The sequence below is a fragment of the Hylobates moloch genome, unplaced genomic scaffold (genome assembly GCF_009828535.3).
Source record: "Hylobates moloch isolate HMO894 unplaced genomic scaffold, HMol_V3 SCAFFOLD_8, whole genome shotgun sequence".
In the NCBI taxonomy this organism is placed as follows: domain Eukaryota; kingdom Metazoa; phylum Chordata; class Mammalia; order Primates; family Hylobatidae; genus Hylobates; species Hylobates moloch.
This window is the reverse complement of record NW_026652283.1, coordinates 105,379,835-105,451,923: the sequence shown is the minus strand read 5'-3', so window position 1 is coordinate 105,451,923 and position 72,089 is coordinate 105,379,835. Positions and strand designations below refer to the sequence as shown.

General features: G+C 41.6%; 1 protein-coding gene across 2 annotated transcripts; it reads left to right on the top strand.

The window, feature by feature from the left end:
- The first annotated feature begins 16,909 nt into the window (after positions 1-16,909).
- Positions 16,910-51,707, top strand: NR1D2 (nuclear receptor subfamily 1 group D member 2). Of its 2 annotated transcripts, none has more exons than XM_032162290.2 (8): positions 16,910-17,013; positions 25,993-26,259; positions 27,470-27,558; positions 30,812-30,956; positions 33,064-33,692; positions 36,060-36,245; positions 38,925-39,135; positions 48,309-51,707. In XM_032162290.2, exons 1-8 carry the CDS (start codon positions 16,998-17,000, stop codon positions 48,503-48,505), a joined length of 1,740 nt encoding a protein of 579 aa, XP_032018181.1. In that variant the 5' UTR covers positions 16,910-16,997; the 3' UTR covers positions 48,506-51,707. The 2 variants fall into 2 exon arrangements, with proteins under 2 accessions (XP_032018181.1, XP_058299155.1); XM_058443172.1 differs by having other exon boundaries at positions 16,940-17,003.
- Positions 51,708-72,089: the final 20,382 nt, after the last annotated feature.

Here is a 72,089-nt window from a genome sequence, read left to right as displayed (position 1 = left end):
ATGGGCAAGGGGCTACCCGAGGAGAATGTAAACTCCCAGGCACTTTGCTCCAGCAGTGGCTTCAATAGCTCAAGGGCAAGCCTTCCAGGAGAGTTGCAGGTAAGGCTAGTAGAAGCAGAAGCACACAGAAGCTGAGGAGGGCAACAAAGAAACAGTAGAAAGATCCAATGGGATATGGGTGAGCGTTAACATTGTCTGTCTCACAAAATAACAGTGATTTCATTACCCTCACCTTAGTTGGGATTTTTTTCTGAAAGCGTTTTTATTATCAATAAACCACAATTTCAAGCATGACAAAACCAGTGAACAATTCTGCATTATTTATCTCACTGGATGTTTTAGAACTGTCATTAAAACGTAACCAGTTTTAGGTAAATATTTAAATTTGGTGTTTCAAAATACATTTGTGCCTGTACCAGAGGCATAATTATTTAATTACATATAGTCTCTCTTACATACAACGATTTTCTAATACGCAACTAAATATTGTAAATTCTAGGCCAAGGATGTTCCAAAAAATCTTCTCACATATCTTAAAATACACGAGAGTGTTTTTAACAAAGCTTGCCCTAAATCAGTTTTAATTTTGAATAAGTAGTAAACATATGTTTGGCTTACTTCCTAATGAAGTGTGAAGACTATTCCAAGGAATAGTAAGTTGCTTTAAATTTTTCACAACATTATTGTTATTGTTATTATTATTATTATTATTATTGAGACAGAGTCTTTCTCTGTCACCCAGGCTAGAGTGCAATGGCACGATCTTGGCTCACTGCAACCTCTGCCTCCTGAGTTCAAGCAATTCTCCTGCCTCAGCCTCCCAAGTAGCTGGGATTACAGGCACTCGCCACCAGGCCCAGCTAATTTTTTGTATTTTTAGTAGAGACGGTGTTTCGCCATGTTGGCCAGGCTGGTCTCAAACTCCTGACCAGGTGATCCACCTGCCTCAGCCTCCCAAAGTGCTGGGATTACAGGGTAAGCCACGGTGCCCGGCCCAAAACATTATTTAAGATAATATTCAGGCTGGGTGCAGTGGCTCATTCCTATAATTCCAATACTTTGGGAGCCTGAGGGAGGAGGATCTCTTGAGCCCAGGAGTTCAAGACTAGCCTGGGCAACATGGCAAGACACTGTCTCTTGAAAAAACTGAAAAAAAATGAGCTGGGCTTGGTAGTGTGTGCCTGTAGTCCCAGCTGCTTGGGAGGCTGAAGTGGAAGGATTGCTTGAGCCCAGGAGGTTGAGGATGCAATGAGCTGTGATAGTACCACTGCATTCCAGCCTGGGCAACAGAGTGGAGCCTGTCTCAAAAAAAAAAAAAAAGAAAAAAAGAAAAGAAAAGCCGGGCATAGTGGCTCACGCCTGTAATCCCAGTACTTTGGGAGGCCTAGGTGGGCAGATTACGAGGTCAGGAGATCGAGACCATCCTAGCTAACACGGTGAAACCCTGTCTCTACTAAAAATACAGAAAATTAACCAGGCATGGTGGCACGTGCCTGTACTCCCAGCTACTCGGGACGCTGAGGCAGGAGAATCACTTGAACCCCAGAGGCGGAGGTTGCAGTGAGCGGAGATCACACCACTGCACTCTAGCCTGGGCGACAGAGCGAGACTCCGTCTTAAAAAAAAAAAAAAAAAAAAGCCGGGCGCTGTGGCTCACACCTGTAATCCTAGCACTTTGGGAGGCCGAGAAGGGTGGATTGCCTGAGCTCAGGAGTACAAGACCTGCCTGGGCAACACAGTGAAGCCCCGTTTCTAATAAAATACAAAAAATTAGCCAGGCATGGCGGTGTGCACTGAGCCTGTAGTCCCAGCCACTTGGGAGGCTGAGGCAGGAGAATTGCTAGAACCCAGGAGGCGGAGGTTGCAGTGAACCAAGATCGTGCCACTGTGCTCCAGCCTGGGCGACACAGCGAGACTCCATCTCATAAAATAAATAAAATAAAATAAAATAAAATAAAATAAAATAAAATAAAATAAAATAAAATAAAATATATTTAAAACAAAAATTAAAATTAACTGTAGAAACCATGTTTTGTGCCGGGCATGGTGGCTCATGCCTATAATCCCAGCACTTTGGGAGGCTGAGAGGGGCAGACCACTTGAATTCAGGAGTTTGAGACCAGCCCAGCCAACATGGTGAAACCTCGTCTCTACTAAAAATACAAAAAAATTAGCAGGGCATGGTGGTAGGCACCTGTAATCCCAGCTACTCTGGAGGCCGAGGTAGGAGAATGGCTTGAACCCAGGAGGCAGAGGTTGCAGTGAGCCGAGATCATGCCATTGCATTCCAGCTTGGGCCATGGAGCAAGAATCCATCTCAAAAAAATAAATAAATAAAAATAAAAACCATGTTTTGGACTACATGAAAAAAATTGTTTGTTTATTTATTTATTTATTTTTGAGACAGGGTCTCGCTCTGTCACCCAGGCTGGAGAGCGGTGGCATGATTTTAGGTCACTGCAACCTCTGCCTCTCGGGCTCAAGCGATCCTCCCATCTCAGCCTCCTGAGTAGCAGGGACTAGAGTTATGTGCCACCAGACCACGCTAATTATTTTATTTTATTTTATTTTTTTGGAGAGAAAGGGTCTCCCCATGTTGCCCAGGCTGTTATCAAACTCCTGGGCTCAAGTGATCCTCCTGCCTCAGCCTCTCAAAGTGCTGGGATTACAGACATGAGCCCCTGCACCCAACCTCTATGTTTCAATGTACTTAAAATTTGTGGGATGCCTAGACTTCTTAAACATAATACTAGCACATAAGAGATATTTTATTTTTGAATTACAGGAAATTTGGAAAATCTAGACAATAAAAAATTACCTGAATCTCATTACTCAGAGAGAACCATGTTATCATTTTGGTTTATTTTCTTCCAGTCTTTCTTTTTTTTAATTGGAAAAAATGATAGGATTTCTAGTTTTCATAATGATGGAATAAGTAATTGGTGGAATGGATAATCTGGACAAACACTCCAGGGACAACTAGAAAGGCAGGTAAAATTATAAGTACATAGAATATTTCATATATATTGAGTCTACTTAAAGGCATTGGAGAGCTAATAAGCAATGAAGAATTACAGAATCCAGATCTGAAAGAACATGGGGAATCCAGAGATAGTGTCACATTCAGAGCTGCTTCATCCTGGGGGGTATTTGCTAATTCTAGAAGGGGTAGCTGAGTGTGTGAGAGGCTGAGCAACACCCTGACAGCCTTGGTGGGCTAAAGGGATAAAAATGTAGTGGAATAAGCAGTGCAGGGGGAAGGTCCTACTAAGCCCAACACTTTGGGTTGGATTCCCTGCAATTCGTTCTCCCAAATGCAGCAAGGATGATGTTTCTGAAGCTAGTCACATCATGGCAGTCTTTTGCTTGAAACCCTCCATTGATTTTGAACCTCAGAATAAAAGATAAATAAGAACCCAAAAAAGGACAGAAAGTCTACACTATACAAACAGTTTTAAATCTTATTTTGGGGTTGAAAGGACCCACAATTCCCTTTTTATAATACGAATTTACAATGCCCTCTTTACTATTATGAAATTAAATTTACAGACAGTAACTAACCTATAAATATAATTTCATAATTATAATGATCATAAGAGTCAATAAGATGCCCAAATTGTAATATGAAGAAAAAAATAAAAATAATCTCTTTAATTTTTTTATTTTTTGAGACAGAGTCTTACTCTGTCACCCAGGCACAATTGTGCAGTGACACAATCATGGCTCATTGCAGCCTCCATCTCCTGGGCTTAGGTGATCCTCCCACCTTTGCCTCCTGAGTAGCTGGGACTATGGGCGCATGCCACCATGTCCAGCTATTTTTTTTTTTTTTGTAGAGACAGAATTTGGCCATGTTGCCCAGCTGATCCTCCTGCCTAGGCCTTCCAAAATGCTGGGATTATAGGCGTGAGCTACCACAGCCAGCCAAAATAAAGGTAACCTATAATAAAACAATATGTATTTCAATATGTAAATATCTGGATACAATTAGATCACAGGATATAATGAAGCTTTAAGATGGTGTTTATACCTGTATTCAGAATCTTTGTGTATGCAGCCTGATACAGTTGTGTATGCTATCAGTGGCTCTAATACCATAAACAGTATTTCCATCATTGACCTGCTTTCTGAAGTGGTTTGAAACTCTTGGTAAAGTTTCAGACAAAAAACCAACCTTGCCTTCAATCACAAGATTATGTTTCTGATTTCATTTCCTACCACATTTCTCTGTACTTTTGCTTCTGCAGCCACCCTGGCCTCTTGTCTCTCAAATTGGATTATGTTCAGCTTTAGGCTCTTTCAATGCCTGTTCTACCTGAACGTTCTTCTCCCAAATATAGTCGTGGCTCACTCCCTCACTTACTTTGGTCTTTCCTCAAACATCCATTTCTCAGTAAAACCTTCCTGGATTATTTACTTAAATTTAAACATTCCTCGTCCTCGCCCTTGGCACTTCCTTGTCTCCCTTCCCTGCTTTACTTGTCTCCTTAGCATCACCTTCTGACATGCTCTTGTGTTTTACTTGTTGTTTATCTAGCCACCTTTCCAACCCCAGAGGTTTTAAGTTTAATGCATTCATTTTCTGTTTGTTTTGTCCACCAATATGCTCAATAGGTATTAGTGGAAGGGAGGAAAAAGAAATGGAAAGGAAGGAGAGAGAGAGAGAGAAAAAAAAAAAAAAGGTAGGGAAGAGGATGGGTTTCAGGAAGTAGCAAAGGGTCATGAGACCCAAATTTGGTTTCTTGCCTTCAACCACCCAGTGACTTCAGACACTCGGCATTGACTGTCAGCTCCTTGTCCCAAAGGCTGTCCCCTTTCTATGGGCACTGGGCAGAGACAGGGTGTTCTATCAAGTCTTTGTCTGGAGCATTGATGCTTATTATTAGTCAGCAGAGCCTGCTGCTGGTTTTTAATTTTGAGGGGAGAGATGGGGGAGAACTTCTGTAAGCTATACTACCCCAAAACCAACGGACTACAGGCGATTAGAAAGGAGTGTGGCTTGAAGTTTTTCATTCTCTTTCCAATGAGATGTATATAATTATGGAACTGAAATCTCACAACTAAATGGAAGTCAGAAGTGATCACAGAGTGACAGAGTTTGCCAGGGGTGTTTAGAGTTAGTCCTAGGAGGCAACCTTTAAACATCTGTGAGAGTGCCTAGAAAACAGGGCTCAATTAAAGGAGACTCAACGAAGAAATAAATTACATAATGAAATTCCAGTTATTTGCATAAATTTCTATACTAAATGATATACAGAGGTCCCTTACTTAACCTGTGATTTAATGACCTGAAGTGTACCTCTCTAACAAATTAATCTTGCATAAGGACTATTTATTATTGTTTGCTACAAAATAACTTCTAGGCCTATAATCCCAGCACTTTTGGAGGCCGAGGCGGGCAGATCACCTGAGGTCAGGAGTTCAAGACCAGCCTGACCAACATGGAGAAACCCCATCTCTACTAAAAATACAAAATTAGCCAGGCGTGGTGGTGCATGCCTGTAATCCCAGCTACTAGAGAGGCTGAGGCAGGAGAGTCGCTTGAACCCAGGAGGTGGAGGTTGCGGTGAGCCGAGATGGCGCCATTGCACTCCAGCCTGGGCAACGAGAGCGAAATTCCACCTCAAAAAAAAAAAAAAAAAAGTGACTTCTATAGTTTTAGGAAGGAAACTGGCAGAGAAGATCACTGGTGCCTCTCACAGGAAAGAGCAAAAACCAGCAGTGTGTTCCACTTTTAATTCTTCCTCTTCCTCCAAAATTTGCTTGATTTCTCTACGCTGGGAGTCAACAATGTTAACATTAACAGAATCACTCCATATGTATTTGTGGGAGGCAGAATAATGGCCCCTCCAATGATGTCCACTCCTAATACTGGAAATCTGTGATTATGTTACATTATAAAACAAAGAGGAATTAAGGTTGCAAATCAGCTGACTTTGAGATGGGGAGACTTCAGTCCTAATGTAATCACAAGGCTCCTTGAGATATGGAAGAGGGAGGCAGAAGAACATGAGAGCCAGAGAGCGATGGCTTGATTTTAGTTTGTTAGACTCTGACCTACAGGAACTGTTAAGATCATACCTCTGTATTGTGTTAAGTGCTAAGTTTGTGGTACTTTGTTAGAGCAGTAATAGAAAACAAATACCGTATTGTTCTGCTGTCTGCATTTGTCATTTAATCTCACACACAGAAGTTATTTTCTCTCCTGCCTCACGCATCCAGAGTTCTTCCTCACTTTTGCTGGTTTCTTGTAAATTACTCTATCCCAGTGGTTCTCGATGGGGTAGGGGAACAATTTTGTCCCCCAGGGACATTTGACAATGTCCAGAGACATTTTTGGTTGTCACAACTGGGAAGTGGGTGGTATTGCCACTGGCATCCAGTGGATTGAGGCCAGGGATGCTGCTAAACATACTACAATGCACAGACAGCAAAGAATTGTCCAGCTCAAAATGTCAATAGCACCACTGTTGAGAAAACCCTGTTGTACATATATATCAGCTTATACTACGTATGGGGTTTAGGGGAAGTGTCTACATGCAAAGAATTCTTGTGCCTATCTCTCCCACTCCTACTCCCCACTTTCTTTTGGTCCTGCTTTTTTATACGTGCATTCTCAAGGGGGTAATATCACACCTAAGGGGGTAAAAATTGGTTTTTGAGGGATGTCTTAGTCACTTTGTGCTGCGATAACAAATTACCGTAGACTGGGCGGCTTCAAGAACATTTATTTATCACACTTTGGAGCTGGAAAGTCCAAGATCAAGGCACCAGTAAGTTGGGTGTCTGGTAAAGGGCCCAGTCTCTGCTTCCAAGATGGCACCTTGGCTAATGCATTCTCATGTGGCAGATGAACAAAAAGGGCCAGGATGCTTCAACATCTTTTACAACATGGCTAATATCATTCATGAGGGTTCTGCCCTCATGACTTAATCAACTCCTAACAGCCCACCTCTTAATACTATCGCATAGTGATTAAGTTTCAACATATTAATTTGGAGGAACACATTCAGACCATAGCAAGACGTTTCTAAATTTAGCTCAAAGAATGGCAAGGTAATGAACTGAACTTTATATTAGTTCAAAGGAAATGGAGGAAGGTTTGTCTGTATGTGTTTCTCATTCATTCCTCCCTTCCTTTGTTCCATCACATATATGCAGAAACTTTTTTTCCATAAAAAAAAACTAAACGTCATCTCACCTTTTCTCACCCCCAAACAAATCACTCCAATAAACCAAAACCAAAAGCCAAAAATAATTGTATCCTTATGCTCTGCCATGGGTATAAAGTAAGAAAGCACACATTTTAGGCAGCTGCAGGCCATGCTGTCATAATGATATGTCTCTTGTGATATTGGGAATTTGAATGATTAAACTGAGTATTCAGTTATTTGAATGATGTCATTCTGTTGCAGTTCCTCTGGCTATTCTGCTTTCGTACTGCAAATGTGTTAAAAATTTAAGTCCCAGCTTGAACTTTTCTTTATGCTGAGATCAGCCCTGTGGATCGTCTCATTATACAGTGCCTTCAGGGGTGGCACTTCTGGGCAGGCTGGCAGCACTCTCGGGTCAGCAGGAACTATTTCAACTCAATTTATAAAGCAAAAGAAAGGGATCTGGTTGACCTACAAGGTCCAACTCTGCAAGAATTAACACTAACCACAATGGTGATTATTCACAACTTGCCCATCTTCTGAGAAAATAAAGCCTTTTTCAGAGGTATTTTTCCCTCCTTTAAATGAAAGCATCCATTCTTGCTCTCTTGAAAAAGAAACTTTCAGAGAATATCAGAAGACTTATTATCTCTACATTTTTTTTAATCTATAGAAGATTGCTTAAGAGATCCACGCAATAAGTGATTTCTAAATCCCGAAAGAATGGCAAAGTAAGTCTGTGAGGATTGGTCAGCAGGGCCTGCTCCAATCCAATCCACCCTCTATTTCCCTTTGTACCTTGAAGGTGATCTTAAAGCTTTCTCAGTTCTTTTTCTTTTTATTTTTGAGACAGGGCCTTGCTATGCTGCCCAGGCTGGTCTCAAACTCCTGGGCCCAATGGATCCTCCTACCTCGTGAATTAGATAAAAAAGAAGCAGAAACCATCAGGCTTTAAAAGAATATCAAATTCATAATGAATATTATTGTTAAAAAAAAACCCTGACAATGACTAAAACTAAACATGGTAAGATTTATTGCCAACTCAAAAATAATAAATTAAATCTTAGCAAAGGGAAAATCTACAAAATTTGATAAGGCAGATGGAAGAAATTAGTTTATGAAAGAAAGGTGTTAATGGGTGAGGTTCTGATTAGCCAAAAAAAAAAAAAATGATCAATGAATCAACTCTTTTTTCTTTTTCTTTTTTTTGTTGAGATGGGGTCTTGCTCTGTCGCCCAGGCTGAAGTGCAGTGGCGTGATCAGGGCTCACTGGAGCCTCTACCACTAACACTTAGGCTCAAGTAATCTTCCAACCTCAGCCTTCCAAGGAACTGGCACTATAGGCACGTGTCACGTGCCCAGCTAATTTTTTAAACATTATTTGCAGAGATGAGGTCTCGCTAATGTTACCCAGACTGGTCTGGAACTTCTGGGCTCAAGTGATCCTCTTCCACCTCAGCTTCCCAAAGTGCTGGGATTACAGGTGTGAGCCATCGCACCTAGCAAGAAGTAAATTTGTTTTCTAGAATGTAGATACATACATATATAGATGGATAATTAGTAAAGGCTCATGGTCAGGTACAGTGTCTCACACCTGTAATCCCAGCACTTTGGGAGGCCAAGGCTTGAGCTCAGGAGTTCAAGACCAGCCCAGGCAACACAGCGAAACCTCGTCTCTACAAATAATTTTTAAAAAATTAGCCCGGTATGGTGGTGTACACCTGTAGTTCCAACTTCTTGAGAGGTTCAACAGGGAGAATTGCTTCAGCCCAGGAATTCGAGGCTGCAGTGAGCTATAATCACGCCACTGCGCTTTAGCCTGGGCGACAGAGAGGGACCCTGTTTCAAAAAAAAAAAAAAAAAGCGGGGTTAGGGAGCTCATTGGTGATAGGAGTGTTCATTATGAGAAGAGCAGGTTTTTCCTAGAGTCTATAGGCAGAAATCCATCCAGGCCTGGAAGAAGATTTGGAATCATAAACCCAAGCAATGTGCTCTTTGCATTTAAGATTCTATCCTGTCATATTATAGGGCAGAAATACTGGTTGCTTGAAGGTGTGGCACAGAAATTCTGAAGGGAGGCAGCCACTAACCTTATATACTTAGTCACACTGGCCTGTAAGCCCTGGAATACAGGGCTGATCAATTTTCTGGCTACTGACTTTCTAAGCTGGTGCTCTCCCAAACTTGAGAGTGCCTCAGAATCACCTGGAGGGCTTGTTAAAATACCAATTGCCGGCCCTGCCCTTAGATTTTCTGATTCATTAAATCCGAGGTAGAGCCCGAAAAATCGCTTTTTTTTTTGTTTGTTTTTGTTTTTGAGACGGAGTCTCACTCTGCCACCCAGGCTGGAGTGCAGTGGTGCGATCTTGGCTCACTGTAATCTCTACCTCCTGGGTTCAAGCGATTCTGCTGCCTCCGCCTCCTGAGTAGCTGGGACCACAGGCGCGTGCCACCACACCTGGCTAATTTTCTGTATTTTTAGTAGAGATGGGATTTCACTGTGTTAGCCAGGATGGTCTTGATCTCCTGACCTTGTGATCCGCCTGCCTCGGCCTCCCAAAGTGCTGGGATTACAGGCGTGAGCCGCTGTGCCCAGCTGAAAAATTGCATTTCTAACAAGTTTTCAGGTGATGCTGATGCTGCTGATCCAGTGACCACACTTTGAGAATTACTGGTCTAGGTGACTTTCCCAGTGAGGGAAGAATGCACTGCACTTGGAGAATTCACCAGTGGAGGAGAGCTCCTGATAAATTGAAGCTGAGTGGAGAGTTGATTGTTGAAAAGGGACCCACCTGGGTCTCTAAGTCTCCTCTGAGTATTGGCTGCAAGGTAGGATAGACAATTTAGGAGATGCCTGGGGCTGTGTAATCCCAGCATCTTGGGAGGCTGAGGTGGGCAGATCACTTGAGGCTGGAGTTCGAGACCAGCCTGGCCAACGTGGTGAAACCCTCTCTCTACAAAAAATACAAAAATTTGCCGGGCGTGTGCCTGTAGTCCCAGCTACTTGGGAGGCTGAGGCACGAGAAACGCCTGAACCCGGGAGGAGGAGAGATGGAGGGCCATAGACTCCGCTTGGAAAAAGAAAAAGAAAAAAAGAAAAGAAAAATAAAAGAAAACTTAAGAGAATGGTCAGTTAATGAACTCATACTAGGAGAGATTGCACTGCTGGGAGGAATTCTCACTGAAGTGGATTTTCAAAAGAATAAACAGGAAGATTGAATGGGAAAATTTGTGAGTCAGCAATATATATTGTTCCTTTAGATAGCATGCCCTGTTGTTAGGGCAAGTTTTGTGTTTGATGTTTTTTTTTCCCTCACCCCAGGGAAAAAGTAGGATTTCTTTTTTAACTGTGACCAAGAGTATTGAAAATAATGAGGCATTTCATATAGCATTTTTGTTTATTGAACTGTCATGCAACTTTTCTTATTTTCTTTCTTACTTTTTAAAAAATATCTGTTTAGTATGTTATGAAATCAATGCAGCACTTAAAAAAATTCAACTACGGTTTCCAGGTGGCATTAGATATTTTTTCCACTCTATTCAATGAAGTATCTTGGCCAGATGGTTTCTGTTGTTGATTGTTTTGGATTTTTATATATACATTATTGTGTAGACTGCACTCATTACATGTAGACATAACCCTTTTTCCTACTAGATTCTTCTCCAAATGAATGAAAAGATATTAGATATCATTAAGATTGGACAATAAGAGACTCAGAATAGGCAAGAGACTGGGTCTATATCTGAAATATCATTTTACTGACCTTCAGCTCTACAGAGAATAAGCTCCTCAAAAATAGAGTGAACCATTATGTGGAGTGGGGGCTTTTCTGTATCCACTTCTTATCTGACTTTCATTCCTTTCTCTGGAGCATCCATTCTCCTTATCCTAATACTTAGAAAAATACTTCCAGGGTGTAGGGGATAAAACCCTCTCATTGATAAGTACAGTATCTTTTTTTTTTTTTTTTTTTTGAGACAGGGTCTCATATTGTTGCCCAGGCTGGAGTGCAGTAGTACGATCACCACTCACTGCAGCCTCTATCTCCCAGGCTCAAACGATCCTCCCATCTCAGCTGCCTGGGTGGCTGGGACCTCGGGAAGGAGCCACCACACCCAACAAATTTTTTAAGTTTTTATAGAGATGGGGGAGGTCTCACTAGGTTCCCCAGTCTGGTCTTGAACTCTTGGGTGTAGGCCATTCTCCCGCCTCAGCCAAAGTGTTGTGATTACAGGTGTGAGCCACTGTGCCCAGCCGTGTTAACATTTTAACAAAGTAATGTGGTCCTCAAGTCAGGGTGCACTGTATATGTGTGTGATTCTTTAAAACTGTTTCCTTTTGAAAATGATAGTTGCAAGAATGTATTCCATCTGTTATGCTATTCAAGATGCGACCTTGATGCTCCTGTTATAAAGAGATGAAGTCCATGTCCCCTACCCTTGGATCTGGGTGTGCTTGTGACTCCCTTTTAACTAATAACGCAGCAAAATTCATGCCACATGACTTCTGAGGCATGATCAGAAAAGGTGATGCAACTTCTCCGTTATCCCATGGAACACCTGCATTGGAGCCCTGAGCTGCTCTGTAAGCAGTCTGACTGCCCTGAGGCTGCCATGTTGTGAGGAAGTCCAAAGTAGCCCACATGTAGAGATCCTGTGGAGAAGCCCTGTAACTAACTAAAGAGGGAAGTGCCCAGCTAGCCCCTAGCAGCTCCATCCCCGTGCTGTTCCAGCTCCACCCACTGATTGCCAAGAGACCCTGAGCCAGAAATGCCCAGCCAAGAGCTTCCCAGCTTCCTGACCAACAGACGTCATCAGAGATAACAAAATAATGTTGTTATCTTAAGCCACTAAGTTATGGGGTGATTTGTTACACTGCAGTAGTTGACTGGAATGTTCCCTAAAATGGGTGAGAATGATTCAAAACAATTCTATCAGTGAGGTTTCCTTAGTTACAAACAGGAGAAACTGACTCTGGCTAATTGAACAAATGTATACGATAAATGTCCAAATCGAGAAATGAGAAAAATAAGATAAAAATAAAATGGAACGATGGAGATCAAGATAAAGAGCAGAAATCAATGAAACAAAAATAATTTAGTGAATCAATAAAGCAAAAAATTAGGCCATTGAAAAAGTTAACAAAGTAAATAAAAGTTTTGTAGGGCTGCTCAAGAAAGAAAAAGCACAAATACATAAAATTAAGAATGGGAAACCAGGCCAGGAACGGTGGCCCACGACTTGTAATCCCTGCACTTTGGGAGGCCAAGGTGGGTGGATCATGAGGCCAGGAGTTCAACACCAGCCTGACCAACGTGGTAAAACCCTGTCTACTAAATACAAAAGTTAGCTAGGCATGGTGGCATGTGCCTGTAATCCCAGCTACTCAGGAGGCTGAGGCAGGAGAATGGCTTGAACCTGGGAGGAGGTGGAGGTTGCAGTGAGCCAAGATCGCGCCACTGCACTCCAGCCTGGGCGACAGAGAGAGACTGTTTCAAAAAAAAAAAAAAAAGTGTGGGAAACTATAGAGTTGATATCAAAGAGATGAGGATATAAACAACTTTATTCCATTAAATGTGAAAGTTTATACAACATGGACAAACTCCTAGAATAATAATTTATCAAACTGATTCAGGAAGACGAAGAAAGCCTCTAAATCTGTAATGATGAATTTGGTTGCCACCAGTCACATGTGGCTATTGACACTTGAAATGTGACTACAGCAACTAAGGAATGAAATTTTGAATTTTATTTCATTTTAACTAATTTAAATTAAAAAACTGACTGGGTTCGTAGGCTCACACTGTAATCCTGGCACTTTGGGAGGCTGAGGTGGGAGTACTGCTTGAGGCCATGAATTCAAGACTAGCCTGGGAAACATAGGGAGACTCCCATCTCTACAAAAAAAAAAAAAAAAAAAAAAATTACTGGGGTGTGGTGGCACACACCTGTGGTCCTAGCTAATTGAGAGGCTGAGGTGGGAGCATCTTGAGCCCATTAGTTTGAAGCTGTAATAAGTTATATGATTGCACCACTGTACTGCAGCTTGGCCAACAAAGCCAGACCTGTTTCTAAAAAAAAATTAAAAAAACTGCAACAGTGTGAATTTTTTTTTTTCATTAAACACAACTTGACAGTTTTGGTTGGGCTGTATTTAACTTTAACCACTACATCTCATAAGCTATTATTATTGCATTGTAGTGTGTGTGCTGGGGTTGTGCACTGTTTTCAGTATTGCCCATAAACACATCACTGATCTTGTTGGTGTCAATGGATTGATTCAGTTTGAATGAGTTTTTTCTATGCACAGATGTAATAGTAGAATGTGTTTATTTGAATATTTTATGAAGACATCAAATAAGAAGACATAATTTACATAGTGATACATAAATCATAATGTAAATTTTTATTATTTCGTTATAACAAAATCATTTTTCTAGTTAAAAATTAAGTATAGACAAAGTTTTAAATTTAAAATAAAGACATATTATTGAGGCAGAATTGTGGAGAAATATAGAAGCTAATACCATGAATGGAACAGTAAAGAAAAAAATAGCCTGGAAGAAGGTACGTCACAAATGTCATGATGAACGGCAACTGCAATTTGCTGTGGCACAGCAAACTGCCAGAGCTATTTGTTGCTATGTGATGATGTCACTGCTCTGAGACAAACATGCCTGGAAATTTTTGTGTTTTAAATGTCTCTGTTTTCATTTCTAACAAGTAGATCTTGATATAGTCCGCAAAGAAAGCACTTTGTGGTCTTCAATAATTTTAAGAGTGCAGAGTTCTGAGATCAAAAGTTTGAGAACTGCTGATCTAGGGCATAGAAAAGGCAGTTTAAGTGGCATGTTGTTTCGGTATTAGGAGCTAGCAGGACTCATTGGAACATTTTAAAATGAGGAACGACCTTAAATGTTTTTAATTGGCCTTATCTTTGACTTCATCTTTCTCTTTTTTTTCCTAATGTCCCTCCTTCATCTAGGTCCTCATACTGCAGTGTGCCACTTGGCCTATCTTACTTGAGTTTGGGATAAGAGGACTCTAACATTTAGGTTCTTCTTTCCTTTATTCATATCTAGATGGATCCCAGCTACTCAAGAGATCCTCCTGCACCAGCCTCTTGAGTAGCTGGGACTACAGGTGCACACCATCAAACCCGGCTAATTTATATATTTTTTTTGTAGAGATGGAGTTTTGCCATATTGCCCAGGCTAGTCTCCGATTCTACAATACCTGGACTCAATGATCCTCCCACATCAGTCTCCCAAAGTGCTGGGATTACAGGTGTGAGCCACTGCGCCCAGCCAGGGCTCACTCTTGACGTTGTAGGTTCTACAGGTTTTGACAAATGTGTAAAAGCATGTATTCACCATTATAGTATCATACAGAATATTTTCCCTGCCCTAAAAAGCCTCTGTGCTCTATTCATCCCTCCTTTCCCTCTAGCCTTTAGTAACCACTGATCTTTTTACTGTCTCCAGTTTTGCCTTTTCTTCTTCTTTTTTTTTTTTTGAGACGGAGTTTCGCTCTTTTTGCCCAGGCTGGAGTGCAATGGCGCGATCTCGGCTCACCGCAAATTCCGCCTTCCGGGTTCAAGCGATTCTCCTGCCTTAGCCTCTCGAGTAGCTGGGATTACAGGCATGCACCATCACCCCAGCTAATTTTATATTTTTAGTAGAGATGGAGTTTCTCCATGTTGGTCAGGCTGGTCTTGAACTCCCGACCTCAGTGATCCACCTGCCTTGGCCTCCCAAAGTGCTGGGATTACAGGCGTCAGCCCCCGCGCCCAGCCCAGTTTTGGCTTTTCTAGAATGTCGTATAGTTGGAATCATACAGTACATAGCCTTTTTAGAGTGGTATCCTCTTTTATTTCTTTTCTGCCTTCTAGACTGTTCGTATTAACCTCATTTTACCTGTGTAGAAGTAGATGGTAGTTGATACATGAAAATGAAAAAGCAAGCAAGCTACAAAGTGTGGCCTGGGGAACTCTTGCCTCAGCATCACATGAGCGTGATAAATTCCAGAAGTAGGGAAGAATAGAGGGCTACGGTGGTTAGGGAACTGTGTTTAAAAGGGTTTGGCTATCAAGAGAGCCTTGGAAAGAGAAGCAGGACCCACATCTGTGCAGGGCGAAGCAGGTCACGTTAAGTTGCTGAATTTTTTCCAAGTGTAACACGAAGCCATTGGAGGGTTTTGAGCAGAGTAATCAGATCTTTACATTTTAAAAATAACACGCTGACTGCTGTGGAGAAGTGACTGTAGGAGGATTCAAGGAGCACTCTCCTAATTAGGGAACCAAGAGCAGTAGCTGAGGCAAGAGATAATGGTTTGCTCTAGCAATGCCAACGGTGAGAAACATGGATTGAACATATTTTGAAGGTAGAATAGCTCAGACTTGCTAATGGATTGAATGGAGAATAAAAGGCAGTGAGCGTGTGTTAGGACAGAAACATAATTTTGCGTGCTTCAGGAACTTGCAGATTACCAAAATAGTAAATTATTGATATGGTGAAGAAACCCGGGGGTGGGGAAATAGGGTGTTGCACATGTAAATGTGTCTTCCACGTGACATTTTTCCCACATTCTATACTGAAAAATTTCAGAGCAAACTGGAAAGAATTTTACAAGGAACACCCATATCCCCATCGCCTAAGTTTAACATCTTACTATATCATCTATTCATGCCTCTATCAGCCCCTCTTACTCTAGAAATGCGTTTAAATTGCGGGCATCAATGCACTCTCAATTCACCTCAGCACGCAAACAATTTATGTCGAGCTTTTTTCTTTTGATCTAAAATTTATATTCAAGGTGAAACACCCAGATCTTGACTGCACATTAGCTGAGTTCGGACACACGCGTACACCCGTCTAAAATCTGAGATGCAAAAAAGGGGCATAATCAAACGGGCTGCTGGATGTAGGAATCTGGAAATTAGAAGAGAGGTCTTGGCTTTAAATATAAACCTGGGAATCACAAGAACATAGGTCTACTTAAGCTATGAGATTGGATGAAATCACCTAGAAGGTGCAGAGGGAAAGGGAAGGGTCTGTGCCCTCAGAGACCAGCGTTTGGAGGTCGGTCGGGTGGCAGCGGGGGGGCGCAGGGGCTGAACAAGCCCGAGCCAGGCGGCCCAGCCGGGGTCCTGAGAAGCACCCCTGCTCGGCGCCAAGCCACCGCTTTGACCTAAGAGCCACCAGGTTTGGGGGCACGGCTGGGGAGCAGGGCGTGGAGGGGACTCTCGGCCAGAGGCGGGAAGGGCGGCCGGGAGGAGAGGAAAGAGGAGGAGGAGGGGAAGAATATGCGGCGGAGGGAAACTAAGAAGAAGAGGTTTACGGCACGGAGGGGAAAAACGAAGGAAGAGGAGGGGCTCGGCAAGGAGAAGGAAGGGGAGAAGGGGGAAGCGCAGGAGAAAAGGGGAGCAGGAGAGCCGGGAAGCGGGCGGGAGGGAGGGGAGCGGCGGGGCGGAGTCGCCGCAGCGGCCGGCCGAGGGCGGGCGGAGGGAGGGGGTGTGTGCGCGGGTCACATGGTCGCGGCTGCCCTCCCCGTCAGCCGCCCTCGCCGCCGCGGTGCGCTGGCTGCAGGAAGCCGCCGCGCCGCCGCTTTTGTTGTCAGGGACCCCGCGAGGAGCGCCGCTCGCCGGCCACCGCCACCCTCTCTCGCTGCAGCCTGCTGTGCGCTGCGCGGCCTGGGGCCCGGGCGCCCCGCCCGCTCTGCCCATGAGGGGGCCCCGCGACCACCGCTGCTTCCAGCGCGGGGCGGCGCGGCGCTGAGGCGGCGGCGGCGGCGCTGCCCCCTCTGCGGGAAGCCGGCGGCCCCGGCCCCCTCCGCGAGGGCACCATGGAGGTGAATGCGGGTAAGAGCCGGACTGCGGCGGGTGGGGGATGGCCGGAGGGAGCGCTCGGAGCCCGCGAGGCATTTCGGGGGGCGGTGGCGGGTGGTGTCCCCAGGGGCGGAGGGGGGGGGCTGCTGCGCGCCGCGTGTCCACCTCTGGCTCGGTTCCCATCGCCCCCCGGGCCGCCCCGCGCCCGCCCTCCCGTCTCCCTGCAAAGCCGCAGCGCGGCCTGGCGGCGCCCGGCCCGGCCCCCCCCTCACATGGCCCGGCCGCGCGAGCCACGTGCGCGCTGTGTTTACGTTCGGCGGCGCGCGGTCGCCGGTTGGCTGGGCGGGCGCGTGACGCGGCATTACATAATGGGCGCTGAGGCGGCGGCGGCGGGCGGGGACACGTGAGGCCGCTCGGCTCCCTGACCCACATTCCTCGGGGCCGCAGGGACACGTGGGGGCGGGCGCGCGCGCGCGCGCTGGCTGGGAGCGCCGCAGCCTCCCGGGAGGCTCCACCCCTTTGGAAGCCTCGGGGCAGTGACGTCGCCGCGATTCCCTCCTCCCCCGCGGGGTTGCACACTGCGGAGGAGGCCGCGCGTGCGCTCCCGCTGAGCCCCGCGGCGGGGCGTCCCCGAGGAGGGTGCTGACTCCGCAGTGCACTGGGCGCTGCACCCTCTTTTCGCGAGGTGACCCCCGGGCGCGGACCCCGCGCAAACCAAACGAACCGGCGCCTGGGGAGGCTGGTAGCTGCACACCTTGCAGATTCCGAGGAGGAAGTGCGGGGCGAGGGCGTGTTGCAGTCTGGAGGAGGCGCCTTGGGGAAGGCTTGGGGCTTTCCCGAAGGGATACGCTGGAAGAAGCTCCGAGGTGCTTCGATCCCGAGCGACGCCCCGCAGACTGGGTAGCACCGCCCTTCTTAGGATGCCGCCTGTTTACAAAAAAAAACCGTTTTCTCTAGGACGCGACCTGTCTCATACATCCACAGTCTTAAAAACTGCTTCCGGATCCTTTCGGGCTGGAGTTTTCCTGTAAACGGGTCACACCGGGAGCTGAGCGTGCAGCTCACGTATGGTCAGGATGACTCAGGTGATCATAGGTGACTCCAGCACCACATGTGAGACTGGCCATTCTTCATTTAAATTAAAAAAAATTAACCTATGGGTCGCTGGCTTTTCCTGAATCTGATCAAGAGAATTTGGATTTATAAATATTTTTCGTGTCACATTTTGTTACATTGCAAGGGAACAACAGGGTGCCCTTCCCTCCTTTTGTCTGCCCAAAATGATGGGGCAGATCTGAAGTGAGTGAGGTTATGGAAACAGCCAGCTTTTGTTTTATTTTTTGAGTTGTAATGCGCCTCTAAGAATCTTGTCTCGATAACAAGTGTATTGTGAAGTTTTCACAAAGAGTAAAAATAAAGTCATTTTCTAATTGTGTTTTACGTGTTTTTAGAATTTGCTTATTTTTTTAACCTGTTGCCTCACAAAAATCTGGATCTAATGGTGTTTTGATTACCTAATGGGCCTACTTAGCCTTTGAGGGTATTTTTAAAATTTTATGAGTTTATCATAGAATTAAACTTCTACATGTTAAAATTTAGAGGTGATCAGGGTGAACCTCTTCTAACCCACCCTTTAGCGTGAATTCTAATAGCTTTAGTAACCTCATAAGGGCTGGCTCAATTAGGAAGTTTTTCTCTGGTTTGAGCCCTCTTCCAATACTCGCTGATCAAAATCTTGCCTTGTGGAACTACACATTATAAAAATTCCTCCGGTTGAATGTTGACCATCCCCTTCCCCCTTCAGTTCTTCCATTTACAGTTCTCATCTCTTGGTGCTTGCCCAGCGTTGTTTTTTCTGATCACTCATCATCCTTGTTGCCCTTTGGGATGGAGCACCCGGAAGTGAACAGGGTCTTGTGGAAGTGGTTGGATAATTACCAAGTTCCAGTTGCCCTCTTTGTCTTGGATCCTGCTGCAAATGAATTCCTTGGCAGGCTTAGTATTTTTGGCATGTTGCTTTGCTGACTCACAGTAACCTTGCAGTCAACTAGGACCTTTCACGTGAACTATTATGAGGTTAGATTTCATTCATTGTGTAGATAATTGCATGACTTGAAGTGTAGGAATTTACAATGACCATTCTTAAAATTTCTCTTGTTCATTTGGCCTTAAGTTCAAAGCTGTTACAAGCTGCTACCCACCATCTTTACAGTTTCTGCCATCTATCTGTAAGCGGGAGGTCTAATAAGAATTCCCTTTAACTGGCCGGGCACAGTGGCTCACGCCTGTAATCCCAGCACTTTGGGAGGCTGAGCTGGCCAGATCCCCTGAGGTAAGGAGTTTGAGACTGGCCTGGCCAACATGGTGAAACCCCGTCTCTACTAAAAGGACATAAATTAGCTGGGCGTGGTGGTGGGCTCCTGTAATCCCAGCTACTCATGAGGCTGAGGCAGCAGAATAGCTTGAACCTGGGAGGTGAAGGTTGCCGTGAGCGGAGATCTCGCTACTGCACTCCAGCCTGGGCGACAAGAGCTAGATTCCATCTCAAAAAAAAAAAAAAAGCCTTTTAACTTTCGAATTTTTGTAAACATTGAGCAAGGTGGGGCCAGATTCAGTGCTGTGTGGCACACCTCTACCCTTCCCTCTAGTTTGGTATCAGTTGACAAACATTCAACCAGTGATCGTGTACTCTTACTGTCCTTCATGACATCTCTATGTCTGCTCGCCCCATGAGTAACACGTGAAAACAGTGGAGTGAAAAACTTGGAAAAAAATTGGAGAGGTGGGGCAAAGAAATCTTTCCTTGGAGCAAGGAAAAGCAAGAATTGAAGAAAGAAGTTGCTCAACTGATTAGTAGGGTTAAGAGATTCAAAAGGTAGTGTGGAAATAACCTACAAAGAAACCACTGGATCCTTAAGACACATTAAAAAATGAGGTGAATAATGGATAGGGAGGATAGTTACTTTGGTTTGAACCATTCTGATGGAACTCTTCTGGTATAATGATGACAAAAAAAAATCATCAGCTTCTTACTCTGTGCCAGGCCCTTTACATGTGTTCCTCATGTTAATTCCATGAAGGAAGGTGCTGTTGGCACCATCTTAATGATGAGGGGCTAAGTAAATTGAAGCTAAATGACTTACTCAGGCAAGTAGTAGGGCCAGAATTTGAATCCGCGAAATTTACTTGGGAACACAAACTGTTAACTACTGTGCTATAATGTACTGTAGCCCGCATAATATTTGAAGATTTATACGCAAATTGGTGGTCCTGTCTTCTTGAGGGTGAGGGAGATACTGCATATGTATGGATCCCCACTCAATTTGTAGTGATATATGTAGGTTATAGCTGGTGGAAAAGGATAGTCATCTGCAGGGCCTCCCAGTTTCATCAGTCCTCTCTTTAGTCATGCTGGCTTATTTCCAGACATTAGATTACACCTTGACCTCCCTTCTCTAGTAATTTACATGCAGATAAAAATAATGTCTATTTTATAAAATAAGACCAATTTGGGCACGGTGGCTCCTGCCTGTAATCCCAGCACTCTGGGAGGCTGAGATGGGCGGATCACCTGAGGTCAGGAGTTCGAGACCAGCCTGGCCAGCATGTGAAACCCTGTCTCTACTAAAGATAGAAAAATTAGGCGAGTGTGGTGGTGGGTGCCTGTAATCCCAGCTACTTGGGAGACTGAGGCAGGAGAATCGCTTGAACCCAGGAGGCGGAGGTTGCAGTGAGCCGAGATCACACCATTGCACTCCATCCTGGGTGACAGAGTGAAACTCCGTCTCAAAAAAAAAAACAAAAAAAAAAAACCCACACCATTTATTTTTGTGTCACCCTGTTCAAAAAATGTCTCTTATGTGATACATCGTTTGATAATTTAAACAGTCTTCAATTCCTCACTTAGATATTGCCACCTTGGATGTGTTTGCCCCTATTGATCTCAGCCCTCTTTAGTATGATCCTCAGCAGTTCACAATCATTTGTATGAAACATTGCTCCTAATAACATAGGTGTTTCCCCAGTTGGCCTATAAGGCATTTTAGGGAAAGGACCATGCTGTTCTCTGGAGCCCTGACACCTAGGACACAGTTGGAATTTTAGTGCTTCAATTAGATCTACTCTACCACCCTTTGAGTAGAAATTATTTATAACACTTTTAAAGTGAGGAAACTAAAGCTTCTTGGTGATAAAATATTTTGTTCTAAGTCAACAAGGCAGGAAAGTACAGTCATGACTCGAAGTCAAACATAATCTCCAGGATGGTGGACAGAGGGAATGGGAGGGTTTTGATGATGGACAAGTCTAGAAAATGGGTAAGAAGACCCCAATATATGCAGGAATATCAGTGCTTCCTAGCAATACAAAATTGGATGTTGACTTACGGCTTGTCTGAAGTTGACCACTGGGTAAGCCCTAGCCTGGGAACCTGGCCCAGGTCCAGGGTCCCTTTCAACTGAAAATAGAGAAGACTGCTTCAGCTAATTTTAGTTCACGGTTTCAAAGAGGTACATACTGCCTGTTTCTTGGAGGTGTCGGGACTTGCTGGTTTGGGGATTTTTACTCTTCTTACTTTATCATCAAAAACAGTGTATGAAAAAGGCACTTTAATAATCCTTATGAACACCATTTCATTTCAGTCTTGTAATAAGTGGCAGATATTCCAATTTTATAGAAGACGACTCAGGTTTAGAAAGATTGAAAGTGACTTGCTTGTTCAGGTCTTCTCACCAAATAAGTTTGTACTCTGGAATTGGACAACCTTGACTTTAAACTCTGGCCTGCCACTTAGTGGCTGACTTATCCTCTCTGAGCTCCTTGTTTACAAAAATGAGTTAATGAAAATTAATTCGCAGAGTTCTTCTTGTGAGGATGAAATTGTGTCATTTTATTCCTGACATCCAGTAGGTACTTGGTGACTTGTAGTTTCACTTTCTTCATTAGGTTGAGGAACTACTAGATGTACTCCTTATCTTCTAAGAAATTAAAATTTAACCCATTTGGGTTGCTATCAGTCAGGTTCATAGATGGGTGTCTAGTAGCAAGAATAGATGCTAAGACAACTAAATCAATATTGAAGCTCTTGCTAGGAGAATGCAGCTACTTCTAGATGGGTCTTCTTTGATTTTCTGGTGCCCTGGCACAGATGCTTGTTTTCTTAAGACAGGAATTGGATCTTCACTGGATTGATAATGGCCCAGTAGTTTCTTTTAGGTTGGATATTGAAGCTTTTGCAAAGGAAATTGTTTTTTGGTTAATTATGATACAGTCCATTGCTCCATCAGTGCTTGCAACCAATTTTTAAGCCATCTGCATAGCTGCATAGCTCTAATTTCTTTTCTTTTTCTTTCTTTTTTTTTTGAGATAGAGTTTCGCTCTTGTTGCCCAGGCTGGAGTGCAGTGGTGCCATCTCGGCTCACCGCAACCTCCGCCTCCTGTGTTCAAGTGATTCTCCTGTCTCAGCCTCGTGAGGAGCTGGGATTACAGGCATGTGCCACCACACCTGGCTAATTTTGTATTTTAGTAGAGATGGGGTTTCTCCATGTTGGTCAGGCTGGTCTCTAACTCCCGACCTCAGGTGATCCGCCTGCCTCGGCCTCCCAAAGTGCTGAGGCTACAGGCATGAGCCACTGTGCCCGGCCAGCTCTAATTTCTAAAAGTTTATTTCTTAGCTAAGGTAGTCAGCAGATCTTGTGAACATAAATGACTAAAAATGCGGGCCCTAGTAAAGTCTTACTTCTAAGAAAAAACATGACTTTTTTGTCTTTTATTTTCCTGAGATGTTAGATGTGAATTTAGTATCTAAGACACTATTTTAGGGAAGACAAATAGCTGTGAGATCTTCCTTTGGAATTTCATTGAGGACTAAGAATATTTGTCTTTGTAAAGTGTCCTGTTGTGAGTGGAGACACCTGTGAAAAAGTAGCATTGTGCTAGTAACTGGAATTTTTAATGTGGACTTAAGATCTGTAAAGTTACATAAAGACAGCACAATGGTTTTATCCAGTAACATGACACTGGCTAGGTTTCTAGGTTAAATTAGTTTCTCTTTGGATTCACAGGGTATTAATGATATTCTGGCGGTCGTATTGATGAAAACATCAATCTTTAAAACTATGGGCCAATTTGTGTTTGAATTCACTGATTGTAGCCATTTTAAAACTTCAATGTGCAAATAATTGCTTGGAGAGCTTGTTAAAAATGCACATTCCTGAGGATGTGTTCTCCAGTCTGGGCAGGGCCTTGGAAACATGTATTCTGAAAAAGCACCAGGTAGTTTTGAGGATATGTATTTTACATAATTTCTCTGGGTGATGAAAATAAAGTTGGGAATCTTCTTGTGTTTGTAGTTTTGGAGTTTTTAGATTTTAGAATGAATGGTAGATGAAAACTGCCTTGGTCACTTTGTCTTCCAGGGAGCACAGATGAAGTAGTTGGCTTGTGGCAGTGTTCTTCAAACTTGGATGTGCATCAGAATCACCAAGAGGGCTTATTAAAGTTTCTGATGCAGTAGATCTGGAGCTGAGCCTGATAATTTACATTTCTAACAGAGTCTGGGTGATACTGATGCTCCTAGTCCTGGGCCCACACTTTGAGATGGTTGGTTTGTAGTTAGGGACCACGTTGCAGGAAAAATATTAATCGCACGATTAATTAAGGTGAGATGCACATAGCAAGAGAGCATATGGACTGTGGGTCTAACTGGGAAGAGCAGATTTGCACCTCTCACCTCATGATCGATTCCAGGCATAGGCTTCATGAGTAAAACAATGGATGGAATTGTCTACGTTGGTGATATTTTTGTCTTAAAAATCAAGTGCATATAGTTGAATTTATGTATGTTAAATTTGTGTCTGGGCTGGGCACGGTGGCTCACACCTGTTATCTCAGCACTTTGGGAGGTGGAGGCGGGCGGATTAACTGAGGTCAGAAGTTCGTGACCAGCCTGGGCAACATGGTGAAACCCTGTCTCTACTAAAAAAAAAAAAAAAACACCAAAAACCAAAAACAAAAATTAACCAGGCGTGGTGGTGGGCGCCTGTAGTCCCAGCTACTCAGGAGGCTGAAGGAGGAGAATCGCGTGAACCCGGGAGGCGGAGGTTGCAGTGAGCTGAGGTTGCGTCACTGCTCTCCAGCCTGGACAACAGAGTGAGACTCTATCTCAAAAAAAAAAAAAAAAAATTGTGTCTGATGAAAAACGTTGTGTGTTTCTTGGCATAGTAGGCACCTGTTTTATCTTCCCTTCTGGGTTGCACTCAAACCCCTTGAGAGTTGTGGTTGTGCTTTCCTCCTCAAAGGGTTTGTTTCTTAGCCTCAGTATATATAATTGGTGCTTAAAAACATATCTGATATCTACTATATGACAGACTAAAAGTGACTTTAAATTTCTTTGCCTTTTTTTTTTTTCTTGCCTGAAGACGGAAATGTCTATCTTTTTGGGATTGTTTTGGCCTCAGCATTTTGCTGTGTGGATTTTTGTTTAAAAATGATTGATAGGCCGGGTGCGGTGGCTCACGCCTGTAATCCCAGCACTGGGAGGCCGAGGTGGGTGGATCACCTGAGGTGAGGAGTTCGAGACCAGTCTGACCAACATGGTGAAACCCTATCTCTACAAAAAAAAAAAAAAAAATACAAAAATTGGCTGGGGGTGGTGGCATGCAACTGTAGTCCCAGCTATTCAGGAGGCTGAGACAGGAAAATTGCTTGGACCCAGGAGGTGGAGGTTGCTGTAAGCCGAGATCATGACACTGCACTTCAGCCTGGGTGACAGAGTGAGACTCCGTCTCAAAAAACAAAACAAAAAACAAAAGTCAAGGCCAGTTTTCAGAAGGGTTGTGGCGGTTATATAAAATTGTGAATCACATTTTGAAAATAGCTCTGTGTAGAGGGAATTAGCTTCAGCCTTACTGTTATTCTGGTATAGCATGCATTCTTCTAGCATCTTTAACACCTATAAAGAGCGAGTCAGAAGAACAAGTAGTGAGTCTGGATTTCTTAAGAGCTGCTTAGAGATGAATGGCAGAATGAGGTGGAGAAGGGAGAGTATTGAACTGGGGATTGGTTAGTGGATAGAGTATTGAATGGGATTGGTTAGTGGATAGCCACATATGTCTTCTGGGAACACCAAAACAGAAAGGTGTGGGAGCCAGGGCTATGAAAGGATCCCTGTTTTGAGATAATTTACCTTATCTACCATTCTAAATGTTACATCTGTTCTGGATTAACCTGTGCTTTTAGCCAAGTGTTGGAGGAGGCAAATGATAAATTCATTGTTTCTAGGTTTGTGTCAGATAACAGTATAACGGAGGCAAAGAATAGACCAGAGCCAGATTTCTTCATGGCCAGTTTGTTTAAGCAATGAAGTTACTTAGGAGCGTTTTTAGTCCTTTTAGGAAAATATTGAAAAATCAAAAGCTTTACATGTGAGGGTCTGCATGTGCTCAGAATATCCAAGCCAGTGAAATCCTTCTCACTTAATTTTTTCTTTCTTTGAGATGAGGTCCTGCTCTGTCTCCAGGCTAGAGTGCAGTAGCATGATCATGGCTCACTACAGCCTTGAACTCCTGGGCTCAAGTAATCCTCTCGCTTTAGCCTCTAAATAGCTGGGACTACTAGACGTACTGGGTGCAAACCACATGCAGCAAGTTTTAAAATTTTTTTATAGAAACAGCATTACCTTATGTTGCCCAGGCTGGTCTCAAATTCCTGGGCTCAAGCGACAATCCTCCCGCCTCAGCCTCCAAAGTACTATGATTACAGGCATGAGCCAGTGTGCCAGGCCTGTCTCCCTTTTTAAATCAGTGGGAGTTACATACATGTGTTTTGAACTTTGCGGAAGCAGGACGAGTAATGGGAAATAAGGAAATACTTTGCTTTTCGCTTTTGGTGTAAGCAAACATTTCATATCAGTATCCTGTTTCTAAAGTTAATGGCTTTACTGTTGAGATTTGCAAAAATAAAAAATACATATTCTCTTGTATCTAATTATGTGATTTTCCTCCTATTTTCTAGGAGGTGTGATTGCCTATATCAGTTCTTCCAGCTCAGCCTCAAGCCCTGCCTCTTGTCACAGTGAGGGTTCTGAGAATAGTTTCCAGTCCTCCTCCTCTTCTGTTCCATCTTCTCCAAATAGCTCTAATTCTGATACCAATGGTAATCCCAAGAATGGTGATCTCTCCAATATTGAAGGCATCTTGAAGAATGATCGAATAGATTGTTCTATGAAAACAAGCAAATCGAGTGCACCTGGGATGACAAAAAGTCATAGTGGTGTGACAAGTAAGTTACTTTAGTTTTCTAAAGATTGCTGCCATTAGTTGCAAATGGGGCTTATTTTATCAGCTTTTAATTTAGGGTGCCATTATGTTTGTGGGTACAGTTTTCACTCCCCGCTGGGTAATCATACATCAGTAGTTAGGGAAGAAATCAATGATGATTTTAGAAGTTATAACCTAGGGGCTGTCGTTAATTCTTGCCTCAGAGCAAGATATGTGGTTATGTACTCTGCCTGACCCTTGTCCCTGTAGGGTACCCTCTTTTACTACATTTCACAGTTACTTTTCTTCTGAACTACTAGAAGTAAGTCTTGTTTCTAGAACAGAGTACTTGCTCATTGTGGGAAGGGATTACATTAGTGAAACTGGATTTGGGAACATTTGGGATTAGGAAATGTTGGATTGGGATAACCAAATGAGTAGTGGGATTTGGACCTATCTAGCTTCTGTAGGTGAAGTAAATTGACACAGCTGCCTGTGGAGAGACATCCCTTTCCACCTTTTATTGATTGACTTCTCTGTCTGAATTCTTAATTGTTATCCAGAGAATTGTTTTCTTAGTTCTGGTTGCATATCTGGTGTAAAGTAACTCTAAATTTACAAAATTTCTTATTTCCTGCTGAAAGGTCTGGAAAAAAAATAAATTTACAAAATTTCAGTGTAATTCTAAAATCAGGAAAGGAAAAATCCGGGTCAGTGAGGTATTTTTGTCAGTGCCATAAGTTGTATTTAAAAGAAAATTCTGGCTGGGTGTGGTGGCTCACACCTGTGATCCCAGCATTTTTGGAGGCTGAGTGGGGCAGAGTCCAGGAGTTCAAGACCAGCTTGGGCAACATGGCAAAACCCCATCTCTATTAAAAATACAAAAATTAGCTGGGTGTGGTGGTGCATGCGTGTAGTCCCAGCTACTGGGGATGCTGAGGCATGAGAATCACTTGAACCCGGGAAGTGTGGAGTTGCAGTGAGCCAAGATCACGCCACTGCATTCCAGCCTGGGTGACAGAGGGAGACTCTATCTTAAAAAAAAAAAAAAACATAGGAAATTTATGATTATGATTATTTTTGATTTGAAAGTATTTTTCTTTTACATTATGAAAGTAGATACATATCTTTTAAAAGCTCTTACAAGTTGAATGAAATAAAATATCTAATTGGAAAGAAAAGAGACTCAGTGTTTCTTCCTACTTTTTACTTCATGTCTTTTTGTGTCCTAGAATTTAGTGGCATGGTTCTACTGTGTAAAGTCTGTGGGGATGTGGCGTCAGGATTCCACTATGGAGTTCATGCTTGCGAAGGCTGTAAGGTAAAGCATACTTTTCTTTCTTTAAGCTACTGATTCTGGGATTTAAGAAGTTGGGTTTAGATTTACCCATTTCCGCAATTGATAATCTGAGAGACAGTGAGAAGTCAGCTGCTCTTTTTAAGTTTTAAGCATTTTATGTAGTGTATAAGCATAACTTGTTTTGAATAATATTCTTAATTCAGTGAAAGCATTTCTTTTTTCTTTAAGATTTTGAAAAAAGTAAATTTGCTATCTCAATTAAACATACTTATTGTGTTAAACCAAGTGTACCAAATGCTCATTCATTAATGTGTCAAGCACAGTTCTAGGTAGTAGTGAAATAACAAGGAACAAAACAGACAAGGCACTACTCCTGCCTTGTTGGAACTTAGTTTAAACCAAACTTTGAATTAGGTCTCGTCATATACTTTGACTTAATGACACGTCAGGTACTGGGAGCTGGGAATAATTGCTAGATACTTGAAAAATATGTGGTATCGTAAGAAATAATGCCAAGCGAGTAAAATAATCCTGAATATAAGTTGAGCCCTTGGGAAAGCTAGTTTATTTGTAAGTTTAGTTGACTATTTTCTAGTTATTGATATTAGAGTATTGGTCAAATAATTCCAAGTGAGATGGTCTCTACCTCCCTACCTATATGCAAGGAATCTTTCTCTCTTTTTAAAAAACTTGGCACAATCTTTTCTCCTGCGTATCAAAAATTAACGTGATGAAGACACATGTTCTTGCTGTTCTCTGACTTGAGTCCACAAGCAAGAATCTAGTTTGGCAAGATATGATGGGTAAACAAGATAATGAATATACATGATGGGAGAGGAAATATTTTCAAGTGTGGCTCTGAATGAATTGTGAGTTTACTAGTTTTTTTTTTTTTTTTTTTGAGGTGGAGTTTTGCTCTTATTTCCCAGGCTGAAGTGCAGTGGTGTGATCTTGGTTCACTGCAACCTCTGCCTCCTGGGTTCAAACGATTCTCCTGTCTCAGCCTCCTGAGTAGATGGGATTACAGGCACATGCCACCACTCCAGGCTAATTTTTGTATTTTTAGTAGAGTCAGGGTTTCATCATATTGGCCAGGCTGGTCTTGAACTCCTAACCTCAGGTGATCTGCCCGCCTCGGCTTCCCAAAGTGCCAGGATTACAGGTGTGAGCCACGTGCCTTGCCATGTTTGCTAACTTTTAATGGTTGGGTAACTTTGTAAGACAAGTCAGTATTTTTTATAGATGTAGCATTTTTTTCATTGTTTAAAAAAAATTCTCCTCTATATATCTTTTTTTTTTTTTTTTTTTTTTACAAAAATGTGAAGTAATATTGGGGCAGGCGTTATTCTTACTTTATAGCTAGAAAATAAAAGCACAAACTGAATGAGCTGATTGCATATTCTTGATAAATACACATCTGTGCAGTACTCTTAAAAATGTGTCTAGTTCAGCTCTTGTAGTATCTAAGTCAAGTGTATAGTATCACAATAATAAAATGTAAAAATGTTGTGTCCCATGACTATTTAGTATAGATTCGGGAAATGTGTTTAGTTGTCATGTAAAAGGAAAATGCAGTTTAAAATAATTTTGGTAATTGCATTCTTGAGTTTTCTGTCCTCCCTGGTACCATGAAACTGGACATCTTTGGAGACCTATCACAGAACATGTACTTGAATTGTTTGTGTGTGGAGTAAAGGCAGCTGTTTGTAGCCATCTAGTTGGGAACTGTCTTTCCTTGGATAGTTAGCTACTCTGTTGGTGTGTGGTGTAACATTTACTTGTTGCTGACATGTAGTCAGTGACTTCTGTCATGTATAAGTAGGCCTTGCCAGTGTCAGCAGGTAATGATCCTGGAAAGACCAACTTCTATTAATGTAATCCACAATCTAGTGAGGGGATTATAGCTATCAAACATATTTCTCAGTCAGCTTTTTAAGAAGTAGTCATTTAGGCTGGGTGCAGTGGCTCAGGCCTGTAATTCTAGCTCTTTGGGAGGCCGAAGCTGTAGGATTGCTTGAGGTGGAGTGTGAGACCCACCTGGGCAACATAGGGAGTCTCCATCTCTACAAAAAGTAAAAAAGCTGGATGTGGTAGCACATGCCTGTAGTCCCAGCTCTTGGGAGGCTGAGGCAGGAGGATTGCTTGAGCCCGGGAGTTCGAAGTTGCGGTGAGCTATTATTACGTCATTGTACTCCAGCCTGGGTGACAGAGCGAGACCCTGTCTCTTTAAAAAAAAAAAAAAAAGGCTGGGCGCGGTGGCTTGTGCCTGTAATCCTAGCACTTTGGGAGGCCAAGGTGGGCGGATCAGTTGAGGTCAGAAGTTCAAGACCAGCCTGGCCAACATGGTGAAACCCTGTCTCTACTAAAAATACAAAAAAATAGCCGGGCATGGTGGCAGGTGCCTGTAATCCCAGCTCCTGGGGAGGCTGAGGCAGGAGAATCCCTTGAACCTGGGAGGCGGAGGTTGCAGTGAGCTGAGATCGCGCCAGTGCACTCCAGCCTGGGCTACAGATCAAGAGTCTGTCTCAAGAAAGCAAACAAACGAAAAATCAGGTCAGGAGTGGTGGTGGCTTACGCCCTGTAAGTCTAACACTTTGGGAGGCCAAGGCTGGCAGATCACTTGAGCCCTGGACTTCAAGACCAGCCTAGGCAACATGGCAAAACCTCATTTCTACAAAAAATACAAAAATTAGCTGGGTGTGGTGGCTCATGCCTGTAGTCCCAGCTGTTTGGGAGGCTGTGGTTGGAGAATTGATTGAGCCAGGGAGGTCAGGGCTGCAGTGAGCTGTGATCATGCCACTGCACTCTAGCCTGGGCAACAGAACGAGATCCTATCTCAAAAAAAAAAAAAAAAAAAAAGAGGAATCAGTCATTCATACTTAAAGAGTTTTGGAATTTGTAGTGAATAAAAGTATGAGATGGAAAATGTGACTGCAGGCAGGGTCTGGTAACAGGGTAGTGTGGTTGTTGCAAGGGGGTAGTGTGGTTGTTGCAAGGGGTGCTTTGGGTAAGGACAAAGAATCTCTAAAGGGAAGAAGAATTTTGTTTGGTTAGTAGGTGTTAGGTGCTTACTCATACCAGTAAGAATCGAATTAAATTCTGTGTGTCAACATTGTATTTCCCTCTGTCCTAAGACATAGTGTTTCCCAGATAGCGAGTCATATATTGGGACTATATAGTTCGTCATATATACTTGATAGGTATGGGGGCAGTGTTCATAAGAAGTTCATTTGGGTGTTTTTAAATGAGTACGTAAATCTTCCTTTGTTCTTAGGGTTTCTTTCGGAGAAGTATTCAACAAAACATCCAGTACAAGAAGTGCCTGAAGAATGAAAACTGTTCTATAATGAGAATGAATAGGAACAGATGTCAGCAATGTCGCTTCAAAAAGTGTCTGTCTGTTGGAATGTCAAGAGATGGTATGTTCCCAGTTTAAAGAGTGTTCCTAAAGTGTATGGAGCTTGGCTTTTATTCCTCATCATGAACCAGAGCTATAAACTGGTTACCAAGGACCCTCTTGTATTTAAGGTGAAGCAGAAAACATATTTTCATGCTTTACAGGACACCACATTGATTAAAGTCGTATTTTAGCATTATTATCCCAGAAACAGTTATTGGCTAAACTTTTGTTGTTGTTGCTTCTTCTAAAAAGAGCCATTTTTTTCTGTGCAATTTGATTACTTTTTATTTTTTCGTAAAACTGATGGAGTTGAAAAACATTTTTTATATGGCCGGGCATGGTGGCTCATGCCTGTAATCCCAGCACTTTGGGCGGCTGAGGTGTGTGGGTCACTTTAGGTAAGGAGTTCTATACCAGCCGTGGTGAAACCCCGTATCTACTAAAAATGCAAAAAAAAATTAGCTGAGCGTGGTGGCATACACCTGTAATCCCAGTTACTTGGGAGGCTAAGGCAGGAGAATAGCTTGAACCCAGGAGGTGGAGGTTGCACTGAGTTGAGATTGTGCCACTGCACTCTAACCTGGGAGACACAGACTCCGTCTCACTGCAGCCTCCGTCTCCCGGATTCAAGTGATTCTCCTGCCTCAGCCTCCTGAGTAGCTGGGATTACAGGTGCCTGCCACCACACCTGGCTAATTTTTGTATTTTTATTAGAGACGGGGTTTCATCATGTTGACCAGGTTGGCCTCGAACTCGTGACCTCAAGTGATCCACCTGCCTCAGCCTCCCAAAGTGCTGGGATTACAGGTGTGAGCTATCAGGCCTGACCAGGAGTTTCTTGAGTAACAGGTTTCAGCAATTGATGTTTTGTTTTTTCAGTTGCCTGAAATTTTTTTTTTTAGTGCTAAAAGTACTAATGCTATAAAAATAGTTGATGGATATTGTGATTGCCCTAAAAGAATAAAACTGACAATCATTTGTGAAGGGAGGAGTAGAGGTAATGTATCAAACATGATTAAGTTGTTTGTTTTTGGTAGCAATAATGTTAGAGGCTACAATTAGATTAACAAGGCTTTCTGGGCAAGTATACTGAATTTTTATTATCTCTGTATAAATACTAGACTGGAAAGAAGCTTTTCTTTCTCTCATTGATAGGATTATTGGAGACAAGACACCTTCTAAGACTAGCTTCTAAAAGAATAGAGGATGACTTATCTCATTTTTACTTATTTCACTCGTTTTAATTAAAATCTACCAAGTTTATTTTTCAGTAAGTGCATTTCTACTGATTGTGGAATTTTTTTTAAGGATTTTTTTTTTTTTTTTAAGAGGCTGGAAAAGAAGACAGCAGATAATTTCTTAGTTAGATCTTGAGAGTAAAGTTACAAAAATGAATTGACGGGCCAGGTGTTCAGGGAATGATTTTACCTACAAAGTTCCATTAATGGTAATGGATGTGTGTAGCTGAATCACACATGCTTTCCTGGGAACAGTCCTCAGCTTTGTTAGTAAGGAGCCGTGTAGTAATACTGGTCTGCTTCAAACTGCTTTTCATTAGTTAATTTCCTATTTCTTTTTCTTTCTTTCTTTCTTTTTTTTTTTTTTTGAGATGGAGTATTTCTCTGTCACCTCTGCCTCCTGGGTTCAAGCAATTCTCCTGCGTCGGTCTCCAGAATAGCTGGGACTACAGGCGCCCGCCATCACACCTGGCTACTTTTTGTATTTTTAGTAGAGACGGGGTTTCACCATGTTGGCTAGTCTGGTCTCGAATTCCTGATCTCAGGTGGTCCACCCGCCTCAGCCTCCCAAAGTGCTGGGATTACAGGCATGAGCTACTGCGCCCATCGGAATTTCCTATTTCTTTTCTTAGACTTTGCTTATAAAATACCTAGGAGATAGATGTCCTTAACTTTGTTTTGGGGGAAAATGGAAAATTTTCTCTCCCTCTCCTACTTCCTTTGGTGCATCAAGACCAGCAAGTTTAGAAAAATGTGGACCAGAGACATGCAGACTCATTCTTTATATGTATGACTAGAGGCCATAACTATTGGATAATTTTGTGTTATTCTTTTATACAAAACAAGTCTTATTTAGAATATAGATGTTAAATATCTTTTTTTCAATAGCTGTTCGGTTTGGTCGTATTCCTAAGCGTGAAAAACAGAGGATGCTAATTGAAATGCAAAGTGCGATGAAGACCATGATGAACAGCCAGTTCAGTGGTCACTTGCAAAATGACACATTAGTAGAACATCATGAACAGACAGCCTTACCAGCCCAGGAACAGTTGCGACCCAAGCCCCAACTGGAGCAAGAAAACATCAAAAGTTCTTCTCCTCCCTCTTCTGATTTTGCAAAGGAAGAAGTGATTGGCATGGTGACCAGAGCTCACAAGGATACCTTTATGTATAATCAAGAGCAGCGAGAAAACTCAGCTGAGAGCATGCAGCCCCAGAGAGGAGAACGGATTCCCAAGAACATGGAGCAATATAATTTAAATCATGATCATTGCGGCAATGGGCTTAGCAGCCATTTTCCCTGTAGTGAGAGCCAGCAGCATCTCAATGGACAGTTCAAAGGGAGGAACATGATGCATTACCCAAATGGGCATGCCATTTGTATTGCAAATGGACGTTGTATGAACTTCTCCAATGCTTATACTCAAAGAGTATGTGATAGAGTTCCAATAGATGGATTTTCTCAGAATGAGAACAAGAATAGTTACCTGTGCAACACTGGAGGAAGAATGCATCTGGTATAGTGAAATCAAATTTTTGCTTACGTTGTATCAGGGAAAGCTTTGAAAATTTTCTTTTATTTGGGAGACATGCTAACTTGGGGGGATGGTGTCAGAAAACCTAAGAAATTTACAGACTTAATTTTATACAGTATTTTAGGTCAAATAATTTTAATAAACATCATCTGATGAATGACCTAATTTCACACCCAGCTAGGTACAAGCATGTGATTTGATTGATCTGGGGTTGGGATTAGGATTTTATGCAAAATATGATTCATGCAGAATTGGTCCTTTAATTCTTGGAAATCCCTTTGAAAATTTAAGCATTCTGATTAATTAGTACCTTACTAGCTTTGGGATTTTCTCAAAGGGCTGAACTTTTCACTTGCCATAGTTAGAAATTCTTTGATTTCTGTAGAAAGAGGTTTTTTTTTTTTTAACCATTATTACGCAAAAAGGTCTTTGGATATAGAACATAGATGTTTTATTGTTTGATAAATTTAGGAGTATTTTAATTTCATAGGCTAATTTCTAAGGATTTTCTCAGACTTCATCTTATGAGATGACTTAATGTTGGTCATATCATTCAAGCTTTTCTATTTTTCCATCAAATACGACATTCTACATCAAAGTACAGTGTTCATATTCAGCCAAAATTTCATCAAAAACAGCAGTACCACACCATTTCCAGTATAAGCCATGAGGTCCTTTGATAGTGCTTGGTATTTTCTACTGACAGGTAATTAAAGTCGTCTTTTTCATTTTCAAAATAGTTGACTCTACCTCAGTCTTCATTAAAGTTTTTGTTGTCACTTGCAGTTATTTGATTCTGTGGACCGTATGTTAGGCTAAGTCGTCGCTTTTTTGGTTTTTTTTTTTTTTTGAACCATTCTTGCTCTGTTGCCCAGGCTGGAGTGCAGTGGCACGACCTCAGCTCATTGCAACCTCCACCTCTTGGGTTCAAGCAATTCTCATGCCTCAGCCTCCCAAGTAGTTGGGATTACAGGCGTGCGTCACCTGCCTGGCTAATTTTTGTATTTTCAGTAGAGACAGGTTTCACCATGTTGGCCAGGCTGGTGTTGAACTCCTGGCCTCAAGTGATTCACCCACCTCGGCCTCCCAAAGTGCTGGGATTACAGGCATGAGCCACCACGCCTGGCCAAGTGGCTGCCTTAATGAAGGAAAAATCTGTAGGCATTTTGGTTCTGATTTCATGATATTCTCCATGGTTTTGTAATCATCCCATTCCTAGATTTTGTATGGATTTAGTGAAAATTTAAAGGCTGATTTTACTAATAGAATATACAGAGTGTGTTTCATCATCTTTTTGGTGTTTTTTTTTTTTTTTTTTTTAATAACTTCTTGGCTTCCTATTTTCCCTCACCCAGTCCTCATTTAGAAGGCACACCTGTATCTGCAGTCCTTGTTTCCTGATTGAAGAAGTAGAAGTCAGCGATCACACCATTGTTTTTGAGATAAATGGGCAGTGACTTTTTTTATTTTTGAGACAGAGTCTCACTTTGTCACCCAGGCTGAAGTGCAGTGGTATGATCTCGGCTCACTGCAGCCTCCGCCTCCCGGTTCAAGTGATTCTTCTGCCTCAGCCTCCTGAGTAGCTGGGACTACAGGCACGTGCCACCACATCTGGCCAATTTTTTTAATTGTTAGTAGAGACAGGGTTTCACCATGTTGGCCAGGCTGGTCTTGAATTCCTGACCTTGTGATCCGCCTGCCTCGGCCTCCCAAAGTGCTGGGTTTACAGGCTTGAGCCACTGCGCCCGGCCAGGCAGTGAGCGACCTTTTCAACAAAATGAGGCACCTTGCTGTTTTTTCCTCTTGGAAATTACAACATTGTAATTCTACCTCTTTAGAAATAAAGGAGTTTTGAAATATTAACTAAATGTGAATTTGGGCCTAGACTTGTGACTTCTAGCTGTGTTGGACAAATCACTAAACCTCTCAGAGTCTCATTTCTCCACCTAAGAAATGGAAATTATAATCTGCCATGAATAACAGATTGAGAATCAAACAATTGAATTTGTTTGCAAAATTATAAAACACCATATACTAGCATAAGGTGGCAGCAGTGTTAACAAAATAAACTCTTAAACCTGTGCAACAGGTGTTTGAAATAGCTTGTTACAGAGGATATTTTTGCTTAGGCTTTTTTTTTATAAGTTAATTGCTATTTATATTAGGTTGCCAAGAGCCTTTCTACAGTATGGTGGGCAGCAAATGGATAAAGTGCTAATATCTCAGTAGATTTTACTTGTGTTTTGGGGGTTAAATTCATGTTGGGGTTTCTGATAATTGAGATGCTGCTTTTGACATTTCTTTATCACCTCTTAGTATTTAAGAGTTTTTCCGTTTTGTGTATACTAGGTTTGTCCAATGAGTAAGTCTCCATATGTGGATCCTCATAAATCAGGACATGAAATCTGGGAAGAATTTTCAATGAGCTTCACTCCAGCAGTGAAAGAAGTGGTGGAATTTGCAAAGCGTATTCCTGGGTTTAGAGATCTCTCTCAGCATGACCAGGTCAACCTTTTAAAGGCTGGGACTTTTGAGGTAGGTTTTATTTATCCTGAATATTGATGCAGGCAGGGCATGTAGTATTTTATTTTCATGGATGTTTTAATTCTTTTTTTTTTTTTTTTTTACCTTTTTTTTTTTTGAGACAGAATCTTGCTCTGTCACCCAGGCTGGAGTGCAGCAGTGCGATCACAACTCACTGCAACGTCTGCTTCCTGGGTTCAAGCATTCTCCAGCTTCAGCCTCCTGAGTAGCTGGGACTACAGGTGTAAGGGTATGAGCCACCATGCCCGGCTAATTTTTTTTGTAGAAACAGGGTTTTGCCATATTGCCCAGGCTGGTCTGGAACTCCTGAGCTCAAAGTGATCTGCCCACTTTGGCCTCCTAAAGTGCTGGGATTACAGGTGTGAGCCACTGTGCCTGGCAGATGTTTTCATTCTTTTCTGAGTCAGTATTTATAGTCCAGAGTCTGAAACTGTCAACAAAATAATCATCATCTCAGGATTTTGGGAAGAGACTTGGGAAACTTGGTAAATCCAGAATTGTTTAGGATTTTATATTTATTTTTTACTTATTATTTAGGATTTGAAATATAGGTATTCTGTATCTACAGCATATGAACTCTTAAGTGCTAGTATTGCTTTTAGATGTGGACTTAACAAGTTTCTGCAGTGGCAGACACCTCCTGAAAGCCTAGCCTAGCATTTACTGTATTCGATACAGAATAAGAAGGGCAAATAGAATGCGATTTTTTTTTTTTTGAGAGACTGTAGAATATTTTGGGGATATATCAGACATTTCTTATGTGCCACCTTAGCTCTTCCTGGTTTCACCTTGCTTCAGGATCCTTGGCTACTTTTCTGTCCCACTTCTCTTGCAACACTGTATCCTGCCTGGGCTTGGGGTAGTCTCTACTGTATAACTTGCAGATGTGCCTCTCCTGGTCCTTAGTTAGGTGTCTTTCACTTTCTGTGTGCGCCAGGGCATCCCTTTTGCTGCCAAGGTGTGAGATGCCTTGGGACCTAATTAAGGACAACTCTGAGATTGGGGTGGTGAGAGGAAGTTGATGTTTGGTGGGCCAAATCTTTCAACCTTTCATGGATAGGAGAAGTGAGCCAGGGCTATATTTTCACTTCTCCCTGGATTTAGTATAACGGAGGGAGTGAGATAATTAAGTAATATAATTGTTAACTGATTTAACGTGGATGTCAATTATAACATGGTGCTTAGAACACTTACTGTGATAGCTTTCTTTGTGGATAGTCTCTTTGGGTTATGGTTTCTTGAAGTAGTTCAGTTAGACTTCATCTGCTTCCTTTGCCTTGGCTGCATTTGATGTGTTGATGTTTCGAAGTGTTGCTGCATTGGAATTTTGCTCTTTTTACTTAAGGCATAGAGGCCATGTGGTATACTTGGCAGCCTAAAGAGTTTCTTTAATGCCTTTGGCCAGGGCCCAGTTTTAAATTTACTGGTACTATTTCTTGCTCTAATTTTATATTGCATTTCAGAATCTTTGTTAATAGAGTGGCAGAGTGTCTTTGCCATCAGTGGCTAGAATTTCTTTTGATGTTCTTCTTGGAGTATTTTTGCTTTGGTAGAGAATTCGTCTTAAGAAAGTGGTTTTGGGACCGGGTGCAGTGAGTGGCTCATGCTTGTAATCCCAGCACTTTGGAAGGCTGAGGCAGACTGATCACTTGAGTCCAGGAGTTTGAGACCAGCCTGGGCAACATGGTGAAACCCTGTCTCTACAAAAAATACAAAAATTAGCTGGGTGTGGTAATATGTATTTGTATTCTCAGCTATTCAGGAGGCTGAGGTGGGAAGGATCACTTGAGCCTGGGAGGTTCAGGTTGCAGTGAGCTGTGATGGCACCTCCAGCCTGGGCAACAGAGCAAGACCCTGTCTCAATAGATAAATAAATAAATAGGCTGGGCACTGTGGCTCATGCCTGTAATTCCAGCACTTTGGGAGGCTGAGACGGGTGGATCACCTAAGGTCACGAGTTTGAGACCAGCCTGGTCAGCATGGTGAAACCCCATCTCTACTAAAAACAAAATTAGCTGGGTGTGGTGGTGTGTGCCTGTAATCCCAGCTAGTTGGGAGTGTGCGGTGGGAGAATCGCTTGAACCCAGGAGGCAGAGGTTGCAGTGAGCTGAGATTGTGCCACTGCACTCCAGCCTGGGTGACAAGAAGAAAACTCCATCTCAAAAAATAAAATCGCCTAACATGGTGGCTCAAACCTGTAATCCCAGCACTTTGGGAGGCTGAGGCAGGTGGATCACCTGAGGTCAGGAGTTTGAGACCAGCCTTGTTAACATGGTGAAACCCTGCTTCTACTAAAAATACCAAAAATTAGCTGGGCGTGGTGGCATGCACCTGTAATCCCAGCTACTTGGGAGGCCGAGGCAGGAGAATTGCTTGAACCTGGGAGGCGGAGGTTGCAGTGAGCCAAGATCATGCCGTTGCACTCCAGCTCGGGCCACAAAAGCAAAACTCCATCTCAAAAATAGAATAGAATAGAATAGAACAGAATAGAGTAGAATAGAGTAGAAGTAGAGTAGAATAGAATAGAATATCGTGGTTTTGAGTAAAAGTATACCCTGTTTTTCTTTTATAACTTTATATGTGGGATGATTCATAACTGACTTGAATACTAAGTTATTTTTTATTATTGCTGTTAGACTTCTCCAAATACATTTCTTTTTCTTTTTCCAGGTTTTAATGGTACGGTTTGCATCATTATTTGATGCAAAGGAACGTACTGTCACCTTTTTAAGTGGAAAGAAATATAGTGTGGATGATTTACACTCAATGGGAGCAGGGGATCTGCTAAACTCTATGTTTGAATTTAGTGAGAAGCTAAATGCCCTCCAACTTAGTGATGAAGAGATGAGTTTGTTTACAGCTGTTGTCCTGGTATCTGCAGGTAAGCAAGCTGGTTCAAAATTGTGCCACACCTAGCATATAGTGACCAACTGGGGAGAAGGTGGCAGTTAACAGGGTTCCAGAAAGTTATACAGAGGGAATAAGCCCTTAAGGAAGATGCTAAATTGTATGATCCTGTTATTTTTGTGTAACTAATTTTTTCATTATAACAATATATATCAAAGTACTATAGGAATAAAGTAATACTTAAATCTAGGCCTTGTATTTACCACTGTTAGTCTTTAGCTTTTTGTTCATAATTTTTTTTATGAGTCCAAATCTTTGTTTCATGAATTTGTTAGAATATTATGTATCTCTAGGTAGGTAGTTGTAATATGAATTTCAGTTTCCATTCAAATACAATGTGGGTTACTTGAAAACATTAAAAGTATCAAGAGGTATTAGTATGGTTTGTTGCAGAGAAATGTGAATTAGTTGTAGGCTTTAGTTCAGCTCTGCCATTGAATTATGTGGGTAACTTGGGTAAGTAACTTTACTCTTTTGGGTCTTGGATTCCTTCCTCATCCTGTCAAAGGAAGGGGTTGTACCATGTGAGCCTAGTGTGGTGTCTGGCATAGAAGAGCTACTCAGTCACTGAATGAGTGAGCAAGATTTTTGAGTTTTTAATGTTTATTTATATGAGTCATTTATGATGTTTCCCAATGTCCCTGCCATGTTGCATTAATATTAAAATTATTTCTGACAGTACCCATTAAGGCAGAGATTGTTACTGCCAATAACAAATTGGAAATTGAGACACTTTCCTGGGTATGTCTAAGTAAGTGCCAGCTATTTTTAGGCATCATTTTAGTTTATAACATTTGGGAATTTTTTAGTATTTAGTTATGACTTTGTTTCCCATTTGCTTCCTACTGTGTAAAGGGCACTGTGCTAGGCATTGTGAGAGTTACAAGTTACGGCCTCCGATTATGTGGCTAAATCATAAATTAGTAGCTCTTGAAAAAGAACAAGTTCTAGGCCAGGCACTGGGGCGCATGCCTGTAATCCCAGCACTTTGGGAGGCTGAGGCGGGTGGATCACCTGAGGTCAGGAATTTGAGACCAGCCTGGCCAACATGGTGAAACCCCCATCTGTACTAAAAATACAAAAATTAGCCGGGCATGGTGGCACGTGCCTGTAGTCCCAGCTACTCAGGAGGCTGAAGCAGGAGAATCGCTTGAACCTGGGAGGTGGAGGTAGCTGTGAGCCGCTGTCATGCCAGCTTGTGTTCCAGCTTGGGTGACAGAGCGAGACTCTGTCTTAAAAAAAAAAAAAAAAGAACAAGTTATTTGTATAATTTTAAGGACCTGTACCTCAGTGGAATAAAGACATGCCATTTGGTAACATAATTTGGCTACCTTTTCTGACCAGCTCTACCTGGATAACTAAAAATGTGTATATGACATGGGAGTAGTATGAAAGGAATATGTCAATAAGGGATATCTGTTTTATAGCTAACTTATAATGCCTCTTGCATTTTACCTATCATTTGCAGAATCTCTTGATAAGTAATTAGTATTGGTTTGAGTTGATATCAGATTAATAAATCGATTATTTGGAAACCACAGATAATCAGTACTTGTTAAATTATTTATCTGATGAATATGCCTTACCTATTAGGTGCTCAGGGGGAGCCAAAAAGCTTTAAGGCACATGCTTGCTAAGTGTTTTCATTCTTTTTGGAGAGATGAAACTACACAAAGAGCTTTATGCTACTAAACTGTGTAGTTCTGACTGAGGTAAGCTGGAGTTGTAGAAAGGAAGGTGAAATCATCTTGGAAGGTTCTGTGGGGAAATATAGAAGTGGAGCTGGAATTCAAAGGTTGAATTATTAGGCTTTCCCAATGAAGAAGAGATGGAAAGGCGTGGGAGAGTACGAGATAGGGTCAGGTGGCCAAAGCCTGGAGTGTACATCAAGGAGGAAGGGGGACAAAAGCCTTCAGAATTAGGGGAGCAGCAGGTTATGGAATAACAGCTATGAGAACTAAGCAGAGAGGTTTTAACCAAAATATGGGGCAGAAGAAAGTCTGTGTACCTTCTTAAGTAGGAGAGTGATCCGGTTGAACAAAGTGATGTTTAACATTAATTCTGCATTTTTATTGTGGTGGGCGGATTAGATAGGTAAGTCATTAGTGCTAGAGAGTTAGGTTGAGAAGCTTTTGAAATGACATCAGGTATGAGGCAGTGGGGTGAACTCTTCTAAAATAAATATAAGGCAGGTAAGATGAAGTAGAAGGGCCAATTTCCCAGAGGTAGTTCAGAGGAAGGAATGATGGCAAAGGGGTAGAGGGAAACTCTGTATGCCAGGAACCTTGTTATTTCAGGATAGGAACATGATTTTTAGTTTGATTTAATCTGATTTTGAAAAAGCCTTTTTTTCTGATTATAAATTTAATATGGGTTCTTTGAAAATGTAGAAAATATTAAAATGGAAAAAAAGGTTATAATATCACTACCAGAAAAGATCACTGTTAATATTGGGGATCTTTATCCATTTACCTATCCATCTATCCATTCACCTATCCTTCTATCCATTTACCTGTTTGTTTATATAGGATATATTTTAAAAATGGAAATATTAAGTGTGAAAGACTAAAAGAATACAGTGCATTCTAATTTTTGTCATGTCACTATATGAACATACACAAGTAAACATATATGAAGTTTCATGTCAAATTTTAATCCTTACCACTTAAAAATTACTAGCTGTTTTTTGTTGTTGTTGTTTGTTTTTTTATTTTTTATTTTTGGAGATGGAGTTTCACTCTTGCTGCCCAGGCTGGAGTGCAATGGCATGATCTCTGCTCACCACAACCTCCATCTCTTAGGTTCAAGCAATTCTCCTGCCTCACCTCAGCCTCCTGAGTAGCTGGGATTACAGGCATGTGCCACCACACCCAGCTAATTTTGTATTTTCAGTAGACGGGGTTTCTCCATGTTGGTCAGGCTGGTCTCGAACTCCCAACCTCAGGTGATCCACCTTCCTCGGCCTCCCGAAGTGCTGGGATTACAGGCATGAGCCACCGCACCCGGCCAAACAGCAGCATGAATTACTAGCTGTTTTTAAAGCGGTATCTAGGCAGGAAAATAAAATTCAAACGCTACAGAAGGGTTTAAAATGAAAAGTCTCTGCTTCTTTCCTCTTTCCTCTACTCCCAGCCTTATTCCTCAGAAAACTGGATTTCTTAACACCCTTCTTTTTAATTTTCTGGTTCTTGACCACCCAACTCTGATTATAATGCTTATATCTCCGTATACCTCTTTTTTTTTTTTTTCTTTTTTTTGAGACGGAGTCTTACTCGTCGTCCAGGCTGGAGTGCAATGATCTCAGCTCACTGCAACCTCTGCCTCCCAAGTAGCTGGGATTACAGGTGCCCAACACCATGCTCAGCTAATTTTTGTATTTTTAGTAGAGACGGGGGTTTCGTCACGTTGGCCAGGCTGGTCTTGGACTCCTGACCTCAGGTGATCCACCTTCCTCGGCCTCCCAAAGTGTTGGGATTACAACCATGAGCCACCGTGCCCAGCCTATACTACCTCTTTTTATTTAGTGAGTATAACTTACAAATAAAAGTGTCCTTACTTTTCCCTCTCAATTTTTTTATGTTTTATTTTTTAATTTAATGGTTTTGTTCGTAATTTTAATATACTCACATTTTTTGACCTTTACTTATGCATAATGTCTTTTGGATAGTTTAGATAGAATCTCTTAATTGTTCAAAGACACAGTTTTTCCTTTGTACTCTGACTTTGCTGTAACATTCCTTTTATGTAGTCAGTTAAAACATTTATATCTTGTTCTATAACTGTTTGTCATGATTTGATCAGTTGATTCCCAAAGTTGAAAAGTTGAAAGTCAGTATTTATGGTATTATGATTATGTAAATAGTACTTACAGTGTTCACACAGTGAGGTTGAAATGGGAAAGAATAATGGAAACCTCTTCTCCAAACCTCTGCACCTTGAAGGGTGATGTTCCTTGTATCAGGGAACAAATGGATAGTTTATTTCAGTTCTCTATTAATTGTTTAGAATTAAGTAACATAGTTTGCTTTATCTTTAAAATAGCTTTTTCTTTTTGGGAATGTATAGTTGTCTTCTTTTGTTGTTTTTGGGTTGTCAGAAGAAATGCTAGTTAATTTCTATATCTCATTATATAATTTTATCCTTACAGTAGATCCCTGTGAGCTGGGATATTAAGTTATTCACAGTTACACAGACAAGGGATTTGAGGAACAGAGGGGTTAAGTAATTTACCCAACGTCCATTTTTAATTACTGGCTAAGCAAGTATTTGAACTCCCATTAGTCTGGCTTCAAAGCCTTTCCATTATACTGCTTGTTAACAGAATAGCTGTAGCTGCTAAGGGGGAGAAAAATCTCAAACATGATGTTTGCCTGTAAGATTGGAAGAATCCTAATATCATGGAAGGGGAATTATACCTGGAAGATAAGTTTCTTTTCAGGTTGTTTAAAGTAGCAGCAGTCACTTCCAGTTGAAGATTAAGGACTGGCATGTAGGTGTGAGGTCAAGGCACATTTACATACAGATTTTAGTTGTCTTCATAGAGATTTTTGTTGAAGGTTTGACTTTTATCCTGTAGGAAGTGAAAATAAATAGAATATTTGGTGAGGAGTACAAGCTTGGGAGTGCAGTGAAGAACCAGCTAAGGAGAGGGAAGATAGATGTGTCATAAATTAAACTCTACTAGTGTAGCATTTATTACACCATTTAGAAGATGAATTTCCACTTCAATATGTGTACTCTTAACATTATAGTCTCCAGAAGATTGTTTACCATCCAACCAGGTTTGTACCTTTAGGTTCTTTGGCCTTGAAATCTTAAAAACCGTGGTTTTAGAAATGGAGACTTTAGAGAAATTTAATGCAATCTATGGTTTTAGATATAGGCATCCATTTCCCTGAAATTCTGAGTTGTATAACGAAGCATAGGTCATCTAAACACAAAATAGACGCTGGAAGACCAACAACTTAAAACATTTTTAAATTTTTTGTGTGACTTCCTACACCTGTCCAACCAACTACTACTAATACTAGTTCCCACTCAGGTATCTTCCCCACTTATCAGTTGTTTCTTTCTTTGCCCACCTAGATTATTTTGTTTGTGGGGATTACTGTCATTCTTTCTCAGTTTTCGGTATTATAAATTACTAATCATATGATTGAAACCAGAGTCATGCATCGCTTAGTGACGTAAATATGTTCTGAGAAATGCATTGTTAGGCAATTTTGTCATTGTGTGAACATCATAGAGTGTACTTATATAAACCTAGATGGTATGTCCTACTACACACCTAGGTTTTATGGTATAGCCTATTGTTACTAGGCAACAAACCTGTACACCATGTTACTGTGCTGAGTACTGTAGGCAGTTTGTAACACACTATTTGTGTATCTAAACATATCTAAACAAAGAAAAGGTACAGTAACAATAGATATGAAAGCTAAAAGCTGGTATACTTGTATGGGGCATTTACCATGAATGCAGCTTACAGGACTGGAAGTTGCTGTGGGTGAATGAGTGAATCGTGAGGGCATGTGAAGGATATTACTGTATACGACTGTAGACTTAATCACTGAACACCTACGGTACACTAAATTTATTAAAAATTTTTTTCTTCAATAATAAATTAACCTTACCTTGCTCTGTTTTACTTTATAAACTTAAATTTTTAAAGCTTTTTGAGTCTTGTAGTAACACTTAGCTTAAAACAACACATTGTACAGCTACACAAAAATGTTTTCTTTATATCCTTATTCTCTAAGCTTTTTTCTATTTATAATTTATTTATTTACTTCTTAAACTTTATTGTTAAAAACTGTGACAGACAGATACATTAGCTTAGGCCTACACAGGCTCATCATCATCAATATCACTGTCTTCCACCTCCACATTTTGTTCTACTGGAAGGTCTTCAGGAGCAGTAATATGCATGAGCTGTCATCATCTATCACCTTCTATATTTCTGTGATAACACTGCATTCTTCAGGAGTATCTCCTGAAGGACCTGCCTGAGGCTGCTTTACAGTTATCTTTTTTTTTTAAGTAGAAGGGACGGGCGAGGTGGCTCATGCCTGTAATCCCAGCACTTGGTGACGCCCAGGCTGGTGGATCATTTGAGGTCAGGAGTTCTCAAAAAATGAAGTAGAAGGACTACACTGTAAAATAATGATAAAAAGTATAGTATAGTAAATACTTAAATCAGTAATATAGTTGTTTACTATTATTAAGTGTAATAGGTTTGCTTACCCCAGCATCACTATAAACGTGTTAGTTATGTGTTGTGCTATGATGTTAGACAACAAAAGCTGCAACGTCACTAGGCGATAGGGATGTTTCAGCAACACTGTAATTTTCTGGGACCACCCTTTTATATGTGGTCTGCCATTAACTGAAACATTGTTATGTGGCACGTGATTATTTTCTTCTGTCAGAATGTAAGCTCCTTAAAGGAATTCTGGTTTTGTTCACTGCTGATTTCCAAGCACCTTAGAACAGTAACCAGTACATATGTTTAATAAGTGTTTGGCAAACGATTTCATCAAGTGAAAGAATGTTTTTTTTAAAAAAACCATTACTTGAATATCAAAGGCAAGAGGTACTCTTCAAAGCATTACTGAAGGCTTTATTTTTATAAATATAATTTATGATTGACCAAAGTTAAATATCAAGAGAAAGAGGTCTCTGCCAGTAGTTTTGTCTGAAAAATTGTGACCCTTCCCCTACCCCCACAAACCAATATCCAACTTTTTTTTTTTTTTTTTTTTTTTGAGACAGGGTCCCACTCTGTCACCCAGGCTGGAGTGCAGTGGCATGATCTCGACTCACTGTAACCTCCATCCCCTGGGTTCAAGTGATTCTCGTGCGTCAGCCTTCCAAGTAGCTGGGATTACAGATGCCAGTCACGATGCCCGGCTAAATCTTGTATTTTTAGTAGAGACGAGGTTTCACCATGTTGGCCAGGCTGGTCTCGAACTCCTTATCTCAGGTGATCTACCTGCCTTGGCCTCCCAAAGTGCTGAGATTACAGGAATGAGCCACCATGTCCTGTCCAACATTCTTTTTATTTTTGAGACAGTATCTCGCTCTGTCACCCAGACTGGAGTGCAGTGGAATGATCATGGATCACTGCAGTCTTGACCTGGGTTTAAGTGATCCTCCCACCTTAGCCACCCAAGTAGCTGGGACTACAGGCACGTGTCACCATGCCCATTCAATTAAATTTTTTTTTTTTGTAGAGACAAAGTCTCACTATGTTGCTCAGGCTGGTCTCAAACTGCTAAGCTCAAGCAATCCTCCTGCCTCGGCCTTCCAAAGTGCTGGAATTCCAGGTGTGAGCCACCATGCCTGGCCTTTTTTTCCCAAGAAAGAATTAGCATATAGTTGTAGTGTTCAAATTTTGTTAAATATAAGATAAACTGGCCAGGTGTGGTGGCTCATGCCTGTAATCCCAGCACTTTGGGAGGCCGAGGCGAGTGGATCACAAGGTCGGGAGTTCAAGGCCAGCCTGGCCAAGATGGTGAAACTAAAAATATAAAAATGAGCCAGGTGTGGTGGTGGGCGCCTGTAATCCCAGCTACTCAGGAGGCTGAGGCAGATAATTGCTTGAACTCGGGAGGCAGAGGTTGTAGTGAGCCGAGATCGTACCACTGCAGTCCAGCCTGTGTGACAGAGTGAGACTCCATCTCAAAAAACAAAAACAACAAAAAAAAACTTTATCATTTTTCTGCATTTAGAGTTAATCAGACTTTTTTTGCCCTTTACTATTAAATTTTAGTCCTTGTTTTAAGTGCTTGCATTGCAAATGACCTTTTTCAGCTATCACTTATAATGGAAGACCTCCTCAATATCCTTGTAAAAAAACAAAAGGGCGTGAATGGCCAGAAGTTTTGCTTCCTTGTAGAAGTTAGAAGTCTTTTTCTTGTTAATTACAACCTCCCATGTGGGGGACCATTGAATATTTTTGTATACTCCTGCCTCCTTTTGTAAAGGGAAAAAAATAATCTTGCTGATGAAAAAGTCTATGGGTGATCTACATAGGTTTGCCTAATTGTAAGATAATTTATTGCAGGCTTATGCCAAATGACTGGTTTATTAACATATTGTATGAGAAGTTTAATAAACACAATATGCTAAACGAAAGTGAATGTAGGGTTACATAGCAATAAAGTTGCATAATGTATTAGTTACCTATTACTGCATAACAAATTGTCCCAAAATTCAGGGGCTTTCAAATGCAAACATTTATTTAATCTCACAGTTTTTGAGGGTTAAGATACGATATGAGAGATAGGATATGATATGTGCCTGTGACTCAGGGTTTCTTAGGAGGTTATAGTTAAGCTATGGACAGGGCTATGGTCTCATATGAAGGCTTGAGTAGGGAAGGATCTGCTTTCAGTTGTATGTAGTTATTGGCAAGATTCAGTTCCTTGCAAGCTGTTGGACTGAGCACCTCAGTTCCTTGCTGACTGTTGGCTAGAGCCGACTCTTAGTTCCTTGCCACGTGGGCCTCTCCACAGGGTGGCTCACAGCATGGCAGCAGCTTTTCTCAGAGTAAGTGAGCAAGAGCCTACCTAAGATGGAGGCCACAGTTTCTTGTAGGCTAATCTCAGAACGGACATCCTATCACTTCTGCTGTACTTTTTTAAATTAGAAGTTAGTAAGTCTAGGTCCACTTAATGGGAGGAGATTGCACAAGGGTGTGAATACCAGGATGAAGGGATCATTGGAGGCCATTTTAGGGGCTGCCTACCACACATGGTGACATACAAATGGGAGTGTATTCCATATGTGTTGAAAATATGTTTATACACTACATTATTTTATTTTGCTAATTAGAAGCAGTTGAAATCAGATGACATCTAATTTTAAAAAGTCAGAACCTCTATGTTCTTGTGAATAAAAATTCTTAAGCAGTAAAGAATTTTGATTTATCAAATGTTTTATGTGACATATATGGTTTATAATACAGTAACTAGCTAATGATTTGTTACTGAGATTTTGAGAAATTTGTCAACTTTTGCCTTTATTCAAATGTATAAAACCTTGCTTTCTATTCATTAGTGACACTGATGAGCAAGAATTTTATTTATATTTAATGTTAATAATTTATCCTGTCTTTCATATTTCCCTATTCCTGATCTCTCTTAGATCGATCTGGAATAGAAAACGTCAACTCTGTGGAGGCTTTGCAGGAAACTCTCATTCGTGCACTAAGGACCTTAATAATGAAAAACCATCCAAATGAGGCCTCTATTTTTACAAAACTGCTTCTAAAGTTGCCAGATCTTCGGTCTTTAAACAACATGCACTCTGAGGAGCTCTTGGCCTTTAAAGTTCACCCTTAAGGCCTTTGTTTATTTAAACATGAACTGATGGTAACTGTACATTTTGTGCTAAAATGCTTATTTATATGTGTATACCATATGTGGAGATAGAAAAGACCTTTAAGACAATAAAAGATTGTAGGCTATCTCTGTAATCATGCAATAGCTGTTTGGATTGAGAACTCTTCAGCCATGATTAGACGTTGACCGCATCTCCCTGATAGACCAATCAGCTGTGTCGCACTTAAACTGGAGAAGTTACACTGAAGTATAATCACACTGAATGTTAGACTTTTTCATCTGCCAAAACCAAAAACCATTTTGATCTCCCTGTGGTATAAATATAACGCACAATCACAAGTGTATGAGGACTTAGAAATTAATCCTTTGTGGTAGGAGTTCTGTTGAATGATGGAAATCTTATTACTACCACAAGACTATTTGATCTGGTAATTGGAGACTTTGTGATTTAGGAGATCTCCATGTCTGTATTTACTCTACCACTGCTAAAGTGTGTGGTCCTGGGTAGTTTACTTGCTTGTGGAAAATGAGAATTGATAATGTCCCCAATGCCCCACCTCACAGAGTTACTAAAAAATGTTTGTAAAGCATATTTACCTCTTGGGAGATAGGCACTATGTAAATAAGGTAAAATTTTTGTTATTATAATTATTCATAATAATATTCTTTTCTTATTTCTAAGCCTTTCTGGGAAATCATTTCAGTCCACACCAACCATATTATTCAGGGTTCCTGCCATATGTGTGGGGTATCCTACTGATACACACGTATTCAAAGTTTATGGGTACAACAAAGACATAGTACATGTACATAATATGTATGTGAATATAGTTAAATATATTTCTTCACAATATTTTAAACTGTGAAGAACTTTATCATACAGTAAACTTAAAACAAGAGGTGTCAAAAGACCCAAATTAGGTGCATTTTACCTGTTTATGATGGCATAACCATTGCTTTAAAATGTTTAGACAGTAGAATATTGAATTTATGCTCTATTTTTGTTTATTTAAGCAACACTTAATGTAAAAGTGCAACAGGCAATTGAGTCCAAATTTCAACGACATAAAAAACATGTATTTTAGAGTTCATCTTTGGCAAAATCTTTGGTTCAGGGTACTAGTTGTTTAAAAGTTGATTCATATTCTTACCTTGTGCTGAAAAAGGTTGCATTGCTGCCCCTTAAACACATGCTGCAGCTTGATGTTAAAGAATTTTTATTCTTTCTGAAGAACTAATGTTTAAAGAAACTGTTTAATATGATGGCATGTGTGTGTGCGTGCGTGTGTATGTTCTGAGTCCACTTCTTTTTTCCTAAATAACACTACAGGGATTTTGTCATATTAGATTTAATTTATAATTGGAAAAATCATCTAGTGTGTCATCTACAGGCTTAGAAATGGTGTAGTCAAAGACATTTTATCCACATTTCTAATAGTGGACTTGATTAAATAGATAAGATCAGCATCTGTTTATGGTAGTAGGAGAAATAGCCAAAGTTGAGGATTTTATGTAGGTTTTTCTGTTTCCCTGGAAAATAGCAATTAATTGGATTTTTGGCGAAGATTGCCTTCTGTATAATGTTTGGATTATATAAAATTGCAAAAATGATAAGAGCCCGCTTTACTGTACTAAGCCTGTTACTTTCATGACGTGTGAGCAGAATGCCTTATTTTGTAATCTTGTTTAACTTGTTGCTACTGGGACTTGATTTACTGTGGCACTAGTTAAGTAAGTTAAAAAAAGTTAAACCCTCTCATTATTAAAGAGGAAAGGCGATGGTGATGTCTGTAATACAATATAAACCATAATTGTGATTTACCTTAAGTAGGTATAACTCTTATGGGATATACAGTATAGTTTTTGTGAATCTTTACATGATAGCATTATCTTTTTATAATTTTTTTTCCTAAGATAAACAAATGCATAGTTTTCTTCTATGGGGGATAGAAACAGCTTTTTGAAGTAATATTGAAAACCTCAAAGATCATGTTGATTCTTAATTTTTGCCTTTTGCATAAGCCTCTTTATAACATGTATCTTTAAAACAATTAAGTCTTTAGGAATGTGTAACCAGAACTATGTTAGTATTGCTTATAAAACTTTAGTTAGTTTCAATATATACATATATACATCTCTATATAGGTATATAGATTTGCATTTTGTCTTGTAAAATTTTATTTGAATAAATTCTTCCTGTAGGTAATGGGAAACAATAGTTCATATGTCACTCATAGCATTTCTATATTTGAAAGTAGCCCAATATAAAACTTTTGATTCTAAAATTAAACCAGCAGCCTATTACAAGCACATTCTTTGATTGAGTCATTGGTTATAAACTTAGTAAATGCAGAGAAAGCAGCCAATTTAGGAAACTTCTGAGTTGGTGGGGCACTGTTGATTAATAATGTACTGTATGAATTAAGTGATGCTTTAACTTTGATTTTACATTTTAAAGTTAAAATGTGGGCATTATGTCAGCAAACTTAAGGGCATTATGTCAGCAAGCTAAAACATTTTTTTTCCTGTGCTTTTAATGTATCTCTACATGATCTGAGAGAGGGTTCAAGTTGATAGAAATAGCTGAGGGGAAAAGGGGGAACATCTTGGGATGAAGCTTGTCCTTATGGTGATGGTTTAATTACAGATTAAAAAATTAGAAGGAAATTTCAATGGATTAAGTGTATAGCATTCATATCTACATTTCAAGAAATTACCATTGTAACTTGATAAGAGATGATTTATTTTATGTAAACATCTTTGCAAAGCAAGGTGTAGCAGCTCAGCTAGATTTATTACTGTGCACGAAAGTAAATACCTATCTCAATTATTCTTTTTCTTTTCCAATATAAAGTTTGCTGAATGTACAAGAAGAGTTTATCACTTAGGATATAGAATTTTTTTAGGGGTTGGGGGGGGATCTGTTAGGAAACTGTTACCTGTAAACAAAGATTGACTGGATTCGATCCAAAAGATAAAACTTGAAGCTATTCTGGAACTAACATGGAAAAATGAAATGGCTATTGTTTAAAAAAATGATAGAAATACATTGTTGATGGGATATGAGTTAAGTTTGTTTTCTACAAACTGTAATTGATGAGGACATGGATAATATCTTCATGTTTCTGAGAAGTAATCTGTATGTGGGGGGAGGGGATAATAAATATTTCTAACCAACTGTGGTGTTTGGTGTCTAATCTACCTTGACTTTTTTGTAAAACTACTTATCATTTAACTCACTACAAGTATCTTTCCCCTGAGCATAGCAGGATCTTTTATGTAAATCTCTGAATCAGCATGGGGAAATGTGTGTGTGTATATGTATATATATGTGTGTGTATATACACACATATATGTATATGTATATATATGTATGTGTGTATATATATATATATATATATATACACACACACACACACAAAGGGCTTAAAAAAAGATTTTAGAGTTTGTTTAGAGATTCTGGCAAGGACTGTTGCTATTTTCTGTAATGCCAACTGAGTAATGATTCGTTGTGTCTAATAAGGTAGTCTTTCTAGGAAGGAGATGTGAGAGTACTTGATAAAACCAGAAATCACCCTTGGCCATGAATGGGGTGCACCTCAGCAAGACTACTAGCCTCTTTTTCTTTTCCTATCAGTTGATCCCATGTTGGCAAAATTAAGATAGCTACTTAAATTTGCATTGTCTGCAGTAATATTGTTAGGCAGTCTTGGGGGTGTTGCTTTTCTAGCTGGAAACCTGTGGCGGGTGGCACCTTTGCGTGAGATTTGCTTGGGCCCACTGGGCTTGTTCCACCCACTTGGCCTGGCAGGCTGTACCCAGCTCACGCTCCTGGCCTGGATCCCACGCCTCCAAGGGAGACTGTGAGTCAGGCATGGAGCAGCAAGGGATGTGTGAGCAAGTGTGGGGTCCAGCTACTGCGCAGACACGTCAGCCGCTGCCACGGGATGGACATCTCCAGGTGCCGGCTCTCTGCGAGGCTGCAGCTGGACCAGGCGCACCATAAGCAGCTTTCCCAGCTGGCACTGGGGAATGCAGTGGTGGCCGGAAGGCTGAAGATGCCAGGAAGCACAGGGCCCCAAAGAGGGAATCACAGCCTTGGCTTGGGGATCTCTCAGGTGAGAGGTCCCCAAACGACTGGCTGCAGCTTTTCTCTCCTTCGCCCACAGCGTGGTGAGTAAGTGTGCATTGTGAATCCTTTAAGGAAGGGTTTAATGGGATGCCATTTTCATCAAACTTTCTTCCCTAAATAACCCCTTTGCTTTTTTTTTTTTTTTTTCCTGTGCTGAGCACTTGCTGGGACTCTTAGGAAAGAGAGCTTTTAGGAGAAAAAGCCTTGTTAACCTTACACCCATTTTGGGTGTTGATCAGGATGTTGGTCGAATTCAGTGCATTATTGCACAAATTTACATTTTATTTTGTCCCCTTCTTTGTGCAGTTTAATAAGCAAGCTCCAAGTAAATGTGTGGTTGATGGAAAACAAAATGGATTAAATTCCTTCTGAAATTGAGGAATGCTGTCTGTGAATACAGGAATAAAGATAATCACAGATCTGGTTTTAGTTTTTATACTAGATTGGGCCTGTGTTGAAATTTGTTATGTTTGATTTTTTTATTCTCTGTCTATGTAAAAGCTTAGAAACAGCTGTGGCATGTGTTTTAATAGCCACATCAGTGTTGCTCTTCGCTGTGTAAGAGTCGGTTGCTGTGGGGTGATTTTTGACACCAGAGTACAAAATCCATGTAGAACAACGCTGAATGCAGTGAGTATAGGAGCCCTAAGGGGAGGTCTTGGAGGAAGCTCAGAATCTCTCCAGTTGCTTTAATATGGGGCACATTCCCCAGAATGTACACATGCTCTCAAAGTTAGCATTTCCCATACTTTTTAATGCAAGTTACTGACGGGTGGGATCGGTATTTTTAAAATGACTCAAAAACAAAATCCGCAGGTGAATATGGTGTTCCTAAAATTTTTCCCCCTACTTTTTTCTACTGGAGTCTGCAAAGTCAAATATGATCTTCTTAAAGTCTCTGAAGTCAGTTCTGTATTTTTTTTTCTTTTCTGTTGTCTCATACTGCTCTGAACACCTTAACTCCAGCAGTTTTCCCCTTATTATTTTGTTGCTTTGCTTATAAATGCTCATCTGTTTTCTCCCCCTGCAATAGCTGTTTAATTTCCTGTTCAAATTCTGCAGTTAAATGTAGTTAGGGTCGTTTCCAAAGTGGAAAGCACCTGCTTTCATTCTCTTGATCAACTTTTTGTTCCCTACTGTGGCTGCTGTTTTCCTAGGCTGTTTTATCTGATCAGATTTTCAATGAATGGACTAATGGTTTAGTCACTTACTGTTATTATTATTGTTATTTTTTGAGATGGAGTCTCACTCTGTCGCTCAGGCTGGAGTGCAGTGGCTCAATCTCGGCTCATGGAAACCTCCACCTCCCAAGTTCAAGCGATCCTCCTGCCTCAGCCTCCTGAGTAGCTGGGATTACAGGCGCACGCCACTGCACCCTGAATTCCTGGAAACAAGAATCAGACCTCAGGAGCTCTCACAAGCCAGCTCCAGCATACAAGGTCTACAACAGCAGTGCCTGGCAATTATCCTTCAAAATGCTGGAATTGGTAGCCATTGTGCTCCGCATGCATACAATTCCCCTATCTGAATTAGTTGCCCAGCCATTCATGGAACCTCATTTTGCATTGGATTTTTTTTTAATCCTGACACATAGATAATAACTGTGCAATTAATAAGTGACTAGGCTGGGCGCCATGGCTCACACCTGTAATCCCAGCACTTTGGGAGGCTGAGGCAGGCAGATCACCTGAGGTCAGGAGTTTGAGACCACCCTGGCCAACATGGTGAAACACTGTCTCTACTAAAGATATAAAAATTAGTGAGGCGTGGTGCTGGGCGCCTGTAATCCCAGCTACTGGGGAGGCTGAGGCAGGAGAATCACTTGAACTCGGGAAGCAGATGTTGCAGTGAGCCGAGATTGCACCACTGCACTCCAGCCTGGGCGACAACGAGACTCCATCTCAAAAAAATAAAAATAAACAAAATAATAAAATAGGTGATTAGGCCATGAAGGCTCTGCCTCTTTGAATGGATTATAGCAGGATTGGGTTCCTATAAAGGGTGAGTTTGGCCTGATTTCCTCTCTCCGTTTCATGCGCTTCGCTCACCCTTCTGTTATGATGCAGCAAGAAGGCCCTCACCAGATATGGCCCCTCAGTCTTGGACTTTGTAGCCTCCAGAACATAATAAACCTCTTTTCTTTATAAATTACCCAGTTTGCGCTATTTTGTTATAGCGCATGTATTTGGACTAACAGTTCTCTTCTGTGTCAGGCTTCTTCACCCCGCATAATGTTTTTGAGGTTCGTTCATGTCATTCGTGTATTGGCAGTTTGTTCCTTTTTATTGCAAGTTATGTTCCATTGTATAGATGTATCATGGTTTATCCATACACCTATTGAATGGACATCTGGATTGTTTCCAGTTTGGTTATTATGTATAAAGCTGTTAGGAACACTCCTTTGTATTTGCAGTTGCACTGTTTTGTGACTTAACCCTGGTATATAATCTGTTTAAGAAGCAGTATATAATGGAAAGTATATAATGGAAAGCATGATAAATGAAAGTAAATCATGAAGAGAATTAATACTCTCTGTCTTCAGTCTTAGTGAAGGAGCAGTGCATCAATTAGAAGGTGCTTAAGCTCTGTCTAAAAGGGAGTTCAGGCAGAGCATGGTGTCTCATCCCTGTAATCCCAGCTCTTTGGGAGGCCAAGGTGGGAGGATTGCTTGAGGCCAGGAGTTCAAGACCAGACTGTGCAACATAGTGAGCCCTCATCTCTATTAAAATATTTCAGAATTAGCTGGGTTTGGTGGTTTGAGACTGTACAATGAGCTATGCACTATGTAACCACTGCACTCCCGCCTGAACAACAGAGCAAGACCCTATCTTTAAAAAAATAAAAATTAAAAAACATGGAGTTCTGTAATAAGGATGCTTGTTAATTTTTTTTCCTACACAAGACTTCTAGAGGCAGGACAATTTCAGGCTGGTTCGGTGGCTTCACAAATGCCATAAAAAACACAGGCACCTACCTTACACCCATTAGGATGGCAACTATCAGGAAGAAAAAAAAAACACCAGAAAATAAGTGCTGTTGAGGATGTGGAGAAGTTGGAACCACTGCGCACTGTTGGGGATGTAAGTCAGTGCAGCCACTATGGAGAACAGTATGGCAGTTCCTCAAAAAATTAAAAATAGAATTACCATGTGATTCAGCAATTCCACTTCTGGGTATATACCCAAAATAATTGAAAGCAGGGTCTCGAAGAGATATTTGCACTCACGTTTATAGCAGCATTACTCATAATACCCAAAATGTGGGAAAAGCCCAGATTTCCATAGAAGGATGAATGCATAAACAGAATGTGCTATTATTGAGCCTCAAAAAGGAAGGAAATTCTGACACATACTACAACATGGGTGCACCTTGAAGGCATTATGCTAAATGAAATAAGCCAGTCACAAATACTGTAAGATTCTACTTATGTGAAGTACTTTCAGTAGTCAAATTCATAGAAACAGAAAGTGGAAAAATAGTTCCCAGGATTTGGGAGGAGAGGGAAAGGGGGAATTATTTCAGAATTTCAGTTCTGCGAGGTGAAAAGAATTCTAAACTAAGAGTGCAACTGGAATGTCCCTGACACAAAGAAATGATGAATGCTTGAGGTGATGGGTACCCCAGTTGCCCTGATTTGATCATTGCACATTTTATGCCCGCATCAAAATATCACATGTACCCCGTAAATACATACAACTGTTACACACCCACAATAATTTTTAAGAATTCTTCAGATGGGTTGTACACCAAAGTGATTGTATTTAACACTATTGAAGTGTACACTTAAAAATGGTTAAGATGGGCCGAGTGTGGTGGCTCACTCCTGTAATCTCAGCACTTTGGGAGGCTGAGGTGGGTGGATCACGAGGTCAGGAGATGGAGACCATCCTGGCTAACACAGTGAAACCCCATCTCTACTAAAAATACAAAAAATTAGCTGGGCTTAGTGGTGGGTGCCTGTAGTCCCAGCTACTTGGGAGGCTGAGGCAGGAGAATGGTGTGAACCTGAGAGGCAGAGCTTGCAGTGGGCCGAGATCGCGCCACTGCACTCCAGCCTGGGCGACAGAGCGAGACTCCGTCTCACAAAAAAAAAAAAAAAGGTTAAGATGGTAAATTTTATGTTATGTACATTTTACCACAATTAATTAAAAGAAAAAAAGGAACCTAGGAGTTCTGATCCTTCTTTGTCATCCTGTGCCTGTTTCTAATGTTTTCTCTCATGGTTGCAAATGGCTGCCACAGTTCAGGCATCACAGCAGAGGTACCATGTCCAGATAAGAAGGGCAAAGACCTTCCTCTTGTATATTAAGGGGGAATCTTTTCCAGAAGGCTGTAGCAGCCTTCACCCCTCAGTTCCTGTTGGCCAGATTTGGTCTCCTGTTTCAAGGGAGCCTGGGAAAAGCAAGTATCTAACATTTTTCAGCCTCTGTAGAGAGCAGCGGGCTTTTCCAGAAAGAAGCGGTTGGGGAAAGTCTATCGGGTAGGCCACTGATGTGGTTTGGTTCTGTGTCCCCAACCAGATCTTGGGTTGAATTGTAATTCCCAATGTTGGGGTAGGGACCTGATGGGAGGTGATTGGATCATGGGGGCAGAATTTCCCCTGGCTGTTCTTGTGCGAGTGAGTTCTCATGAGATCTGGTTGTTTAAAAGTGCCTCCCACTTCACTCTCCCACTCTCCTGGTCCTCCACGGTAAGACATGCTTGTTTCTCCTTTGTCTTCTGCCATGATTGTGTAAGTTTCCTGAGGCCTTCCAGCCATGCTTCCTATATAGATAGCCTGCACAACTGTGAGTCAATTAAACCTCCTTTCACCATAAATTGTCTAGTCTCAAGTAGTTCTTTTTTTTTTTTTAGACGGAGTCTCACTCTGTCACCCAGACTGGAGTGCAGTGGCGTGATCTCGGCTCACTGCAACCTCAGCCTCCTGGGTTGAAGCAATTCTCCTGCCTCAGCCTCCCAAGTAGCTGGGATTACAGGTACCTGCCACCACGCCTGGCTAATTTTTGTATTTTTAGTAGAGACAGGGTTTCACCATGTTGGCCAGGCTGGTCTCAAACACCTGACCTCAGGTGATCAGCCTGCCTCGGCCTCCCCAAGCACTGGGATTACAGGCATGAGCCACCACACCCAGCCAGTTCTTTTTGGTTTTGTTTTTTCTCCTTCCTTTCTTTCTCCCTTCCCCTTCCCCTTCCTTCCCTCCTTCCCTCTCTCTCTCTCTCTCTCTTTCTTTCTTTCTTTTTTTTGAGACAGGATCTCACTTTGTCACCCAGTCTGGAGTGCAGTGGTGTGATCTTGGCTTACTGCAGCCTCGACCTCCTGGGTTGAAATGATTCTTCTACCTCAGCACCCCAAGTAGCTGGGACTACAGGCACACACCACCACGCTCGGTTAATTTTTTGGTAATTTTTATAGAGATGGGGTTTCACCATGTTGCCCAGGCTGGTCTCGAATTCCTGAGCTCAAGTGATCTGCCCACCTTGGTTTCCCAAAATGCTAGGATTACAGGCATGAGCCACTGTACTTGGCCTCAGGTAGTTCTTTTTTTTTTTTTTTGAGACAGGGTCTTGCTGTGTCACCCGGGCTGGAGTGCAATGGTGGTATCTCCGCTCACTGCAGCCTTTGCCTCCCGGGTTCAAGCTATTCTCGTGCCTAAGCCTCCCAAGTAGCTGGGACTACAGGTGTGCACCACCATGCCTGGCTAACTTTTGTATTTTTAGTAGTAATGGGGTTTCTCCATGTTTCCTGGGCTGGTCTCGAATTTCTGAGCTCAAGTGATCCACCTGCCTTGGCCTCCCAAAGTGCTAGGATTACAGGCCTGAGCCACCACACCCAGCCTCAGGTAGTTCTTTATAGCAGTGTGTCAATGGACTAATACGGACGCCAAGAGTCATTCATATCTTCTCCATCGAATAGTAAGGAAGAAAGGGTCCTTCTTTGTGAGCTCAGTACTGATGGCCACCATCAGCGGTGACCAGAACAACATCCTGGTTGATAGGAATGCAGGGCCAGATAAATGAAGGGCCAGAGCAAAAATATAGATGAAGGTCCTTAGTCTGCCTTTGTCCTTTTTCCATTCCTGCCATTGTCCCCTAGCATGAAGGACCTCTCCAGTGGTGTGCTGGGGCCAGTTCTTACCAGTTCGTGAAAGCCAATGTTTCAGGAATTTGTGAGCCAGTTGACTTCACACTGGTAGCTTGAGATTGGCCATGGTGGGAGTAGTATTGATTTTATGGAAATCAGAAAATGCTACAGATAGGGCTCCTTCCACCCCAAGTACCTGCCTGCAGCTAAGCCTCTCACGCATAACGGTGGACATCCCAGCTCCTGGGTCCAAGCTGTCTGCCTTATCTTTCACACAGTCACCTCCTGAGCCACCCCTTTGCGCCTAGGTCTGCGCACCATGGGCAGTGAGGTCTGCCTGCAGGAGGACCAAGGAAAGTCTCAGGGCCTGCCTGGAAGGCCCAGGTCCCTCTGGGCAGGGAATTATGTTAATTGGAGCTTGGTCTAGAAGGGGTTCTGGGTTCTGGGCAGGTGTGTCTTCTTGGCTTAGGGCAGGGGCACAGTCAGAGGAGGGCCAGAGTTGGGCCTTCTGTGGCCCCAGTAGCCTGAGTTGCAGGGAGGAGAAAAGAGGGAGAATCCTTCCGTCCCCTCTCCCCAACGCTGTGCCTCTGCCTGGGTAGGAGAGAAAACCTCCACCCTCATCCATCTGCCTCATTTCCCCATGAAAGGAGAGTTGCTGGTCTAATATTTCAGAACCCAGGACACTTATTCATGGGCCATGTTTTAGTAGTGGACAAGCATACTGTGTCTTAAAGCTTAGGGTCTCTGTAAGATACAGCTTTGGTGATTGTGTTCTCCTGTGGGGCAAGCACACCTGGGCAGCATACCGCCTGTGACTGCACCTGGGTGTGAAACTCAGGTTGGAATCATATCCACTTTAGATTCGGGGAGGAGAGAGCATGACGCCTCCTGACTTGAGTTGGCTAGGATTAGATACAGCCTGTATCTTGAATACCTCTTAGTACAGTGGTTCTCAAAGGGTAGTCCTCCAACCATCATCATCATCCCTACCGAGAAAGCAGATTCTGGGGTCATATTACAGACCACCTGGATCAGAGGCTGTAGGGGTAGGGCCCAGCAGACTGTGTTTTAACAAGTTTTCCAGGTGATTCTCTTCCAGCTAAAAAATTGAGAACCACTGCTCTAGAAGAATATAGCTTGGGGCTGGGCATGGTGGTTCATGCCTATAATCCCAGCACTTTGGGAGGCTGAGGTGGGAGGATCACTTGGGGCCAGGAGTTTGAGACCAGCCTGGCCAACATAGCAAAACCCCATCTATACTACAAATACAAAAAATTAGCCAGGCGTGGTGGTACATGCCTGTAATCCTAGTTACTTGGGAGGCTGAGGCACAAGAATTGCTTGAACCTGGGGGGCGGAGGTTCCAGTGAGCTGAGATCACACCACTGCCCTCCAGCCTGGGTGACTGAGTGAGAGTCTGTCTCAAAAAAAAAATAAAATAAAAAGAATAGGCCAGGCGCGGTGGCTCACACCTGTAATCCCAGCACTTTGGCCAAGAGGGTTGGATCATCTGAGGTCAGTAGTTCGAGACCAGCCTGGCCAACATGGTGAAACCCCATCTCTACTAAAAATACAATAAAAAAAAAAAAAAAAAAAAAAACAATTAGCTGGGTGTGGTGGCAGGTGCCTGTAATCTCAGCTACTTGGGAGGCTGAGGCAAGAGAATCGCTTGAACCGGGAGCTGGAGGTTGCAGCGAGCCGAGATTGCACCATTGCACTCTAGCCTGGGGGACAAGAGCGAAGCTCAGTCTCAAAAAAAAAAAAAAAAAAGGATATAGCTTGGTTTATTCATGTGCTGGGGCTGCTGTAACAAAGGACCATGGACTCCGTGGCTTAAACAACAGAAGTTAATTTCTTGACAGTTCTGGAGGCTGGAAGTCTGAGATCAACATATGGACAGGGTTGGTTCCTTCTGAGGGCTGTGAGGGAAGGAGCTGTTCCAGGCCTCTCTCCTTGGCTTGTGGCGGGGCCTCTTCTCCCTGTGTCTTCACATTGTTTTCCCTCTAGGGACACCAGTGGGATTGTATTGGGCTCATCTTAATTCTCTCATTTTAATGACCTCTTTAAAGACTCTATCTCTAAATAAGTTTATGTTCCTAGGTACTGGGTGTTAGAATTTCAACATATGAATTTTTGGGAGGCACAATTCAGCTCATAACACTTGGGAAACTCGGTCACATAAAGATTTCTGTTTTTCTCTCCATTCCCCATTTGTGAGCTTCTAGAGGTCTTTCTTGTTTTTCTAGTATCTCACAAATTGCCTAACAGTATTTCAATAAATGTTATTTAAATTGATTCACTATGGATGGATGCTTATCGATGTTTAATGAGGTTATAATCTTAAAATTTTTTTTGTGTTTGCAAAGTACACTGCTCTAGACTTCATATGGTCCCAGGCCTTTGACAAGCAAGTCTGATGGACACTGATTGGATGAGGTCCTGTGGTAGGAATCTACCTCATGTTGCTGTAGATTTCTGAATTGCTTAATCCTCCTTGCTGCTTTTGTGCAGTGTGCGTGTAGAGTGGGAGAATTCATCTGGGGCCACCAAAGAGGCTTGACGTCTCAACACCCTCAGAAACTTGTTTCTTCTTTTGTGTCTAAGAGCTTTTCAAAAGAAAAAGAAGAAAAGAAGTAGCCCTGCTTCATTCAAACATAGTAAAAGATTCTAGGTGTTTGTATTTTTAAGCACTCAAAGCAAGACTGTAATAAGCAGATAATTGTCATTGAGAGGTATCACACTTTATTTGCCAGGGATTTTCTATTGTTCCTTTTTCCACTTAATAGACAGTGGAATTACAAGTTGCTATGGAAACCTATCCATTGCCAATGCTGCCTGGGCCTTAAAGACACAGAAGCCACATTTTGTTTTATTCCATAGAGCTGACATTGTTATAAAACAGAGCAGAGCAAAGTGAATGGTGAATTAGACCAGACATCCTGCTTTGCCCTGTTTCCTCTTCCCTCCCCTCTGTGGTTTCTGTGTTTACCAGGCGCCCCTGAATTAGCTCAGTGTTAGAAATTGTATAATTTGGTTTCTGGAGTTCTTTCGAGAAAACAACTGCGTATCTGTCTCCTATGCAGTTTTGTGACTTTTGTTGCTGACAACGCTGTGGGAGTTAAGAAACTCTGGGGATGGTTGGCACATACGCAGTTAATCAATTCCTGCTCAAATCTGAGGTTTGACAAATGATAAACTTCTGTCGTTTCTATGACCACACTTCTTTCATTCAGGTGGGACATCAAAAGAAGGCCTCAAAGTAACAGAAGACTGAATCTTGAGACATTTACAATGTAGGGGAAGCCAGAAAGGCCTGGCAGATCTGGGATCCATCCTAGGCTATGCCAAGAAAATGAATTAGCAGCTCAGCTTGAGGAAACACCGGAAATTCTGGCAACTGCCCTAAATGGATTTTCTCACTCCTTTGAGCTTTGCCCACAGCCACTGAATGCATTATGTTACAAAGCTAATTATATAAGATTTAAGAGCCAAGGGAAGGCTGATTCATTTGATAAGCTAATTTCAGAGCATAACTTGAGCCTGGATGCATTCGTTGCTTAACAAGAGGAATACTTGCTGAAAATGTGTCATTAGGCGATTTCATCCTGTAAACACCACAGAGTGTACTTACCCAAACCTAGATGTGATAACCTACTACACACCTATGCTATATGGTATAGTCTATTGCTTCTAGGCTGCAAACCTGCATAGCATGTTACTGTACTAAACACAGTAGGCAGTTCTGACACAGTGATAAGCATGTGTGTCTAAACATAACTAAATATAGAAAAGGTACAGTAAAAATATGGCATAATCTAATGGGACCACTGTCATATATGTGGCTTTTCATTGATTGAAACGTCATTATGTGGTGCATGACTATACTTCTTGGAGGCATGAGAAGTTAAAGAATAAAACAAAATGTGCCCTTAGCTATAGACATTGCAATTACCCTAAGTTTGCTGTCTATGAAAGTTTAGGTTTTACTGGGATATTTCTATTTGCAGTCTCACTTAATTTTTCAGACTTTAGACCATTGTTTAGTGCTGATTTTTATGGCTACTTTGTGGGAGCGAGGACTTTCTTTTTTGGAGTAAGAAATGCTTTATTTTATTCGGAAGGTGGGATCAACTAGTGAAACATTGTTATCCACCCTGGCATTGGGGTGTTTTTGGCTTTATCCTATGACTTCTTTGAGAACTCAGGGCAATCCTAGAGCTTCTCAGGTAACCATGTTTATAAACTCATCCATTTCTGCACTTAGGGAGGCCAAGGCAGGAGGATCACTAGGAGTTCAAGACCAGCCTGGGCAATATAGCAAGAACACCGCCCCCCCCACCCCCACTGCAATCTCTACAAAAAATTAAACAAACTAGTTGGGCATGGTGGTGTGCACCTGTAGTCCTAGCTACTCTGGAGGCTGAGATGGGAGGATTGTTTGAATCCAGGAGTTCGAGGCTGCAGTGACCTATGATCACATAACTGCACTCCAGCCTGGGCAACAGAGGAAACCCTGTCTTAAAAAAAAAAAAAAAGGATGAAAGGATGAAATGATAACAATAATAGGAATTCAGACTAGGGAGGGACCTTAGAGGTCATTTATACTCAGACCCAGACACATATAATGGGTGTTTAGTTTGAGTGCTCCCAAAGCCAATTCAGAGACAAGCAGTTGGCTGCTGGGAAGTGATGCCAGGAAGCAGAAATGAGGGAGGGAGAAATCCAGAGGGGGAGAGGAGAGCCTGTGCTGGGCCTAACGAGCTGGGTGCCACTAAGGGCATCTGAGCTCAGTCATGTCAGGGACCACTTGAATGTGCCTCAGAATTGTCCCACTAAGGGACAAGGGAGTCAGGGTATTTATCCACTGACTCTGTCTCTTATTGGCTGAAGTTTACCTCTGTATGCTGAGCCAGTCCCACTTACCAGAGAAACCCTCAGGCTGAGAAACAGAGAGACCTGCTCTTCTGTGTGGCTGAACTGGAGCCTGGAATCAGCCCAAAAGTGGCAGCAGGGGAATTCCTGCAGGCAACTGCCCCAAACTATCCTGAGATGGGGCTGGATGGGATTCCAAAGGAAGAAGCACTAAATGCCAGGGTGATCAGTGCAAACACTTATTAGGGGAACTTATGTATGGACGGGGCTGCAGTGTGTCCTCTTGACAGATAGTGAAACAAGATCTGTCTAGGTACGTCCATAACATGCAGACCCAGGTATGGAGTTTATATGTGGGTCTAAGGAATTCCATTTAGGGATGGGGGCTACTTTCTACATGTTTAGCAACATGTTTGTTTTCGTGGTTTAGGCAACAACCTAAATTAGTTTATCAGTGTTTAGGAATATTCAAGGCCTGTCTTCGGTTCAAGCCTGCGGGGAAAAAGACCCAGCTGGCTGGTCACACAGCAGTTAAGGCACTCTGTATTTCTTGGCCAGGACAAAGGAAAAACTGAAAGGAACAGGGGATTCTACACTTGGGGACCTGAGGTAGGAAGCTGTCAGTAGTCACAGGAACTGTCCACTGTAGTTGCCATTGAACTCAGACATGGACCAGGGGGATATAGGACAGGGCAGCAATAGCGTTTGCCTTTGTGGTTAACTTCCAATGACACAACGCACTTCTGTGATAGTAGTTGTAGTGATAGTGATGGTTTTAAAGTCTTATCTGTAAATTCTCGACACACTTCCCCTTAAGAGGAGCTTTTGGCTTCTTCCCTTGAATCTAGGCAGGTTTGTGACCGTTTTGGCCAATAGAATACGACAGAAGTGATCTATGTGACTTCCAAGGTCAAGTCATAAAAAGTTATGCAACTTTTTTCGTTGCTGGGACACTTGCATTTAGAGCTTTGATCTGCTGTGTCAGAAGTCAGCTGCCCTGAGACTGCCATGCTGGCACGGTCATAAATAGGCTCCTTGGTCAGCCCCAGGGGAGCTCCCAGTCAATGGCTAGCATCTGCTGCTAGCTGTGTGGGGGAACTACCTTGGATGTCAGAACCTTCAATTATCTGCAGCTTCAGCTAACATCTGACTGCAACCTCTTGAGTGACCCCAAGTGAGAACTGCCCAATCAAGCTCTGTCTGAATTCCTGACCCATGGAATTTGTGAACAAAGTAAAGTGATTGTTGTTTTACATTTCTACATTTGAAGTATTTTGTTATGCAGTAACAGTAACTGGAACACTTAATATACAATTTCCAGGACCCTGGTGGTAATAGTATCTTTCCTCCCTAATCTAGGAAATGCTAGTAAGAGTGGCATTTTTATAGGGATAACTTCGAATCTACTTTAATTCATATTTGAAAAATAAGCGATTGAAAAGCCTTTATACTTGCATATTAGCAACAACTGATGTGATACTTTTCACAAATGATGGACAGTGCAATCTATCCATACCTATCCTTTTAAATTTATTTTTACTTAATGCACAAAATCTTTTTTTTTTTTTTAAATCTTTAAATGTAAGCACTTCCCTTTTTGCACAGCCAGTTCTCTGAGGCACTGTCAGTCTTCAAAACTGCTCCTTTCCAGTGTCACTAGCTCATTTGCCTAAGCATGGAGCTTCAGCCACCAGCACTGTGATGGACGTGCAGGAGAAACACTCACATAACATCTTTTGGGATAAAGGTAGCCTGTCACTTTCCAGAGGAAGCTCAAGAAGCTCGGGAGGTAAAGGCACTCTCCTGAGCTTGCATTAACAAGCTTTTCCAGTTGTACCATTAAAAATTCTCCACCTGCCCCTTGGGGATGCTGCAATAATAGGAGATACTATTTTGCAAAGGGCTTTGGGAAGAGTCTGGTAGCACCTTGTATTCATGCTGAGCACTTTATTTCTTTACTGTGGAATTCTCCAGTGTCATCCCATTCCACTCAGTTGCTGAGAGACTTGCAAGACAGTATTGATTGTTTCTTCATAAAGACACCATTTCGTTCTATTTATCCAGAGCAGTTAGAGTCGAGGACAAAAGAGAGAGGGGAAGAACTTGTTTCACTAATCTTTCCATCATATGAATATTAAAACTTTTAAGAACCTGATATTCCAGGTGAGGAGTCAAGAGTATGGCTTGCAAATTTTGGGACCCTTTCAGGGGCTGGGAAAGAAAATTCCATAAAATTTTAGCTTCAGAATCATTTAGGCCTTGAAATAACTCCTACAAAAGAGAGTGTCAGTGTCGTACATTGTAATGCACTGAAGTGAATGGAGTGTAAATACATTCAATAGCACATGGATTCCATTTTCCTTGATCATATGCCTGGGTTTAGGAATGAAGGAGAAAAGCCTTAAGAAAATATGTTTTGGGTTTTAAAACTGTATAATAGTAGTTAAAAAGAATTTCAAAACCCCAAACCATTCCAGACACCAGATGAGCTCAAACTCCTGCCATATTTATTCATTTCTACTTGAAACTCCTGAGGCTGATTTATTATCTGCATCTTGCAGAAGTTGATAATAAATCATTTCTTATGCCAATGAGAATAAAAATTTTGAGATGAAAAATGGTCAGTCTGATGATTTTCCCTGGATCTGAGTGAATCATAGAGACTGTACGGCTGGCTTCAGAAACTGACTGTTAAAATGATCCTAAAAAAGATTTAACTTGGAAGTGATCAATCCAGAGGCTGCATATAGATAAATCTTCACAGATTCTTAAGTGGCTAGACTTCAACATTCTATGGGATCCACAAAATACAATTTCACATCTTCTGTTGACAGAACACTGTAAACATTCTGGGCAATTCTGGGACATGAATCTGATCCTTTTAAAAATTTTTTGAGACTATTTTTGGCTAACTTAACCCATTAAAGTAAGAGTGCAGATTGGTGTGTATGTGGCGTGTGTCTATGTGTATATTTATGTATACCTGCCTCACCTCAAAACATCAGTTAGCTTGTTCCTTTATCTTACATTTCCTGTGAACTGGAAATTAGATCTGAGTCTTGATTAGATTCAAGTTAACCATTTAAGGCTATGATATATAATAGGTGATGTTTCTGGTTTATGTGGCATTATAGCTATTTATTTAGCTAATGATTCTGAAGGTTGTTCTTTAATTTGGGCTGGGATAAGCTGGGAAGAGCTTCTGGTCCAGGTTGAGTTTGGATGGTTGTGGATGCACTTGCTCATGTGTCTCTAGTCAGCTGATGGTTTGGCTGGGTTGACTGACTGTTCGTTCGGCTGGGTTGACCAGTCTTTCTCCATGTGATCACTCACTCTTTCCCATGCTAGCTCATTCTCACGGCAGCTCAGGGTTCCATGCATGAGAGCAGACGCACGCAAGGTGTTTTGAGGTGTAGGCCCAAGAAAATCTCAAGGCCAGTCCAGATTCAAGAAGGGGAGAACAACACTTTAGTCCTTGATGGAAGGAGTTACAGTGTCACATTACTAGGGTGTAGGTACAAGGAGGGAAAGAATTGGCGGCCATTTCTTTCATTTACTAAACCTGGGTTTGTAATTTTTGTCAGTGCATGATTTCTCACCTTGTGTAAGGACCACTGACAGGAAAATGTCCCAAGCTACTGTTGAAAATGTAAGCTTCTGGGCTGGGCGTGCTGGCTCAGGCCTGTAATCCCAGCACTTTGGGAGGCAGAGGCGGGCAGATAACCTGAGGTTAGGAGTTGGAGACCAGCCTGGACAACATGGTGAAACCCTTCTCTACTAAAAATACAAAAAAATTACCCAAGCATGGTGGTGGGCACCTGTAGTCCCAGCTACTCGGGAGGCTGAGGAAGGAGAATGGTGTGAACCTGGGAGGCGGAGCTTGCAATGAGCCAAGATCGCGTCACTGCACTCCAGCCTATGCAACAGAGTGAGACTCTGTCTCGAAAAAAAAAAAAAAAAAAAAACCAAAAAAACAAAACCAAAAAAAGAATAAAATAAAATGTAAGCTTCTGAAAAAACCAGGTGCAAAGAATGTGTCAGAGTAACAGAGAAGCCCTGGAAATGAGGGTTTTGCTTTCAGCTGGGACGTCAAGTTACAGCGGATAAGGAGCTTTCTCCCAAAAATTGTTGGGCAGGTTTTAAGGATTAGAGAAAATGTTTGTTGAATAGCTACAACAGTTCTTAGCGCATAATGGGTGCTAGAGATGACTATTAAATAAATATTTAGAATTATTTAATCAGTATTCTTCAAATGTATTTTGAATACCTATGGTGAAATATATTTTTTTTTGTTGTTGTTGTTGTTTTGTTTTGTTTCAAAGACTGAGTCTCTCTGTGTAGCCCAGGCTGGGGTGCAGTGGTGCAATCTTGGCTCACTGCAACCTCTGCCTCCCAGGTTCAAGCGATTCTCCTGCTTCAGCCTCCTGAGTAGCTGGGATTACAGGCGCCTGCAAGAATGCCCGGCTAATTTTTGTATTTTTAGTAGAGACGGGGTTTCACCATGTTGGCCAGGCTGGTTTCAAACGCGTGACCTCAAGTGATCTACCCGCCTTGGCCTCCCAAAGTACTGAGATTACAGGTGTGAGCCACTGCACCCAGCCAATATGTAGGTTTTTTTTTTTTTAAATGTGTTTTTTTTTTCCCCCTCTAGGAGCCCTAGAGTTATTTAGAGAGAAAGAGAAGTAGACAACTGAAATACAGTTTGATAAATGTTTTCACATGATATTAATAAACTGCTATCTACAAGTTTTTATTGAGCACCTATTCTATGGAGGACATTTTGCTGAGTTTTTAGTAGATGGTGCTAAAATATGCAGGTTTTTTTTTTTTTGAGATGGAGTCTCACTCTTTCGCCCTGGAGTGCAGTGGCCTGATCTCCACTCACTGCAAGCTCTGCCTCCTGGGTTCACGCCATTCTCCTGCCTCAGCCTCCCGAGTAGCTGGGACTACAGGTGCCCGCCACCACGCCCGGCTAATATTTTTGTATTTTTAGTAGAGACGGGGTTTCACTGTGTTAGCCAGGATGGTCTCGATTTGCTGACCTCATGATCCGCCTGCCTTGGCCTCCCAAAGTGCTGGGATTATAGGCGTGAGCCACCGCACCCAGCCTAAAATATGCAGTTTTAAAAATACTTTGGATTAGTTCTTATAGATAATGTACAATGACTTCAGCAGCATGGTTGGGGAAGCAACAATATCCAGAATGTTACACCAGTCATTTCTGAAGAATCTGTTGATGATAAAATGGCCCATTATTTTTTCTGCTGCTAAACCAAAGGCACTATGACCTGCTAATTCTCATTTACTCAGCAGGCGGCGCTCCAGCACCAGGGATTGCATTGAAAGTGACAATTTAGCGAAACAAGGAGGTTTTTGGTTGATGTTTGTTTTTCAGGCTAAAAAGGAAAGCCGTTAGGAAAAATAAACAGTTTATCAGGCATTGCGACAAAGGCACTTGAGGGGAAAGACAAGCTGTCGCTTCAAGGACAGGAAGAAAAATCCCTGCATCTGTAGAATCATCAGATGCATGACTATCTTGTTAAAAAATGATGAAATGAGGAAGGAAGGAAAAGCATCGGAGATAAAAGAGAAGATTAAAAAAATGGAAAACAATTGAAATCATCTGCAAGCAAGGATAGAGGAGTACTGCCCTGGGAGAGGGATGTGGAGGAGTGTTGCAGCAATTGGAAAAAATGAAAACAACTGGAATATAATTGAGAATCATTCTAAGTATTCAGATGTACCATTTTCTTTAGATGCCAAATCTGCATAATTGGTTTCAGCTGCCCAACCCACACCCAGTTCTTGTTTTGTAACTTTCAATACTTTGAGGTCTTCAGCACGTAAACGTTTGCACCTAATGACAAATGCCTGGTTTCTAAATCAAAATTGCCTTACAGTTTCCAAAAATTTCAGGTCAGGAATACAGGACAGGTGGATTAGTAATTAAACTTTAGTTAAAGGGATTGGAATAGAAACAGCTAAATTAAAATAAAAAAGTATTTATTGTGAAAATGGTTGGATTTTTGAAGGGTCACTTGTGCTAACCTGTTATTGGGGTTAGGGATAATGCTTCCAATTTAGGCTTCACTCTCTCTACTTGGCCATTAAAATAGTTTTTCTCTAGAAGAACTTCTCTACATTTATCTTTCTGTATCACATAAATAGCTTAGCTAGTCTTTTTTTTGTAAGGTTTTTAATGTAACACCATTTTGCTTGGTTTACTCTTTCCTGGAGAGAGATTTAATCAGAATAAGTTAATCTGAAGACACTCTATAAAACAAAAGAGAATGAGCAATTGTTAGATCGATTATTAAGACCTAGCCACAGTCTATGTAACGTATGAATTAAATTGATGCAATAAAAGTACTATCATAGAAGTGGTTCGGAAACATTGGTGTGTATCAAAATCATGCCAAGCTTTCTTAAAACATAGATTGCTGGGTTCCACTCTCAGAATTTCTGATTTAGTAGGTCTGGGGTGGGGTAATAAAACGTACATTTTTAACAAATTCTGGGTGATGCTAATGCTGTTGGTCCAGGGATCTGATTTTGAGAACAGCTGACATACTTTTGCAGAAAAAGTTTTCTATTTGATTTGGTTATGGTTATGGCTTTGGTTTTCATCCTCCTGCAGTTATATATGGTCAGAATCAGATATTTAATGAATGGAGGAGGAGGAAGAGGAGGACCAAATAGGCGGATATTTTTTGAACACCTGGTATATACTTGCTTCTATTCTAGGCTTTTTATATTCTTAATCTTCTCACTTAATCTTCGCTATGACTGTACAAAGTATGATTTGTTCTCCCACTCAACAGATGTAGAAACTGAGTCTTGAAGAGGTTCGGAACTTTTGAAAGGCAAACAGCTAGCTAGCGGCTAAGCTGAAAATTAAACTCAAGTATGTTGACTGCAAAGGTGGCACTACACAAAAGGACTTCAAAATGTTCACCACAGTTTGATTCATTGAATTTCATAGATTTCAGTTCAAAATGACTTTACACAAGCAAGTTCCCTAATTTCTTGTCCAGTTTCCATTTCTAAAGAGATATGTACCTGTCTTTCAGAACTGGTCTAAGGATTAAGCGAAGTAATGAATTTGAGGGTGCTTAGGTATAGTTGCTGGCGCATAGTGAGTGCTCATTAAAGCTGAGCTCTCTTTCCTTTCTTTAGAAATGCAAGTATTTAATTCAAGTTCATCTTAGAAATAAATGAGGAAACTATGATTAGGATAGAAACACTCAAATTCTGGCTTGTCCCGGGGACTTTGAACCACCTTAGTGGGAGGAAGGCAGCCATTTTGTTTGTCAGTTAACGGGACCTACATTAGTCTTCCAGATTTCTCCAGAAGAGCCTACTTCTACCTTTGTCCCATGTCACCCAGCCCGCCTGATGGTAGTGGGTGCCTGTCCCGTACAATCTGTTCTTACCAGTGCAACCAAAAGAAACTGGACATACTCCAGAAGCCTTGTGTATTTCAATACTCTCTTGGCTTGGAATTCTATTGCCCTCCCACACACCTTCACTTGGTAATTCCATTATCTCTGTTGTTTCTGATTCTGTTTCTATTGACTAACTTTTCTCCTGGTTTGAAGCAGATTTTCCTACTTCTTTGCATGTCTAGTAATTTTTAAATTAGATGTTGACATTATGAATGATATTTTATTGAGGGTTTGGATTTTGTTGTCTAAGTAGTGTTGAAGTTTGTTTTGGTGGGCAGTAAACTTACTTCCAGATCAGCTTGATTTTTTTCTAGGCTTGATTTTCAGCTTGTTAGGTCTGGTCTAGAGTAGCTTTTACTCTACCACTAAGGCGTGACACTCTGGGGTCACTGTGAATGCCCTTGTATTCACTGAGTCCTCTCTACTCTGGCTGAGAGGAGATCAAAACATCTCTCAACCCTAAATGGGCTCTGAGAATGTTCATCTCAGAGCTACCTGAAAGTTGTCAAGTTGTCTTTTTTTTTTTTTGGCTTCATGGAGCTTTGCCCTAACTGTGTATGGATTAGTATTCAGTCAAACACTTGAGGAGAACCTTGTGCAGATTTCTGTAAAGTTTTCTCTGTATAGCTCCCTCCTCTCTGGTACTCTGGCTGATAAATTCCAGCTACCTTAGCTTCCCTGTGTTAGGGTTCACCAGAGAAACCAAACCAATAAGATACATAGAGAGATGTAAAAGTATATTTATTATGGGTATTGGTTTACACAATTTTGGAGGCCAAGAAGTCCCGTGATATGCTGCCTGAAAGCTGGAGAACCAGGAAAGCCAGCAGCATAATTCAGTCTGAATCCAAAGGCCTGAGAATCAGAGAAGGCAATTGGGTAACTCCCAGTCCACGTCTGGGAGTGAGGGGGGCATTGGTATCTGTCCCAGAGTCTGAAGGCTCAAGAACCAGGAGCTCTAACGTCCCAGGGCAGGAGAAGGAGAATGTTCCAGTGAGAGAGAGAGAAGGAGAGAGAGAGAGAAGGACACACACACACACACACACACACACAG

Coding starts and splice junctions, on each gene's coding strand:
- NR1D2 (XM_032162290.2), top strand. Junction 26,260..27,469: donor AAGTCATAGTGGTGTGACAA/GTAAGTTACTTT, acceptor TTTGTGTCCTAG/AATTTAGTGGCATGGTTCTA. Junction 33,693..36,059: donor CTGGAGGAAGAATGCATCTG/GTATAGTGAAAT, acceptor TGTGTATACTAG/GTTTGTCCAATGAGTAAGTC.